The sequence below is a fragment of the Ptychodera flava genome, chromosome 4 (genome assembly GCF_041260155.1).
Source record: "Ptychodera flava strain L36383 chromosome 4, AS_Pfla_20210202, whole genome shotgun sequence".
Lineage (NCBI taxonomy): Eukaryota > Metazoa > Hemichordata > Enteropneusta > Ptychoderidae > Ptychodera > Ptychodera flava.
Window position 1 is genome coordinate 2,393,534 of NC_091931.1, and position 57,240 is coordinate 2,450,773.

The window sequence follows — 57,240 nt, forward strand, 5'->3', positions numbered from 1 at the left end:
TTTCTGAAATGTAATATTTCGCTTGAAAGAAGAGTATATGTAGAAAAAAAACAACTATTTTATTTGGCATTATTTATCCTCATTCTAAAATGGCAAGGGTTCAAACACTGTCACTCAGAAAATTGATTAAAATCATGATAAGCAAAATTAAAATGCCTCTTATTCGAAATGTAATAACTTTATTGCAAAACAAAATAGTCGTTTTGTTATATAGCATTTAAAGAACATAATGTGAAAATTTCAGAAATTGGACCCAGCCAGAGCGGAGTTAAATTCTATTGAAATTTTGAAATTTGGAGGAAAAAGAAGTCAGAAAATCGGGTGATTTGTATACATTTGCATAAATTAACACTTCTTTATCACGTAACTTTAGTATGCTTGACAAGGTACAAGGTGAACCCAACCAATATTTTAATCTTGGGTTAACAAATTAATTTAAATTAAATAAATAAAAAATTGATTTTTGAGCAAAATATGCTGTGTTGGGTGCAGCGCTCCCTTAGCCTTCTAGATCACAAAAATTGTAGTTATGCAGAACAAAGTTTGTATTCAGTGCTATATTTCATTGATTGACGTCCAGATTGTACGATGGGCAGTAGCATGATTTATGTCAACGTTTACTTTGTCCTCTGTGTACCAAACTGATTTCATAAAAACATATATATATATATATATATATATATATATATATATATATATATATATATATATATATATATATATATATATATATATATATATATATACAGCTAACTGTTGAACTCTGACCATGCAGTTGAACAAGCTCTATAGCAATCTGAGAAATACAACGGACAGACTTATTCGTTACAAATCGCATTCAACTTATTTGCAACAATGCCGCTCGGAAGAGAAAGTACCATCAGGTCTCGTTATATTCAAAAAGCCGCCTCTGCAGAATTCGAATTTGAACTATAAATGGCATTGCACTTTACGTGAAACATCGACAAAGTTACAAGATATGCTTATTTCATTCTACAAACACGAACTAGAACCAAAACTTCAAACAAGAACACAAAACTTACGAAAGAAACTCAAAGAGAATACAGGTAACCGCACTTATCGTCGCTTGAATAAACAGCTACAGAATCAAGTGAGAAACACTGAGATAAAACTTAACAGAATACACAAAAACAAGTTTGCGTCTCTGGCATCTGTTGTGTCCCACAAGAAGACTACGCCAAGAACGGCTCAACAACTACCCGATCAGAAATCCATACAGAGAAGTAATACATCTGCCAAGAAGAAAAATCGTAGATATGACAAGAACGAAAACAGAAGAAACGAGCAAGAAAAAATATGGTCAAGAAGGCAATAATAGCAACAAATGAAAACTCGATCGTCAACATCAGCGGTAAGGAACTTTCTACAGCAACTAGATCACTATTAAGTAATGGGTTGGGATTCATACCAGTGCCCAAAACATGGGATAAATGGAAGTTCATAAACGACACACAGCTATATCATCGTCGCTTACGACTTAGAGAATTCTTCTTTGATCGTGAAAATAACTCTGACACTGCCTCACGAGAGCTACCAAAAGAACTGAGAATTGAAAGTAAATGGACACCACCTACGGGCAGAGATCCCATGCTGGACAAATACTGTGAAATTCAATTGGATGAGATTTTACAGTATGATCCCACAGGTAAAAGTAAATATTCTAAACGCAATGACAATATCACAACTGAACAAAGAAAAGAAATCAATAAGCTTAGAAATGACCAGTCCATATATATCAGTAAGATAGATAAGGGTGGTTCAGTTATTGTATGGAATAGACAGAATTACATTGAAGTCATGAAGGAACACCTATCAGATACAAAATTTTACAAAAAGATGAGTACAGATTTTACACCCACAGTTCATGCGAAAATTGTTCAACAAGCAGATAAAATGCATCACAATTCTACAATTTCAGATACAGAGAAGTTAGCTATTTGCCACAATGATAACATTAAAACTCCTTATATTCATGGGCTTGCTAAATGGCATAAATTGAAAAATCCAGACATCACGGTTGACGTTAAACCACCCATACGAGCAATAATCTCACAGATCAATAGTCCCACTCGTAGAGCCTCGCTCTGGCTTCACTATCAACTCATGAATATCGTGCCAATATACTGTGTAGAGTTGGTCAAAGATTCCACCGATTTTCTGATCATTTGCACCATTATAATGCATCACAGCTGTCAAACTTGCCAGACAATACCATTCTTTTTAGTCTTGACGTGGTGAGCCTCTATCCTAATATTCCCCGTAAAGAAGGATTAGAAGCATTAAAACATGCTTTCAAAACCTGCTCTAATTTAAATGACAAAAACATCAATGATATCATTGATCTAGCAGATATCATCCTTCAAAATAACTACTTTGAATTCTGTGAAGAGTACTACCTTCAAACACATGGTACAGCCATGGGTACTCCCTTTGCACCCATGTATGCTAACATATTTATGAGCTGGTTTTGGAGAAAAACAAGTGTTTATAAAGATCAAGCAGACTTTCTTAAACGTTTCATTGATGATTTGTACGGTATTTGGACACTTGGTGAAAATAGACTCCAAACTTATCACACTTTCCTCAATAGCATTCACCCGTCAATCAAATTTACTTTAGAATACGGAACAAAAATGCAACATTTTCTGGATATGTCCACCAGCCTAATTAATTCAAGAGTAGAGACAGATCTATATATTAAACCAACCGATAGCGGTAGATATCTGCCTCCATCCTCTTTTCACCCCAAGCATATATTCAACAGCATTATCTACAGTGGTACCATAAGACTGAGACGCATTTGTTCCCTAGACAAATGGTTTGATCAGCGAATAGAAGAGTTTCAAGATAAATTGGTTAAATCAGGATATAATAAAAATAAGATAATTGAAATCATAGAGAAGGTTCGTAATAAACCTAGGACACATTTTCTTCAATATAACAAACCTAAGACAACAAAGAGAGTAGCATGGGTCAGTGACTTTCATCCTCTGCGCCCAAATATAAAAGAAATGGCCAAAAAACACCAAGATATATTAAAAATTTCCAAAAGAATGCGTGAAGTCGTGCCCCACCCACCTCTTATTTCACAAAGAGTGTGCGCAAACCTTGGTCAACTCATTGTTAGACATAAATTAACATTGAAACGTAGTGACAATATAAATTATGGTTCAGGACCATGTGGAGATAGTAAATGTAAAATAATGTGTTCACATATGGTAAAACGGACAAAATGACTAATATCCATAATGGAAAATATTTCAAATAAAAGGGAATTATAATTGTAACACTGAGAATGTTATATACTGTATCTACTGTGATAAATGCATGTGTCAATATGTTGGACAAACCAAGAATAAAATCAGATATAGAATGGCTGGACACAGGAGTATGATTAAATCTAATAAGTCTGACCCTAATAATCCTGCAATGTTCGTGAGCCAACATTTTAATTCATCTAACCACTCCGTCAAAAATATGAAAGTTGTAATTCTTGAAAAGGTACACAAAGATGACAAATTCTCCAGAGATTTCACAGAGTCCAAGTGGATATTTCAACTCAACACAATGTATCCTCAGGGTTTGAACAGAGAGACACCACAAAAATTCTAGATGTGTAAGCAGATTTTAGAGCTCTTTCTTCATTTCATTTTGACGATTTTTAGTAGGCATCACTCTTTCAGCAGTATTCTTTTTTAGTTTTCTTTGTAACTGTTCTAGTTTGATGTATTGTAGAATTTCAGTTGTTACATAAGTGTCCTTGGATGTACGCTATTGTCCACGGTTCATAATTTCACCTGTTTGAGCTGTATTTTTAGAGTCGGATATTTTTAGTACGTCATTTCTGTGTGGTTTGCACTGCCACCTTTCCTACACTTAATATGCAAATGTCTTTCAAGTATAAATAAGCCTTGACGTTGTTTTGAAACAATACCCACACTTTGACCATTCCGACTCCTGGGTTTGAAGGAAAGCGGAGCAGTTTTCTGCTCGGCTTTTTTGTAAGTTGGCGCCAATTTTTATTTTTAACTTTTACACGTTTTCCAGTCTCTGTATGATTCAATCTTTTTTAGCATGTGTATTTTACTTTAAGTTTGTCGTTGTTATTTTATTTCAGATTGTTTTAACCTTGATAAAGTGGGATTACTCCCACGAAACGTCGGTGTAATAAATTTTATAAATGAAGAGCTTGGTGTCCTGAGTTGGTGCGTCTTGACCTGCTTTGTTCTATATATATATATATATATATATATATATATATATATATATATATATATATATATATATATATATATATATATATATATATACACACATGTATGTATGTATCACTGGATTTGTTCTCAAAATATGTGTTGATGATTGTTTGTGAAGTCGTCATAGCCATATCTGTATACGGCAGTTCTTTCCTTTCATTTTGCGAAAAATTTTGAGTTGACGAATCGATAGCGCAAGGCAGCACCGAGGCATCTACCGAATCGGTGTCTAAGTTTATACTTGTCGTAGTTTGTGAAGTGATGATTTCATTGTCTTGCGATTCCTTTCTCACAGCGTTTGAAAAATTGTCTTTTTTCCCTAACATGTCAATATGCGTTATATTAATGAAAGTTAATTTTTTGAGGTCGGTTGCATAAAACACACCCTTTTTTATTCGATCTTATGAGTTCAATCAATCAACAAGGTTTGGCAACAAAATCCAAAACAGAAGGTTTTCTCAGTGACGCTTAATGACCGAAGCAACTCAGTATGCTCGTTTCAAACAGATAAGTTTTGTGAAATAATCCGTTATTGAAATAAGATCTCTTCGCAGGATCATAATTACCATGAAGTGACAGTCTAAATAATACAATACAGCATCTTTGAACTTGCTTCTGGACCAATACAATGTTTCTATGCTTGATACTCTAAATCGTCATGCACCAGAGAAGATAAAAGAGGTAACAATCAGACCAAATACTCGATGGTACACAGATGAAATCACTTTGATGAAACAACTTACTAGAAAGGCTGAAAGGCGATGGCGAAGATCTCAACTTTGTGTTTACAGAAACATCTATAAAGACCATTGTAAAAAGCTCCGTCAGCTGATAGCGGACGCAAAAACCAATTATTTTCGTGATCTTATTAATGAGAAGATGTACGACCAGAAAGCTCTCTTCAACATCTTTAACACATTAATGCACAGAAATGCAGAATTATCGCTTCCAAGACATGAATCTACACAAGATCTCGCCGAACGATTTTCACGGTATTTCAGTGACAAAATAAAGAAGATCCGTTCAGATCTCGGACACCATGACGGTTCATCTATAGATCATTCAGCAGATATTAATAAGTTATCGATCTTTTATCCGGCAACAGCTGATGAAGTCTATGAGGTTATTATCAAGTCTCCAAATAAATCTTGCACCCATGATCCTCTACCTACAATATTGTTAAAGAAATGCCTTGCCACTGTACTGCCTGCTATTACTGATATTGTGAACCTGTCACTTCCTAGGGGCACTTTCCCTGACAAATTTAAAACAGCCATCGTCACACCTCTTCTGAAGAAATCTAATTTAGACCAGGATGTTCTCAAGAACTATCGTCCAGTTTCAAATCTACAGTTTTTATCTAAAATTATTGAGAAAGTTGTGGCAAGAAGACTCATCAATCACATGTCTGTTAATAATCTTCATGAACCAATGCAATCTGCATGTAAAAAGCATCACAGTACTGAGACGGCACTGTTGCGAGTACAGAACGACATCTTGCTTGCACTTGATCAGCAGAAAGTAGTAATGCTTGTACTCTTAGACCTTTCGGCAGCATTCGATACAATAGACCATGATATTCTCCTATCTCGATTATCAAATTCCATTGGTATTGATGGCACTGCATTATCCTGGTTTCGATCGTACCTGTCTGACCGAAAACAAATAGTCCAGATAAACCAATCTTTCTCTACAGCACAGTCATTGCATTACAGTATGGTGTTCCCCAAGGCTCTGTTCTCGGACCTCTCTTGTTTACAGTCTACACTTCTCCTCTTGGCGATCTCATCAGGCGACGCCATGTACACTTTCATCTGTACGCCGATGACACACAACTCTATTTATGTTTCAAAATAACCAGCATCAATTCGAGCATCAACATAATGGAAAATGCCATAGAAGATATTCGTCACTGGATGACCACAAATTTATTGACACTGAACTCCGATAAGACGGAAATACTGCTCTTCGGTTCTCGTCAGAATCTCTCAAAACTGGACCATGAATCAAAGTCATTAGAAATAGACAACTGTACCATCATACCAACTGCTTCTGCAAGAAATCTAGGGGCTAAATTTGATAACTCAATGAGTATGGATGGCCATGTCAATGCTGTGTGCAGTGTTCGAAATGACACCTGTCCGGCAGTCCGAGACTGGTTGTTTTTCTGCCGGACTGGTAAAATAAAAAAGTTACCAGTCCGGCGGACAGGTTCACTGTAGCGTGGGGAGTCTTCTTTAAAACTATGTCTGCTATTTTTTCTCCGGGCTCCCATTCAAATTTTATGGCAAGACAGTTTTCTTTCCCGTAAATTCATCCTACTCAACAGCGCATGACAAAAATACTTAGGCACATAAAAGTAATCGCAGTATCAGGACTGGTAAGTTTTTGGCAGGACAGGCAACGTTTTGAAGTTACCAGTCCTGGTGACTGGTTGATATTTTCCACGGATTTCGAACACTGCTGTGTGCAAATCTGCATTTTTTCATATCAGGAACATCAGTTACATTCGCAAGTATCTGACAACGGACATAACTAAACAAAGATCATTGTAATAGTCTCCTCTTTGGAATCTCTCAAAACAGTATGAGTAAGCTACAACTTGTTCAGAATACCGCTGCCCGTCTCATCACCAAAACCAGGAAGTTCAATCATATACACCTGTCCTTCGCGAGCTCCATTGGTTGCCGGTCAACAAGCGCATTGAATTCAATATTTTGTTGCATACATTTCGCATAATTCACAATAGTGCACCACCTTACATGTGTGAGCTAAATTGCAGTCAAATCCATTTGGACACAGTTAAGGCCAGACTATGACTTCATTTATAAATTACAAAGACAACCGTTCAGTGAAAGTTTACAACAAAGTTTCAATATCTCAACTGATGGACTTTGATGACAGGCATGGGAAATGATGGCCAATGAAAACCCATTTTCATTGCATTTTGATCATAATGTATCAATGACAGACAATATGCCATCCCTACAGAAAGCCCATGGTCTGCTACAGTATGTCTTGTCGTACTGAGAAGGTCGTGGTCGTTGTCATGAAGACTGTCAATATTTGCGTACAATTCCGAGTGAAACGAGTTGTCAATAGGTCATCAAAACTTTTGAGTATGCTGTTGTCCATTATTAGGCCAAAATAAGATATCGTTTCTGGTCAGCGCGTATGTCATTTTAGAACCTGCGCGTCATGGCTTTTTTGGGTTAGGCCTACATACTCATCAGTACAGCTATCATTGATATCCCTGTTTGCATGTTCAAAAGTGCTAAAAAGAAAACGGAAGTATTATGCAGCCAGTGATAAAAGACAATAACTGTTGCATCAATAGTGCCAAACCAGCATAGTTAAGAATTAAAAAAAAAAGAAAAAGAAAGAAAACCGCGTCGCTGCATCACTTTTGCTGAATTTCAAGGACCAGAAATATAGGGGGGGGGGGGCTTTATACCTGTTTCCTTTGGGTATTAGGTGTGCAAGTATTCACATCAAATGACTAGAAAATTCACTTCATGGGCAGAATCTTGAAAAATTGCTTTTCCTTGTCTGGGTAATGAAAAACAATAACCCTAAACTAAAATATGCGTAGGCTACCAGCCATTGTCACTGGGCTACCAACTTCAGAAAATGGTAGCCCAAGTGTACTACCAAGGAAAAAAGTTAATTTCGAGCCCTGCAATATCTTACACTAGTGTCAATCTGGTCTCGACGATTATAGTCTCAATCTGCAGTAGGCCTATTTGTGCACTCTTCTTAAAGCATGGCTGTAGCCTGTTTGCAATCTTTATGTTCAAAGTTTTAATACAAATTACAGTCCTATGATGTGGAATTTTTATCATTCCAGATAGACCTTTACTTTCCTACTGAAAAACCTGTTTCTGTGAAGTGCGAAGATTTTTCCTTTCCAGCCTTTCCCCTCAATCTGTACATTGCACGGTTACTCAACGTGGTCATTGCTATTAGCTTCAAAAGCTATTGCCAATTTTTCAAAGCTTTTAATAATGAACTGTCTGTTCTGTAAAGCAGATCACTGTACAAACATAGGCAGCAGAGGAGGAAGACCTGCCCACTGTCTATCTGTCTATGTATACAATAGACAATCTCCCTGGAAGACCATTCTCTCCCTGCCGCTGTGTGAGGAGCGATCTTGGTCACGTGATGCGGTCTACAGCATGTCACCTGATTAGAGCAGACCATCGGCAGTTGCTGCAAGATGGCTGATGAGGACGTGAACTACTTCGACTCGCTGAGGAAAACGGACTTCTCCGACACAAATGGTTTAAAGACATGCTTTGATCACTTCGATAAGGACAGGTAAGTATTTGATACATAAAAGAATATATGTATATATATTGTTTTCACCATCCAGGATCCACTGACACGGTCAAGCATCGCGAATAAAGGTGTTCTGTGGTTGACAACAAGACTGGCAGTGCAAAAAGCCTGTTGATCGCTTCGCAAAGGTGGTATTTACCTGCTACGAAGTCTCGGTGTGTTGCTCCTTTAATTTCAAAGACTGATTGTAGTTTAATAAGCGTCAGTGCAACCGTGTTACTTGGTTCAAGGTTGAGTTGCACATAGTATTGAAATTGCAGGGTTGTCTGCAATTCCGGGGTCTGCAATCCACTGCACTGCCAATGTTGATCTATCGACAGTTACGTAATTACATAGTTTGTAAATTACCACTCACGTCAACTCCTCTCTACCTGGTAGCTAGAGTAAACAACGATCCCATGCACTCATTTTGCATTATGATGTGGAGGTTTAGCCCCAACATCTATTAACATCTTGTATTCGTTACAAGCTTGATTCAGTCACATCACCTCTTCAGATTATAAGTGGCAGCATTGTTTGCGATCAATCGGATTGTATCCCATGGAGGTACCAAAAGATTCACAGCCCGTCCGCGTCCCGTCGAAAGTTGGTGAAAATGCACTAGAAATGTGGTACCCAGAAATATGCAGCGGCTCTGAAGGTTATATCTGATAGGCAGATTGTAATTATACTGAAACTATGCTTATTCTTTACGTGATTGGCTGTTTGGAAATAATTCAATAGGAACAATTAGTGTGGTCCAACCAATGGACTACAAGTTTCCAAGAAGCTGCACATTAGCACGTTTGGAATTTTTGAAGCCAATGGGCTACATGTAAAGGCATCTCTCTATGGTTCCCGTTTTACGAAACAAATATGTAGCTCATCTATGATACTTTGCACATTATAGACGATCAGATGTGCACGTGTCATGTTAGATTGGCACTTTTCACATTTTAGTGTCTTACATTGGTAGGAGACCTAAAATTAGCTGCAAATTTGGCATTTTAGAAATGTTTGTCCCAGTTCATTGTAGGCAGCATATTACATTTTAGCTCCCATGATTAACATTATAGAGTCTAACTTTGATGTGGCAAAGTTGCAGAGCTCATTTCAGTTGCCTTTTCAAAGTTTCTAAAATGCCAGACTCCAGACCTAAGTTGTAATTTGCTATATAATAATTGGGTTTAAAATGTCAAACGTGCAGCATTTTGGGAAGTCAATCAAAGCCTGAAGCTGAAATGTGGGAATGTCACTGTGTGAGTACATTTTGATTCAAAACAGACTGTCCAGTAAGTTTTGATGCTGTAGATCTGTGTGAAGTTTGTAGGTCCACATGCTGACACTATAAATGATCACTTTCATATGAGAACTGTAAATGTGTGTACACTGATAATGGACATGGAATGATATGAATAACATTTGATAGAATTTTTGAGGTTTCTCTTCTGTATTAAATAATGTGATATTGTCAAAAGTTTATGAGATAAATTATGAATAGGAAAGGTTTGTGAAAATAAAATTCACTTCACAAAGCACACAGAAAATTGCTGATTTTGTTGTGTTTATAAAGTGGCATTTTAAAATTGGCTTATCTTGAAGGGCAAGAGCTTTGTTAAAATTTATATATCATCCAATTACTCAGAATTAACTTTTTTCTTAAACTTATAAGAGCTGCATGATAACAAGTTTACATTTATCAAGATGCTAAAAAAAGCTGTGCCCTATCATTGTACCATTTGTAAGTGAGATCATGACCTGGTATTGGTGTGAGATCATGACCTGGTATTGGTGTGCATGCTTTGAGTTTTACAGGGTCAACAAAAGAGTTTTCTAAGTCTTCAATTAGTATTATTTACGCATCGAGTGATTTATGTGCCCAGGGATCCATTTGTATTGAATATTGATAATCCGTTTGGATCAGTAGAAATGCATTAATCAAGCATTGCTTACGGATGACCGTGGGAAGCACTGAAAAATAATGAAAAATAGTGCAATGAAGAGGACAAACCCATTAGTTCTATACTTGTTCTTCTGTGAAAGGATTTTCAGCAGCTGAGAATTGTAGTGATCTTTCATGGTTGAGTTAATAAATAGCAAACTCTTTTATTTCTTTGGAAGCACCAAACGTTTGAATGATAGTTGGGAAGGATTAGCCTCAATTTATTTGATCTAGGTTACTAGAGATGTTTTTCCATGAGAGCAATACTGACATCAATATGTACAGGAATTTAGGAATTTACAGAGACTTGTACTTTGATGGCATTTGAAAATTGTACAATGCATGTGGAATGTACATGCAATTATGATGTACTGTATGCAGAATGCCAGATCAGTAATGTTTGTGACAAAATTGCTGTACATTTTACAACCATGACATTTTCATTTCTGTCCAATATTATCAGTGTAACCTATCATTGAACTAGGAAAATATATGTATTTCTGGAAACCCAGCCTACCATTGTTCAAACTCTCTGGCCCAACATATGTTTTTCTACACTTGAAGGTAAATCCTGTGAGATTTGATAAAAAAGATTGAATCAAGTATGATTTTAATCATGTCACACAATCAAATATGGTTACTATCACATTGCTGCACAGATTCAATTCTTTACTTTTTGGTGTTATGTCAGTTATACGTGCAGTGTCTGTCAAACAGCATGTGAGATTTATGTGCAGTCTTGTTTACAAATGCCGTGGACTATTCTGTAAAAACATCTACATATTCTTCCTTATTTTTTGGGTTATTTTTACTGTTAATCATGATCCTCGAGCACATTTTATCACAAACTGCTGAAATTTGGTCATTTGTAACAGTATGTCCTAATATAACATATGTAATCTTTGCCCTATATGTTAAGTTTGACCACAGTCCTGTGGTTTTACAAATACAATGATTTTTTCAGTCTCAATCATAGCCCACACATATTGTACAAAATATTTGTAAAACCGTTTCATAATCTAATACATTTGTCTATGTCTTCATTTTCTCAGAGATGGTCTCTTAGATGCCAATGAGTTCAGTGCATTGTGCAAGCAGTTATTTGTTCATAACCATAGTGATGGTTACCATTTAACAGAGCAACAAGAGGAAGCTTTGGTAGAACTACTGGATTCTGATAAGGTTAGATCGGATTTCTGAGTTGTTACTTGGAGTGTTTATTCCTAGTTTCAGATCCCCGTCTCCTTAAATGTTGAAGATATATCTGCAAGTGTGAATGAACTGCTCCAATGTTTAAGCTTTTCTGGTGTCACAATTCTCAATGTGGACAAATCTTTCATTGTAATTTGATAAAATTGGCACACATTAATATTGTTACATATTCATATTGGTATGGTTATGCTGGACACTGCATTTATCATGTCCAAGATGAATTGAGATGTTGGAAACAGTCAGATGGACAGTTACTTCAAAACTGATGCGGGAAAGATTTGGTATACAGTGTGGTTGACAAAATTATTAATAATTGTTGAACACTATCCTGTCTAAAATATGTTTCTTTGATCAATTTTTCACACTACAGTCCCTCTATAATTACCCATATATTCTGAATCATGTGACTTGTATGATGTTGATGTAGTACTTTACTCTAAAACTTGTTTGGATGTTTTGAAAAATCTACATATAGATGTGTTGGAAAATAACGGTTCTCTGATAAAGTCTTGATTTTACAGGACAAAGTCCACGCTGTCCATGGTATTATCTATATGTATGTGAACAAGAAAATTTTCAAGTTTTGTAGTACAGTTTTCAGGGATGCCATTTTGTTAGTTCATCAAAAGATTCATAGCTGTACAATGTTAGACATTTGGGATGATGTCATCAATGATAGACTTTCAAAATTAGAAGATTCCAGTGATACTTTCATCATATTTGGTAAATTTTGTGTGTGAAAGATAATGTTTATACAGTTCTTATCAACTGTTTGCATACATTTATTTTGCAAGTGTTAACATGTCGTGTGACATTTCCAGAGTTGGTAACCATGTCATGTCATACAAATGTCAATATGGAACTGCAAAAATCATTGACAGGATCCAACTCCCATCAACCATTGCTTCAATGTATGTACAATGTATGTCATTCCAACATTTTATTTTTAAACTAAGAATACATCTACTGGACAGATATTGCAATTGTTATCTGTGTAAATTTTCCAGTGCATACATTTCTCTGAAACACACATTTACAAGTAAAAGAATGTCATATCTTCAAGCTATTGTACCTATTTTTAATTGCCATTTAAATCATGCCATATTCAAATACTGAATATCAACCACTGTGCAGTGGTCCAGTCTCCATATCTAAATACTGAATGTCAACCACTGTGCAGTGGTCCAGTCTCCATATCTAAATACTGAATGTCAACCACTGTGCAATGGTCAAGACTCCATATCTGAATACTGAATATCAACCACTGTACAGTGGTCCAGTCTCCATATCTGAATACTGAATATCAACCACTGTACAGTGGTCCAGTCTCCATATCTGAATACTGAATGTCAACCACTGTGCAATGGTCCAGTCTCCATATCTGAATACTGAATATCAACCACTGTACAGTGGTCCAGTCTCCATATCTAAATACTGAATATCAACCATTGTACAGTGGTCCAGTCTCCATATCTGAATACTGAATATCAACCACTGTACAGTGGTCCAGTCTCCATATCTAAATACTGAATTTCAACCACTGTGCAGTGGTCCAGTCTCCATATCTGAATACTGAACATCAACCACTGTGCAGTGGTCCAGTCTCCATATCTAAATACTGAATTTCAACCACTGTGCAGTGGTCCAGTCTCCATATCTAAATACTGAATTTCAACCACTGTGCAGTGGTCCAGTCTCCATATCTGAATACTGAACATCAACCACTGTGCAGTGGTCCAGTCTCCATATCTAAATACTGAATTTCAACCACTGTGCAGTGGTCCAGTCTCCATATCTAAATACTGAATGTCAACCACTGTGCAATGTTCCAGTCTCCATATCTGAATACTGAATATCAACCACTGTACAGTGGTCTAGACTCCATATCTAAATACTGAATATCAACCACTGTGCAGTGGTCCAGTCTCCATATCTGAATACTGAATGTCAACCACTGTGCAATGGTCCAGTCTCCATATCTGAATACTGAATATCAACCACTGTACAGTGGTCTAGACTCCATATCTAAATACTGAATATCAACCACTGTGCAGTGGTCCAGTCTCCATATCTGAATACTGAATGTCAACCACTGTGCAATGGTCCAGTCTCCATATCTGAATACTGAATATCAACCACTGTACAGTGGTCTAGACTCCATATCTAAATACTGAATATCAACCACTGTACAGTGGTCCAGTCTCCATATCTAAATACTGAATGTCAACCACTGTGCAATGGTCCAGTCTCCATATCTGAATACTGAATATCAACCACTGTACAGTGGTCTAGACTCCATATCTAAATACTGAATATCAACCACTGTACAGTGGTCCAGTCTCCATATCTAAATACTGAACATCAACCACTGTACAGTGGTCCAGTCTCCATATCTAAATACTGAATGTCAACCACTGTGCAATGGTCCAGTCTCCATATCTAAATACTGAATATCAACCACTGTGCAATGGTCCAGTCTCCATATCTAAATACGAATATAAACTACTGTACAGTGGTCTAGTCTCCATATCTGAATACTGAATATCAACCACTGTACAGTGGTCCAGTCTCCATATCTGAATACTGAATATCAACCACTCTGCAGTAGTCCGGTCTCCATATCTGAATACTGAACATCAACCACTGTGCAGTGGTCCAGTCTCCATATCTAAATACTGAATATCAACCACTGTGCAGTGGTCCAGTCTCCATATCTGAATACTGAATATCAACCACTGTACAGTGGTCCAGTCTCCATATCTGAATACTGAATATCAACCACTGTACAGTGGTCCAGTCTCCATATCTGAATACTGAATATCAACCACTGTACAGTGGTCCAGTCTCCATATCTAAATACTGAATATCAACCACTGTGCAGTGGTCCAGTCTGCATATCTAAACTACTGAATATCAACCACTGTACAGTGGTCTAGTCTCAATATCTGAATACTCAATATTAACCACTGTACAGTGGTCTGGTCTCCATATCTGAATACTGAACATCAACCACTGTGCAGTGGTCCAGTCTCCATATCTGAATACTGAATATCAACAACTGTGCTTGGTCTAGTCTCCATATCTGAATACTGAATATCAACCACTGTACAGTGGTCTAGACTCCATATCTAAATACTGAATGTCAACCACTGTGCAATGTTCCAGTCTCCATATCTAAACTACTGAATATCAACCACTGTACAGTGGTCCAGTCTCCATATCTGAATACTGAATATCAACCACTGTGCTTGGTCTAGTCTCCATATCTGAATACTGAACATCAACCACTGTACATTGGTCCAGTCTCCATATCTGAATACTGAATGTCAACCACTGTACAGTGGTCCAGTCTCCATATCTGAACACTGAATATCAACCACTGTGCAGTGGTCTAGTCTTCATATCTGAATACTGAATATCAACCACTGTACAGTGGTCCAGGCTCCATATCTGAATACTGAATATCAACCACTGTACAGTGATCTAGTCTCCATATCTGAATACTGAATTATCAACCATTGTACAGTGGTCTAGTCTCCATATCTGAATACTGAATATCAACCACTGGGCAGTGATCCAGTCTCAATATCTGAATACTGAATATCAACCGCTGAATAAACAAACTGATGCATATCATCACAGATAATTGTTAAATTGTATCCATAAGTGATCATTGACAAGCTTTTAACAATATTTCTAGGTACTGATGCTGCACATGTAATTGATTCAATTTTCATAGCATTACTTTTCGCTCACATTGTTTTCGAGTTCATGGTGTAAAAATGACATACATGTATTGTACAATATAATGGTTTGTGATCAGTAATCGCAAAATTAACCATGCTACAGCAATTCTGCTAGAGAGTTGCTATACAGCACATACAGTAGATATCTACTGAACACATTGATTTTGAACTATTTTAGTGAAATAAATTTTATCTATATTTTCATGCCTGTAGGATGGTAAAATAAACATGGAAGAATTTGAGATATGTTGGAAGTATTGGTTCAGACAGGTGAGATGATATTTAATCTATTTGTACAAGAGACAAACATAAGATATGTACCGTATGTTCGCAAGTAGTTCATCATTCTAATGATATCAATAACATTTTATGTTGAAATATTAATCATATTTTATGTCATCTTTGTAACCCAATTTGATTGTTTATCTCCTCCAAGATAGTATGCTGATAAGAATTTCTACCATTGTTAGAATGTGTGAATAGAGACACGGTTCAACACTGTTGTGACCCTGAATTCACAGACCTCACATTCTGCTGTTTCATTGGTACCTGCATTAGTCCAACAATTCCAATAGACATGGTAAAATGCCAACATTGTTCACTGAATTATCTGTAGGTTTTATGTTGTTAGACTTATTTTCAGCGAAAATATACAGTTTCCTCATTGCAAATGTTGTTGAAGTTTAAAATAATGTTACCATAAAAAAATGATGAGTATGAGAGGTCATGTAGGATTATGAAAATGGTCAATTGTTTGTTGTTAAACACAGACAAAATGTCCTTGAAGTCGTCTTCTCACTCTGATTGCAACTTATTTTTCAGGTTAAAAGTTTATATGCAAATCAGGCTGGCCTAAAGGTTTCACTTCTGGTTCAACAAGCTGGTATAAACATATTTTTAGGATAGAGGTCTTGTAGTTCATGTCATTGCAAAATTTGGTGGTTTTGAGGTATTCTGACTCAAAATAATGTGGATCTGTTAGCTATATGTACAACAAAAATGTATTTTTAATGTAATTGACCAATGTTGATAAAAGTTAGGAATGGAATCACGACCAAATTGAAACAAAATGTCTAAAGAGATGTATACAGTTGAGGTCAATACAGATTGAAAAAATATCCTAACTCATTAGAATACCATGTGTACCATTTGTTGGTACAATTTACATATTTAACCACACTTCCTGTTTTTGCCTGTCATTGTCCTTTTGCGTTGATTTATATGAAATGTGTTTTTGTGTGAGATTCCAATTTGTGTGGTACGGTACAGGAAATTTGTCCCAGGGCCATTGAATTGCACAAAATAGATGGATTTTGTTACCATTTTCGTGCTCCCTTGTAATTTATTTGGTCATTCTATAGATCTTTAAAATTTTATAGAGATAAATGGTTTCAGAACCAGACGTTTTCAAATTGGTGAATTTTATCATATTTGAGTTTTTGTAGACCTTGCTGAGAGGTAAGAGTGAGAGAATAGCTCCCTCAGAGTTCAAGTTGCTGACTGAGAGAATAGCTCCCTCAGAGTTCAAGTTGCTGACTCAGAGAATAGCTCCCTCAGAGTTCAAGTTGCTCACTCAGACACAGCTTGATTTGATTTTGTCACACATACAGTAAATATTGGATAGATAATATTTATAATAATGGAGTTATAAATAATTTGAATCTGATTTATAACATGGCATGTATCAATTTGACTGTTTAATTCTCTTTAGTATATTAAATTTAGTATGTAGTTCACTCCTCTTCTCAGAAACCACTGCCCAGAAACTTTCTGATTTTATGCAACAACTCACTCAGGATTACCAAACTTTTGCAGGGGCCAATTTTCGGTCAAACGTTTTGTCAGATATCGCTAGTCTGATGGCTTTCAAATTTGATACAGCTTCCTTGGATTCCCTTATTGAGTATTATGATAATTAGTGTAAAATTTGTATGTTTACAGGTTTGAGAATTTCTTCACAACCTTTTATTCTCTAAAAGTTCCAGTCCTACCGGAGTCAAATTTGCTTTGTAAGATCCCAGGGATGACCTTATTCAGTTCTGTTCAAATGCAAATTTTTGAGACTCATTTCTCATTTTGGTTAAAATATTACAAAATATATCACCACCAGTCTTACAGCTTTGAAATTCAATATATAGCTTCTTAGGGATGCTCCTCCAAAGGCATGATAAAATGAACATGACATTTACATATTCTATAGCTGTTTGTACACTTCCAATCAATTTTGGTGTGTATAAAGTTCCCAGTTTTCTCCATTTCGGTCAAAACGTTTCTCGTAAAACTACTTGTTCTAAAGGTTTGAAAGTCATCATTATCTTCCTAAGGACCCCCTCATTATTAATGTTATTGTCTTAATCGCTACCTATTTGTTGCCATAGAAATTACAAATTTATGCATTTTTTTCAGTGCAAAGGTCATTAACCTGTACTTGAATACAATCATCAGTAGTCTGCTATCATGGTGCATAATGAAATGCATTAACTGCAGTTAGCTCAGTCTCTCTAGCCATGTCAATTTTCTCTAACTTTCATTTTGGAGTTCTATCCAGTAGTTCTATTAGTGTTGTTTTTCAGCAGGAGCTGACAACAGAGACCACTTTTTTTTCTGTTTTACATTCAATTAAAACTACTTCTTCTATCAGGATTTATGACACTTTATGATTGATCGTGGATAGCCTAGAAAGCTCACATATTTTAAAACTATACTGTAAAGTGCCTTGTTTTCTGTACAGTGTCAAAGTTGTGTACTGCTCCCTATATTATTTACTTATGCATCGATATCAGAACTGTTGATGAATATTCTTATCATCAGTCTAATGACTATAAACTGTTATTGTATGGTTTCAGAGAGAGAGAGAGAGAGAGAGAGAGAGAGAGAGAGAGAGAGAGGGGGGGTGAGAGAAAGAAATTAACAATCAATTATTCATCATTATTCATCATCATTTTTGTGGATTGTATTCATTGCACAAACTTTAGTGATTACATTTTATGCTGTTGATTTTAATGTAACATGCTTGTTGATGACAATTTTTACAAGTGAAGTAAATTATAAGAAGGAGATACATGTTTGATAAATAACTCAGAGGCAAATGTTTAATGAACAATTTGTCAGATTAAGATGCAACATTATGATTTTTGTACTAAGCACATTGTGTTTTCTTATCTTAGGTCTTATCACCTGTCTCAGCACTTGTGATTGTTGATGTACAGAATGATTTCATTGACGGCTCATTAGCATTAAGAAACTCTCCAGCATGCCAAGAAGGAAGTGAAGTCTTACCAGTCATTAATAAATTACTGGAAGAAGAACTGTTTGATGTTGTAGTTTATACCAAAGACTGGCATCCAGCTGATCATATATCATTCTTTGAGAATGTGAAAGAGAGAAACATACATCCATCTTCTCCAGTAAGTTGTGAAAACATTGCATTTCTTAAGGTCAAAGTAGAGTTATTCATGTTGGCGGAATGATTGACAAAGTTCAGACATGTACGTAGTAGACAATCAAGATAAATACTAAAGCATGATGCTGTGGCAACATCAAAATTCATGAATTTTTGATAATCTCAATGTCCGAGATTGCGATAAGGAGTTCCTTTGAATTTATATGAAAACAAGTTGATTTTACCTGGTACTATAGCTTTGGTAATTGTAGATGGGAAACATGCTTTACTGATTTCACTGTTAGTAGGTATGTTGGAGGTTGAAATCTAGATGTATTTTGTTAACAAACCAATACAATCATAAAGTGACTTACAACCAAGTTACTATCACATTGCTGTTACAGCTTTGGCTGTACTGTCATTATTGCGACATAGTTGTCAATATAAATGATCCCGAAGGTACTTGGTGTACCTAAAATTCAATTGATCAAACATGTTCATCCATTCTAAAGGTAGTATTGCACCACAAAAATTGAAAGACTTTCCGTAAATTTTTGCTCAAATTACATCAAGGAAACTTTAGCCAGTGCTTTGAAAATCAAGATAAGAAATCAGGGGTACATGTAACTGTACTCACTTAGGTACCAGAAAAAACGAGTTACCCAATATTAACCCATGCTTCAAAATCAAAATTGCCTCTGTTGTCGTGTTTTAATAACTCAAGAAAAAATTAAATTTTCAATTTTTCCAAAGAATTAGAAAGGAAAACTTCATTTACTTGCACAGATTCTGAGTGAGCCCACACAATTGGTTTGCCAAAAAAATATTATAAAACTGTGAGAGTGATGACCTTATTATGGAAATTGTCATCACTTTGCTGATACTGTGGAGTGACCGTGTATAAAGTAAGTTACCTACTGCTACATCGGGGCCACAGGACATCCATGTCTGGGATGTAGAAAATTTTGGTTACAGGTGGCAAAATAAAAATACATGCAGCTACAAGTAGTGTATGTGCACACTAAGTTTGTTCAAAATGTCCTGATTTTTTACTAAATCTAAATTTTCACAGCCGGCAAATTTTAGCTGACAGCCCGTTGTTTTTTACGGCTGCCAGCTATTTTTTATATCCCTGCATGTACATGTATAGTGACCTGAAAAATAGCCTGGGGTCCCTTGTGCCATCCTGCCAACCCACAGGCACAAGTGTCTGTACTATTGTCATAGCAGCAAAATCATCAGAATTATGAAAACATCTGAGAAGAACAATATTCTTTGAATTGTTGATCAGCAACAGAAGACTGAGAGCACACCATTTCAAGATTATTTTGTCATGCAGCTGTTGATTTGATCCATTCTAGAGCCATGTCTTTGTCAAAATTAGGATGATAGGATGCTTTGACCTTGACATTGAAGGGTGGACAATTACACCAAGGCCACTCATGACGTGGCTAGAATGCAAAATGCTACCCAAAATGTTGTTTCTCTGTTCAATGTTTGTCTGGGATTGAGTTAGTTTTTGACTCAGAGCACCAACATTGTACAAATGCTCACGTGTTTCATTATATATTGCAGTTATGTGTAAATTTGAACCTTTGTCACATGTTTGCAAATTCATTGAAAGTATTATGATCAACATAACGAACAACATTCACCACAGATTAATTCTAAAAGGCCATGAAGTATACAAATATATAATTATTTAAAAACATTTAAAAGCGCTATGACTAAAAATTAAAGATCAGTAAGCCGTTTGAAACAAAAAAGGTTGTTGAAACAAAGGTACAATGGAATGAAACGGACCTGGGTGCGGCGAGTAGAACTGTACCAGCTGAAGTGGAGGGTCAGAATGAGCAAGTTCATGGCGGAGGGACTCCTTAGATAGAAAAATATAGTCTAAACTAAGGGGTCCCCTGGGTGGTTGGAAAAAAGGGAAGAGTTGAAAATGCGGGAAAGTAGCTTTACCCTTCTCTTCGGTCAATGCCCTTGGGTGTGAGTGTGTCAATTTCTATAATGTATTTTTGTTCACATAGTCTTCTTTTACGGGTATTCATAGTGTGTACTTTATATAAACCAGTAGCTTGGAAGTGAGATGGATTGTGGTTGAGTTGATTGAAATGTCCTGAGACTGGGGTGGGTTTACGACTGCGGATTGTGTATATATGTTCGTAAATTCGTCTTTTGAGTTCCCTTTTCGTCTGCCCAATGTATTGTTTTGAACATTTTTGGCAGGTGATAATGTAAATGAGGTTACGGGTGTTGCATGAGATTTTACCGATGATGTTGTTGGTTTTACCTGTTGTGGAGCTGGTGATTGTGTTGGTTTCTGTAATGAATTGGCATTGATTGCAGTTACCGCAGCGTTTAGTTTCACCTGTTGTGGGTTGATGTACGTGGTAGGTTTTTGAGGTCTGCTCTTTAATACGAGAATTTTTCTTAGATTTGGAGGTTGTCTGAATGCTGTGATCGGTATTTCTGGAATGGCTTTGTTTATTTCTCTGTCCTGGGAAATGATACCCCAGTGTCTGCAGATAATGTTGGAAATCTTAGGAAGAGTGGGGTTGAAGGTGGTGACAATTAAAGGGGATTCTCTTGTGTTGGGGCTTATCAGTGGGTTTGGTGGCAAGTAAGTCGTTTCTTTCTATGTTTCTGGCATTTTCAATGCAAGTTTTGACTGTTTGGGATTTGTATCCTCGTTTTGAAAAATGATGTGTTATTTCTTTGGTTTCTTTGTCATAAGTTGAAGTGTCTGAACAGATACGTCGATAATGGAGAGTTTGGCTCCAAATTTGAATTGAAAGTGTGTTTAGGATGGCAGGATATAGGCCAGAGATAGGGATGTTCATCTATGGGTTTACTGTAGATCGAAGTTTGAATAGAGTTGTTTTGTATTGACATATCAGTATCTAAGAAAGCAATGTGTTTTGAGCTATATTGTTCCATATTGAATTTGATGGTTGAGTGTACTTCATTGTAGTGCTGGTGGACATTTCAAGAGAGCAGAGAGGCCATGGATCCAGGTAAAGTGGACGTCGTCAATAAATCTACATCATTGTGTGGGCTGGAGGGGTGTGTTATTACAGCGGAGGCGACTGGAAATGGGACACCCAATTTGCAAATTACCCAGCTGTATTGCTGACCATATAGCGAATTCACTTGGTACTTAGTGAGGGACTTTGTTACAGTGATTTTACGACTTATCCGGACACCAAACTTGCTAATTACCCAGCAACTTCGCTGATGATATTGAGACTTTGATCAGTAATTACCAAAGCACTTCGGTAATTCACCTCAAACTTGATACTTGATCTGCCTGCAGTAACTCCATGGGTGGCAAAGTGTAAACACAGACGCCGACATCTCAGTGCAATACAGTGATAGCATAAACCAATTTGAGACATGAGTTTGCACTCAAACTTTTCAACAGTGTACCCATACAAAACATTGCTGAACAAAGAGATGAAAATGGCACAGGACAAATACAAATTGCATTGCAGTTAACCTGCCCACTGCACCAAAAAGATTTCTGTAACTTCAATGGACATCATGCCGTGACATCATGTCTGATTGAACAGTCCTACTTATATACTTTTCGTGTTTTCAATTCGTGCTGATTTAGGCACAATTATTGAACACCACTCAAACTTTCAATCTCTTTCCTAAATCGACTTACACCTGAAGAAATTGAAAAGGAACCTAGAATACAGAAAAGATTTTCAATCTCTCTATCTTCATGAACGGGCATTCCTCGATCACATTTATGCTGATAGACAACCATTGCCAAAAGGCAGCAAACTCAGCAACGATTCCGAGCTAAACTGACACAGTATTTCATATCCCTGCATCAAATGAAATTGAAAACACAATCCCATCAGTGACATTTGGTAAAATTTCTATATGAATCATATCTTGACATAAAAAAAGTGAAACAAAGACGTCTTGTACTTTGCCGATCAACAGCACAGTCTGAACTGTGAAGTGGCATCTGCATTGCCTGCACGTAAAAGCAACTCAGTGTACTCAGTATCAAATGGTCTGCATCTTATGAAAACAACAACTGGCAGTGAAAATTGTAATAGTCACCAGTAAAAACTCTTTACAGATGAAAGGATAATTGCTTCAAATGAATGAAACTGCAGGTTTTAGAGGAGGAAAACCAATGGCGGATGCGTGGAGTGGGACTATTCTATTTATGTGACGGAGACGGAGGGTCATAGGATTAAATAAACTGGATAATGTAGGATTTTCCTCACAATGCTGTAACAGGAATTCCAATGTCAGCTTGTTTTAACGTTAGTAATAGTTTTTCTGCACTGAGAAAACTCAAACGACCCATTATACTCTCCTTACCTCTCCGTAGTTGAGTTTTACATGTAACACGAATGAACAGCACACATGTACATATGTTGGTTTTACTGAGGAATGCTGTTCAGTGGAATGCCAACCCCTGGTCACAAATTAGTTTATGGCACTAGTATGATACTTATCAGTGACTTTGTATACACATTGTGTACCCCATGGAGCACTCATGCAGCCAGATCAAGTATCAAGTTTGAGGTGAATTACCAAAGTGTTTTGGTAATTACCGATCAAAGTCTCAATATCATCAGCGAAGTTGCCGGGTAATTAGCAAGTTTGGTGTCCGGATAAGTCGTAAAACCACAGTAACTTGCCAGCGATATCGTTTTTCATTTCAGTCAGGTGCAGACACTTTGTGCAAGCAGGGCGTAGTTGCCACAAAGTTTATCTGGGTTTGTATAATTCAGTATAGGGGTGGCTGCTTGTTGCTTCATGGGATTCATAATGAATAAAGATAATTATGATATTTGTGTTGATATAATGGGGATATAATATACTACACTACTGAAATAAAGATAATTTTTCAATCTACACTTGTGGTCTCATTTACTGCTCTCTGAATTTCAATAAAATTATTTTGTTTGTGTCGATTTCAGGTGTTGTAAATGAGTGGTTTCGTCCAAATGGTGCAGCTGGTTCCCTTCTGAGTGGGGTGTAGTCATGTGGAGACTCTTTGTCTGGCCTCATTTGTGGTTTCAGTTTACACCCAAACAACCCAAACGAGTTTAAAGTGAGGTTCAGGAGAAGTTATCATTTCGGCTAATACATGTAACTTTGAACTATAGAGACACTGCAACTTTGGAGGCCACTTTACTGTTGATTAAGCCAACTTGATGCAGTCAGAAATTCTGTTTGTACAAATGAAAAACCAGCTCTTCCAAGGGTTATATATGAGAGTTGATGATTGGCACTCTGTGGTGAAGATTGAGATAACATTACCACGCACTGGTCCAGCCACTAGTCTTATTCAGACAATTTGTTTGTCCTACCTATACCATGATCAAAGGAAAAAAATGGTGTCACTGTAATTTATCCTCTGCAGACCAAACATAATTTCTTGTACATATTTTGACCTTATCACAGTGTCTTGTTAGTTATATGAAGATCAGTGCAGCTGTTTTTAATTTCCCCAGACAGACTGTCTGCAGTGCAGTTGTTTTCAATTTCCCCAGACACACTGCACTGTCTGCCGGGACACATTGTTTTGACTGATCATATCGGCCTCTGAAGTTTTGCCGCCAAAAAGTCATATCCAATCATTGGCTGTTCTATTTGGAAGAAACCACTCATTCATAACACAACACTTACAATTCATGAACATGATGGAGATTTTGTTGAAATTCAGAGAGCAGTGAATGAGACCAAATGTAGCTTGATGAAATATCTTTATTGAGTGGTTTACTTTGGCTCCACTGTATGATATTATTCCAGATATTATTATTATCTTTATTCATTTTGAATCCCATGAGGCAACAAGCAGCCACCCCTACACTGAATTATACAAACCCAGATAAGCCTTATGGCAACATACCTCCTGCTTGCACAAAGTGTCTGCACCTGACTGAAATGAAAAACGATATCGCTGACAAGTTACCAAAGTCGCTTGCTAATTACCAAGTGAATTCACTATATGGCCAGCAATACAGCTGGGTAATTTGCAAATTGGGTGTCCAGTTTCCAGTCGCCTCCGCTGTAATACTGGATAGTATTTCAATTTTGCCCGTTGCGAGGTTAGGGCTACTTTAGAACCCATAGCCGTCCCATGTTTTTGAAGGTAGAAAACTACCCTGGAAAGTGAAGAAGTTGTGTTCACGGATGAATTGGAGCATTTCAATTAGTAGATCTGTGTTATCGACGTGCATTGTAAGAAATTCTCTAACAGAGTTGATACCAAAGTCATGCAGAATGTTAGTATAGAGGGATTGAACATCAAGGGTGACCAGGAACAATGGGTTGAAGGTAATAGTCAACGTACATAGAAAGACGGGTGGTGAGGGATTGGCATTGGTTAGTTAGGTTTTATTTGCATTCCAAGGCCACCGGCCCATATACAAAGGGATAAATTAAGTATTAAAATACAAATAAATGTAAGAACTATTGGTCGGAGAGGGTTGTCCTTTTTATGTATTTTAGCAAAGCTGTAAAAATGGCCGGGTTTGGATTCTTGGGGTAGTAATTTCCGAGCAGTTACATTCGAGATCCAATTTTTCCTCCTCCAGCGGGTAACTTTCTTTTGTAATTTAAGAGTGTATTCTTGATCTAGTCAATTCAGATAAATATCCCTAATTAAGAAAGTTCATTAAATATGCAAATAAGGAATTGGCTGAAGTAAAAATGCTTAATGATTTTCAATAATGTTGCATCATAGAATCTTCAATATAGATACCAATATATGTGACAAGTTTCATCAACTATGGTCCTGTCAATGCAAAGATATATATCTCTAATTAGGAAAGTTCATTAAATATGCAAATCAGGGATTTGCTGAAGTAAAAATGCTAAATGACTTTCAATAATGTTGTATCATAGTATCCTTGATATACATGTAGGAAGGGTAAATATGCAAGACAAGTTTCATCAACTTTGGTCAAGTGAACTTGTAATTATCACTAATTAGCAAAGTTCATTAAATATGCAAATTAGGAATTGGCTGAAGAGAAAATGGTTGATGACTTCAATAATATAATAGTGTTATCAATGTCCATACCACATTTCATCAATTTTGATTGAGTCATATATATCCCTAATTAATCCCTAATTAATATCCCTAACTAGGAAAATTCATTTAATATGCAAAAAAGGAATTGGCTGACGTAAAAATGTCTTTTGACTTTCAATAATGTTATATCACAGTATCTTTGATGTACATAGCAAGTTTCAACAACTGCAATCAAGTTAATTCAGATATATATCCCTAATTAGGAAGTTCATTAAATATGCAAATTAGGAATTGGCTGAAGTCAAAATGCTTAAAGCCGCAATTTTCAATCCCAGCTTTTCGCATTAGTGGAGTTCTCCTCCCAGTCAAACACCTGGCCAGTACGATGTTTGATTTCTATAAACTGATCTCAACCTTTTGTCACCTTTCGCTAATCCTGCAAACAGAGTTTGTACAAGAGTTTGATTGACAGTCCGTTCATATCGCCAATGGTCATTGATTCCCCACCACCAACGCTCAAATTTTCTAAAAAATTGTCTTCCAGTCGCGTTAGAATTCGAATATAGCCACAGAGTTCGATTAGCAGCAGCTTTGCGCTGATCTCTTTGCAGTCTGTCTGCGTTTTTGCAGCCGGAAAGAACTAAAAGTGGCATTTTCTGGAGCATGTGTCCGTTTACATACTGAACGCTGCCATAGCTTCGCGCCCTTTTAAAGGGAGGCTCCGCCTTTAATGACTTTCAAGAATGTTGTATCATAGTAGCTTCAATATATGTATCAAGTTTCATCAACTTTGGTCTAGTCAATTCAGATATATATCCCTGATTAGCAAAGTTCATTAAATATGCAAATTAGGAATTGGCTAAAGTTAAAATGCTTAACGACTTTCAATAATGTTAAATCATAGTATCTTCAACATACATACCAAGTTTGGTCAATTTGATTGAGTCAAATCAGATATATATCCCTAATCAGGAAAGTTCATTAAATATGCAAATTAACAACTATCTTTCATGTCACCCCTTAATGGTTCCCACTGCTGATATATCTTGGTAAGATCAACATTTATACCAAATCTCATCAAATTGTGTGCAGTCGTTCTCGATATATAGCCGTTTTTTTTCTAAAATAATTAATTATGCAAATGAGCAAAAAGTAAGCAAGCCACACCCACCAAAAACTAATCAGTTCTTGCCATTTGCAAACTGAATCTATGTACCAGATTTGATTCTGATCTTATTAGCCGTTTTTGAGATATCAAGCGCACAGACAGACGGACAGACAGACAGACACACACACACACACACACAGACACATTAGCGACATTAGCCCACGTTTGTGAACACGTGAGTTAAAAATGGTAAATTGTAAGACAAAACTTCTTACTGCTGCTGAGAGGTTCAAAAGTCCCCCTCTGATATTTATCAAACTGTCTGACGTACCCCAGGTATGCCCTATTGCAATCACTTTGCAATACATAGAGTGGTGTATTAGGTGTTCAAAGGACTTTGTCGTTTGTCCACTGTGCATGAAGGCCAATAGTCTGTAGTACTGAATAAAATATCACTTCACTTCGTTTATAATGGATTGTATTATTTTAGGTAGTTCCAAGCTAAAAATACAAATTTTATTGACTCGCTTGTGAATATACATTAGATTTTTCAGTGGAATTTTTTCAGGCGGAGAAATGTGCATGACAGACAAGAAAAATGGGGGGCAATGGCATGGGGGTGTATGGGAAGGTGTTGTAATCCTTATGACAATTGAAGAAAACAACAGATTTTAATTCCCTTAGGTACACTTTTAGAAAGACAACATTGCTGAAAATACCACCTATTTCAAAAGACAAAGTCATAAAAGAGAGTGCTTACTGGGAATAGTGCTAGATGGACTATCTGTCCTCTTGTATGGCAATTAAGAAAAAATCAAAAAAATTAATAGGTAGGTGCAATCTGAGAGAGATAAGTGCTTGAATATTCTGTTTTCAGTTACAAATATAAGTACTTTCTTAGGGAGATTACAAGAGGGTATCGCTCCTTCTTGTAAGGCAAGTTTATATAATTTTAATAAATTGTGATGCTCTAAGGTGACATCTGAGAATTTGGACAATTGCTTTAATACCTGTGTTCTCTTTTCAGAAACAAAAACAGCACCACTTTCTAGGGAGAGTACCAAAGGGATATTCCCCTCTTGTACACCAGTTTTTAAAACTGAAACAATTTTTTTATGCACTTTTGAGCAGTCTGAGAGAGACAACTTGATGGTATGTTTTTTAAATGCAAAACAAAAGTACTTACACTGATATTTTCAAACAAACTGCAGTTTTTGGTGAATGAATTATGATTACTAACAGAAAAAATAACAGTGGAGAGTATTGATATTAAAATTACTGTTCTTCTAAAGTGTAATACAAGAAAATTCAGTACTGACAGGTTTTCTATTTGGCCAACCACTGTTTCCCGCTGCATATATTATCATACACTGGCCCCACACATTGGTTCAATATTTTACATGATGTAGTTATTCAAACTGAAAAAAAATTATCCTAAACTCATTCTCAAAATCGAGCAGAATACAAAAAAAAATGACATTTACTGACATAGGACAACTGTACTTGGTGCATCCTAAAATTTAAAGTGATCACTGACCACTAGCTGTCTTTTAAGTCTTAATCTATTGTGCACATCAAATACATGTCACATCAGAGAAAATAAACCAACAGATATCATTGAGTGCGTTCTACGTGGAATGATGCTGTTGACAATTGTGTAAACATTACTGATTTTTTTCATCTCAAATATCAGCTGTTGCATTAACTATCTGACATCATGTGATAATTTGCCTAGTTAATTATCAATTTCCTGGCTTTCTCCTAAATCCCAGGTGGCAAAAATTGGGTTATGGCTGTCAGATTTGGCTGCTTTTAATGGAAACGGTGATACATAATCTTCAATTTCATAATAGTTTTGCACTAGATATTTTCACCTAAGATTTCACACGTCTTTGTTGGCAGATACAGGGAGAAGATGCCAAGATGTTTGATACAGTGAAATTTGCCGGACCTAATGATTTAGTATGTGAACAAACATTGTGGCCAACACACTGTGTGCAAGGTACATGGGGAGCTGAGCTACATCAAAACCTAAAGGTACAGCAAGTATTACATTATTTGTTCTCTTTGTGCAGTATAATAGTAAAATATTGTGTGATACTTCAGAAATATACTGACATGATAAACCAAACTACCAAGTATCATGCTGTTTTTGAGGATAATCTTGTGGTTGTGACTGTCAGTTTTAGCAAACGGAAACATATTAAAGTGACAGGAAAATTTCATACTATTATTGTGTGTAACTCAATCATCATAAAAGGTGTAGAAATTTGAAGGCGTCATTGTGAAAAAGCAAACATTAAAATCCAAGACCTATTTCTTCTCCAGTGTAATAATGTCATTTAATATATGTAATTTTAATGGTAGGGAATCTTTGAAATACAAGCTGTATTAGTGTAAGCTAGATCATCGTGTAGAATTGGACAATACGGCTAGTTTTCAATTGGGTTCGAACCCACAACATACGGCATCAGTCGCCAAGTGGAGAGGCCACAGAGAGAACTGCTCGGCTAAATCTGCACTCCCAAAAAAGAGTGGTTCAATAGCCGGCTAAGTTGTTACATTTTTCTGACTGAGACCGCTCCACACGCTGTAGAGTTCGTGAAGCACTCACTCACGCATGCTCACTATCACACATCGCACATTCAAACTTATCGAGGCGAAGAAACGAATTTCATCACTTTAACTGGGTGAACGATAAGTTAGTGTATTAAGCTAGATTGTCGTCTAGAATTGGACAAGTTAGTGTAAGCTAGATCATCGTATAGAATTGGACATGTTAGTGTGTTAAGCTAGATCATCGTGTAGAATTGGACACGTTCCTGACTGAGAAGTGATAAACAAACAGTGAGTTGTCTTGACAACATTGATCAACATCATTAGTAGAGTGGAGGTTTTGATGCTTGCTGTACATTACCAAGGTTTCCTTTGAATTATATCTCATCCATCTCAATATGATGTTCATCACTTAAAATAAATGAATCAGGCTCACCATAGAAATCACAAATACATCTACAGCACTATGATAATAAAGCAGTAAAGCACACCCAGCGATTGCATACCATTAGATTTTGACCAGTTCAGGACATGTGTGCATGTTGAGTGCATGTACGGTATAACAGGTGAAGTGCTCAAATTCTACTTCACCCTCAAAATCAAGTTGTATAGCCATTGTTGGGGTGGTTTATTGGTATTATATCATTATAATAAATTGAAATTCTGGCTTTATATGTCAAAAGGGAACTTTTCTCTAGCTGAGAGCTTGTGCCTGTTCCAACCGAGCTATATTGCGAATATAGCAGCGCTATTTTCATATCTCGACCAATAGGATTGCAGTATTTGCACCATCAATATACTGGTATATAATCCAGAATGTTTAACTGTATTGAAATGTGTCAGTTACTGCTGAATATTTAATCGGTGTAATCAAACTGATGGAAAATTTATGAGTACCAGACTTCTAGGAAATACATGTAGTACTACATGTATGTCATGATTTAAGTCAAGAGAATTCCAACTATGTTGATTTTATCAAAATCCAAGTGTGATATTAGAGACCTTTACAGATGTAGCAACCTACAACTGGAAAAAATACAAAATTCAGCTATCTTTTTGATCATTTATACTTATTTCCAATATTTAAAAGAAACATATTTTCTATTAACAGTCTCCTCTCCCTTTACTTATATAGCATATTTTACTCCAAACCTTTGCTTACTTGACCACTTACTTCAATTTGTCTCTGAACACTGCCTAATGAGCTGCTGTGTTGACCTTATAACCAGTCAGTCAATTCATGATATAACTTAATGACAAGTGAAAGAAAAAAAGGGTCGCATCATTCAAAACACGTCTAGAAATTAAATTATATACCGACAGGATACAATTCAATCTCCGGACAGAGATTGTAGCGGCGTGGAAAATTATAAGCTAGCTAGGGAGTCTCAGCTGTAGCCACACTAATCTCTGCCACAGGCGACGGTTTTCACCAACTTTTTGGGTATTGCGCGTTTTCCATGATATACATTTTCTGTCTTTTTTATATATAATACTTTGAACCAAAAAAAATTAGATAAATGAATAGTACACTAGTTTCAATATCGATCCTCGATTCCGTGAACACTTGCAAAACATAGACCTTGCTCTAGGTTACAGGGATGTAAATTGATGATTCAAAATGTATTCCCCAACGGCTTTCAGCTTTGCAGACGCGATTGCCAAAGTTTTAGCAGATTATTTATTATTTTTATTAGTGTATAATTTATTATTTTTGCCAGTGTGCGGAAAATGCGATCTCTAGCTGGATTGCTCCTATCCGTTTAATATTTCCGCCACGTTTATTTAGCCAGTTGGGCGCACGCAGGACTTAAAGAAGTCCGAGTTTGGAATATTTAAATTCGCCTGCAGCAGAGATTGGCAAGGGCGCGCGGTCAACGACTCGGAGACCCTCTAGCTTGGTTCAAATTATCCACGCCGCACTGCTGCCCCACTGCGCTTCAATCTCTGTGTGGAGATTGGATACAATTATGAATGGTTACTGTATCACCAATAGCAGCTTGTAATATGGCTTGAGAAAGGTTGCATGATGAACCATAGGTTTTCCAGTGATCATTTTATGCAAAAACACTGCTCCAGCCTTCATAAAGTGAGGTCATTGGTAAAGGCAGAAGTCTGAAGTAGAAACCTTTCACCCAAAATTTGTTTCCTGCTGATCAATTATAAACATTTTTCCCACTGTTCTTTGGTCAAGGTTATCAATCATTTTGTGAATGATAGATTCACCCTTCTTATAAATCAGCACAACTAGGTCCAATGCTGTAATTGTTTGAAACAATTATAGGAAGCAATCTAAGCCACTGTTTAAGATACAGAGCCATTGCTTCACACTGACCTCCAATTTTGCCTTGTCACTGTTAGCAAAAAGTAGGAACATAAAACTAGTGAAGAGTAATTGTCAAAAAAACCTACTGAAGGTGTGACTAAGCAGAAAATATCAAGACATGGTCATAGCAACAGTTCTGTATCTGTGAGGGTCCAAGTAAAGTGTGTTGAGTCAACATAATACAATGTAGGCAGGCATTATTACCTCAGGAAATAAATTATTTCCAAATTTGGACGTTTCCTGATAACAAGAAATTTAACATAGTGGGTCATTTATGCTATTTGGATGTGTATCAATACTATGTGAGTCGTGCGTATCAATCAATGACATCCCATCAGACTCCCTAGCGTATGGTATCAAAGCTAGATTGATCTCATCAAGAAGTCATGTATAGGTGATCCTAATCTCCAATATGTATCCGATATGTATCAACGATTTTAGGACGACAGAATGAGCTACAGTAGTAGTTAGCCTAGCTATACAGGGTTTGTGTTTGGTCCAACATGCAGAGGTGATGAAATACCTATCTCTCCACCAACAACTGTGGTATTATCTTGATTTGTAAAACTAGGTCTCAGAAATGTGTTTTCTTTCTGACTTGTAGAATCAGTCAATCTGTCAATCAATCAATCTGTCAATCTCTACATGGAAAACAAAAATGAAATACTTAATGTAATAATAACGTGAGTTGTAAAAGCGAAGAGATTAAGAATCTTAGCCGGACTCACCTAATGTAACAATGCTGTATATTACAGCTCTGATTGTTCAGGGCTTGAAATAAAAAATGTAAGAATGTTGTAGAGTATAACTTGACAAAGATATATGGGAAGAGCAAATAATCAAAATTGCAATCAATCAATCAATGACATCCCAATCAATAAATTAATATAAAAATGCATGTCTCCAGTTGCAGAGTTTAAAAATGTTGGTTGCGTCATTCACTGTAAAAGGAAGGAAATGTATAATATTAAGGCAATTTAAGACTTTACGTATCATACCGTATTTTGGGGAGAAATGGGTCATTGGAATAGAATATTTCACAAACTCCATATTGCCAGATTACAGCACTTTAGCATATAGTCAATCATCAATCAAAATTTTGAAAAAGATTTCCTCTTTGTAAATTGGAAAATTGTTTTTGTGCTCTTGTCATAAGACACCAGCATCATCTAGCATCTTGTAAATTTTGAAAAAACTGTCTCACTATCATCATCTACAAATACAAATGAAGTGGTGATAAATGGCTACAAATGGTTGACCAACACTTTCTGCCAATCAAATAACTTTAAAAAAACTGGAGAACAGACAATGAGTGTGGTGCATGAATCACACAGAGTCATACAAAACAGAAGTTTAAAAGTATTTGTAACATGAAAAAACCTTCAACTTTGTCATTTCTGCACTTTGAATCAAATGGGTATCCAAAACTTTTTTCATTAGTGTTCATAATTGCTTTATTTATTTATTCCTTCTTTCATGAATATGTCATGCTGGTCTTTGATTGGTCGTTTTTTCGTTCATAGATTGTGGATGATGCTGTAGTAATCAATAAAGGGACCAATCCTGATATTGACAGCTATTCAGCATTTTGGGACAACATGAAGCAGTCACAAACCTCCCTGGTGGAGGAACTTAAAGCAAGAAGAGTTACAGACATATATGTGTGTGGGTTAGCAGTGGATATCTGTGTGGCTTTCACATCCCTGGACGGAGTGGAGCATGGATACCGCACTGTTGTCATAGAAGATGCTGTGCGTGGAATTGATTGTGATGGAATCAAAACACGGAAAAAGAAGATGAAAGATGCTGGCTGTGTATTCGTCAAATCTGCTGATGTGAGTACATATCTATGTCAAAGCATTCAATAAACTTTGCACAAGGATAAACAATAATCAGATTTAACCATCTCAGCATTATAATTATTTGAAACAACACTCAATAACAGTTTAATGACAACTTAATTCACATATTGAGATCCTGTTGAATTATAGAACTTTTTAAAGAACTTTTCTCATTTAGCATTTTGAGTCTCTTTGTATCAGTTAGAGTGTGTAACCAATATGAATTAAGTCTGTTTGTGTAGTGTCTGTGAACCATATGTATCTACAGTGTTTTCCATCGCCTGGCAAAACAGAGGGTGGCTAATTTACATAACAATCCATAATTTGCATATCCTTTTGTTTTAAATGTATTCTCTTTAACTATTATAGACTATAGTCTATAGAACTATTCGGATGGGTATCTGTCGGGCATCATGCGTCAGTCTGTATGTATGTATGTATGTATGTATGTATGTATGTATATATGTATGTCCGTTTGTGAGGCGTCTGTCCACTCAAATATCTTGAGAACCGCAGTACTTACTTATTTGATATTTGTTGTGTAGATGAAAAATATGATTTTGAGAAACTAGTTTTTTAGCTACTATAGACTATAGTCTATAGAAGCTATTGGGATGGGTATCCGTCCGGCGTCCGTCGTCAGTCTGTATGTATGTATGTATGTATGTCCGTTTGTGAGGCGTCCGTCCACTCAAATATCTTGAGAACCGCAGTACTTACTGATTTGATATTTGTTGTGTAGATGAAAAATATGATTTTAAAAAATGTTTTTTTTAATTTTTTGATATTGTTGAAAATAGGCAAATTAATGCCAAAAAAGGCGTTTTTGGTAAAAAATCTTCTTCTTCATAACCGCTGGTCAGACAGCTTTGTTATTTGGTATACAGGTCCCTAGGGACAACCCAACTTAGATTTGTTCAAATCGTGATGAAATATGCAAATCTGTATTTTTAAGGAATTTTTTTTGTCATTTTTGATCAAAATTTGACTTACATTGTATGTAATTCTTGTACAGTATAAACCCTATCAATTCACCCAGAAAGAAATAATTAATATGATTTTAAATGATTGAATGAATTAGAAAATCATCAAAGCTAAAATAATTTTAGTGTAGAATTATCAGAAAGTGCAACTTTTTTTTGACAATTCATAGTGAAATGCTTACCATCTTGGAGGATTAAAACATGTAAAGGCAACTTTCCTGAATCCCAACTTTGACATATTCTGAACCGTCATTTATTGTGCCCTGTATGTTATCTAAAAGAAATTGTTCAAAATAGTTTGTCAATATAGGGTGGTCAAATAAATAGAGATAGAGAAAGCTCTAATTTCCATTTATGGTTGACTTGGTAAGGATAAAATAAAATTACTTTTTGAGGAAAAAAAATAGAGTGGTCAATTAAACGAGTGGTCAAAGTGATAGGGTTTTTATGGTAAATCTGGGCTGTAAGATTCCTCATATGCTATTTATAGCAATTATGCAATCTGTGTAAACAGTGCAATGAAAGTGTTACATGATGCTTTTGATGACCTTGAACTTCTTAAGTTTCAAACATATGTCTCTTCAGTGTGCTTTCTCTGAGTACGTACAGTCTCAACTTATTCAACAGAACTTACTTACAATGTTAATTTGAAAGTTAAAATGTGCTTGGATGAAAATACTGATAAAAAGATAACCAGCTTAAGATTCTCTATAACCTGACAGATATGCTGTTTTTTTTATGACGAAAATCTTGATTTAAGCAAGTCTTGTTTACTTTAATTAGAATGTAATTAACTCTTGTTTATTAGCTACTATAGACTAATATAGTCTATAGAAGCTATTGGGATGGGTATCTGTCGGCGTGCACTGTCAGTATGTATGTATGTATGTATGTATGTATGTATGTCCATTTGTGAGGTGTCCGTCCACTCAAATATCTTGAGAACTGCAGTACTTACTTATTTGATATTGGTTTTGTGGATAAAATATATGATTTTGAGAAACTCTTTTTATTAATTTTTGATATTGTTGAAAATATGCAAATTAGCACCAAAAAAGGCGTTTTTGGTAAAAAATCTTCTTCATAACCACTGGTCAGACAGCTTTGTTAGTCCCCGCGGATGAAGTCCGGCGGGGACTTATAGATTGGGTCCCGTCTGTGCGTCCGTCCGTCCGTCCGGCCGTCCGTCATCAACAGTTTCTCAGACACTGCTGAACCAATTTCGTTCAAACTCGGCACAAAGGCATAGCACTATCACCTACAGATGCACGTCGATTTATTTTGTGATACGATCCAATATGGCCGCGAGGCGGCCATTTTGTTGCGATTTTTCATGTCTTTGGACCATAACTCAAACATCCTTGAACAGATTCTGTTCAAACTTGGCACAAAGGCATAACACTATGGCTTTTATATCCATGTTAAATTATATCACGATACGATCCAATATGGGCGCGAGGCGGCCATTTTGTTGCGATTTTTTATGTCTTTGGACCATAACTCAGACATCCTTGAACATATTCTGTTCAACCTTGGCACAAAGGCATAACACTATGGCCTACATATGCATGTCAAATTATTTTGCGATACGATCCAACATGGCCGCGAGGCGGCCATTTTGTTTGCGATTTTTTCATGTCTTTGAACCATAACTCAAATATCCTTGAACCGATTCTGTTCAAACTTTGCACAAAGGCATAACACTATGGCCTACATATGCTTGTCAAATTATATTGCGATACGATCCAATATGGGCGTGAGGCGGCCATTTTGTTGGGATCTTTCATGTTTTTAGTCCCCACGGACACCGTCCGGGGGGACTTATAGGTTTGGTCATGTCCGTCCGTGTGTGCGTGCGTGCGTGCGTGCGTCCGTCCGTCCGTCCGTTCACGCAGATATCTCAGAGATGCCTGAAGCGATTTCATTCAAACTTGGTACAAGGATTACTTCATATGTCATACAGATGCACGTCGATTTGTTTTGTGATACGATCCAATATGGCTGCCAGGCGGCCATTTTATTACGATTTTTTCATGTACAGAGCCATAATTCAGGCATGTTTCAACTGATTTTATTCAAAGTTAGTACAAGGACATTGACCAGTGTCATAGATATGCATGTCGATTCTTTTTGTGATACGATCCAATATGGCCGCCGTGCGGCCATTTTATTACGATTTTTTCATGTACAGAGCCATAACTCAGGCATATCTCAACCAATTTCATTCAAAATTGGTACAAGGACATTGACCTATGTCATACATATGCACATTGATTTGTTTTGTGATACGATCCAATATGGCTGCCAGGCGGCCATTTAATTACGATTTTTTCATGTACAGAGCCATAACTCAGGCATGTTTCTACAGATTTTATTCAAAGTTGGTACAAGGATATTGACCAATGTCATAGCTATGCACATCAATTTGTTTTGTGATACGATCCAATATGGCCGCCAGGCGGCCATTTTGTTACGATTTTTTCATGTACAGAGCCATAACTCAGGCATGTTTCTACAGATTTTATTCAAAGTTGGTACAAGGACATTGACCAATGTCATAGCTATGCACATCAATTTGTTTTATGATACGATCCAATATGGCCGCCAGGCGGCCATTTTGTTATGATTGTTTCATGTACAGAGCCATAACTCAGGCATATCTCAACCAATTTCATTCAAAATTGGTACAAGGACATTGACCTATGTCATACATATGCACATTGATTTGTTTTGTGATACGATCCAATATGGCCGCCAGCAGGCGGCCATTTTATTACGATTTTTTCATGTACAGAGTCATAACTCAGGCATGTTTCTACAGATTTTATTCAAAGTTGGTACAAGGACATTGACCAATGTTATAGCTATACACATCAATCTGTTTTGTGAAATACGATGGTATCAACGGGACTCGAACCCACAACCCACGGCACCCAATCACCTAGCGCAGAGGACAACAGACAAACCGCTCGACTAAATCCCCAATCCTAAAAAGATTGGTTCAATAACCGAGCTATTAGGATGTTACAATTTTTGACTGCGCCCTCTCCACTCGCCGTAGAGTTCGTGAAGCACTCACGCTAGCACACACGCTATCATACATCTCACACAAACTATATCGAAGCGAAGCAATGAATACAACGCTTTACACGTGATACGATCCAATATGGCCGCCATGCGGCCATTTTGTTACGATTTTTTCATGTACAGAGCCATAACTCGAGGCATATCTCAACCAATTTTATTCAAACTTGGTACAAGGACATTGACCTATGTCATACATATGCACATTGATTTGTTTTGTGATTCGATCCAATATGGCCACCATGTGGCCATTTTATTACGATTTTTTCATCTCCTGAACTACAACTCAGACATGTATCAAGCGAATTTATTCAAAAGTATTTTTATCACAGACCTAATGAAGAGGACTCTATCCTCTCTGAGGACCTGTAATCAAAGCACCCATTAACAAGTGGGGACTGTGTCATCAACGATGACTTGTTGGCTCATAACTCAGACATCCTTGAACAGATTCTGTTAAAACTTGGCACAAAGGCATAACACTATTGCCTTCATGTGCATGTAAAATTATTTTGCGATACGATCCAATATGGGCGTGAGGCAGCCATTTTGTTGCGATTTTTCACGTCTTTGGACCATAACTCAGACATCCTTGAACCGATTCTGTTCAAATTTGGCACAAAAGCAAAACATTATGCCCTTCATATGAACGCCACTTTATTTCATGATATGATCCAATATGGCCGACGGCGTCCATTTTTCTGCGATTTTCTCATGTCTCTGAACCATAACTCAAACATCCTTGAACTGATTTTGTTCAAACTAAGGCACAAAGGCAAAGCACTGGCATACATATGCATGTATCAATTAACCTTGCGATAGGATCCAATATGGCTGCAGAACTGCCATTTTGTTGGAATTTTGCATGTCTTTGAAGCATAATTCAAAGGTCATTAAACCCATTTTGTCCAAACTTGGCACAAAGATCAAGCACTATGGCACACATACATGTATACATGTCAATTTACTTCGTGACATGTTCCAATATGGCTGCCAGATTGTCATTTTTGGATTTTTTCATGTCTTTGAGGCTTAATCATATGCAAATATTCCTTATCCAATGTTGTTGACACTTGGTACAAAGATAAAGTACTATGGCATACTTATGCATGTCTACTAATTTTGTGCTACGATCCATATGGTCAATAGACAGCCATTTGATTTCAATTTTATAAACATAGGTCACTGTCCTTCAATGGACTGATTTTGTTTAAACGTGATATGGCTGCATTCTTGTGCACATTAATTTGTTTCATTATATGATCCAAAATGGCTGATTACAACAACATACCCGATCCCATACCATTTCGAAAATTCCACCAAACCATGTGTATAGTATGTGCTGTCATGACACTAGAGGCAGTGAGGGCATCGTTATGTGTGATGTAATCAAAAGTTCCTTTAGTGGTCAACACCGGCAGAGATGAGTCTTTTATTGAACGTTCCTCAGATTACTTTATTATGCAAGTCACAGGCCTGATGCACCCGTTGGATCAATGACATTCCACAGCTACCTAGACACCAAAGATTATAACAAAATGGACAAGCGGGGACTGTGTCATCAACGATGACTTGTTATTTGTTATACAGGTCCCTAGGGATAACCCAACTTAGATTTGTTAAAATTGTGATGAAATATGCAAATCTGTATTTTTACGGAATTTTTTTTTCCATTTTTGGTCAGGCCATCCTGAAATGAGCTATCAAAGATATCCACCTTCTTCATCAATACATGTGTCACAAAAGGTTGTTCTCTACATAACACAGCAGAGCTCTGTCAACTGTTGAGTCGCTTGTTTTTTCAAAACCGCTGGTCAGACAGTTTTAATATTTCATACAGTCAGGAAATACTTAATTTTGTATCCATATCTATAGTAGCTTCAGGGACTTTGGCCCTATGTTTAAGTTTTTGATATTGTTGAAAATATGCAAATTAGTGCAAAAAAGGCGTTTTTGGTAAAAAGTCTTCTTCTTCATTACCTCTGGTCAGACAGCTTTGTTATTTGTTATACAGGTCCCTAGGGATAACCCAACAATGTATGTATGTATCGTATGTATATGTATGTATGTCCGTTTGTGAGGATGTCCGTCTACTCAAATATCTTGAGAACCATAGTACTTACAGATTTGATAGATGTTGTGTGGATGCAAAATATGATTATAAGAGGCTGACTTTTTTTATTTTTTGATATTTTTGAAAATATGCAAATTAGCACAAAAAAGGGCGTTTTTGGTAAAATATCTTCTCCTTCATAATTGCTGGTCAGAAAGCTTTGATATTTGGTATGCAGGTCCCTAGGGATAACCCAACGTAGATTTCTTCAAATTGTGATCAAATATGCAAATCAGTATTTTTAGTAAAAAAATTTATTTCATTAAAACCGCTTGCCTGATAGCTTTGATATTTAGTACACAGGTTCATAGGAATGATCAAAATATGATATATTCAAAGTATGATGAAATCTACAATTTTGTATTTTTGGGGCAATTTTTGTCATTCATAGTCAAAAAAATTATTTCTCAAAAAGTACTCATCTGATGGCTTTCACATTTGGTATACAGGTTCCTACAGATAAACTGAATATGATATATTGAAATTTGATGAAATCTTCAATTTTTGTATTTCTTGATCAATTTTTGCCATTTTTGGTCAAAATCTTTGTTTCTCAAAAACATCTTGTCTGATAGCTTTGATATTCGGTATACAGCTTCCTAGGGTTTGTCTTAATGTAATATATTGAAATTGTGATGAAATCTTCAATTTTGTATTGTGCAGCCAATTTTGCTAATTTTAGTCAGGCCATCCAGAAATGAGCTATCAAAGATATACACCTTTATCATCAACACATGTGTCACAAAACGTTATTCTCTATATAACACAACAGAGCTCTGTCAACTGTTAGGTCACTTGTTTTTCCAAACCGCTGGTCAGACAGCTTTAATATTTGGTATACAGGTCCCTAGGATGACTCTAGTGAGATAATTCCATACAGTCAGGAAATACTTAATTTGGTATCCATGTCTATAGTAGCTTCAGAGACATTGGTCCTATGTTTATAGTTTTAATGTATGAATAGACTGCGCCAAAAACAGATGGTGGGTCAATCTTTAGTTGGAGAATGACAATGCATTATGTTGATGGTTGCTCCAGGCAACAGGAGACAAATTAGGAATGCCAACTTTTGTTTTACCTCTTGTAAGAGGTATGTAAGGGTGCCGGAAATCGACAAGTGCGGGGCCAAAGTGAGGGCCAGCACAATCAAAGTGCGAGCGAATGTGAGGGCTTGAAGTGAGGGCTCTCATAATCGAAGTGTGAGCAAATGTGAGGGCTTGAAGTGGGGGCTCTCACAATCGAAGTGAGAGCGTACATGTATTTGAGGGTTGAGACTTTCAAAAATCAGTACTAAATTCACCTTGATCGAATGAAGACGTGATCAAAGTCACTTCTAAAAGCGCGATACGATCGCAGCCCTGTGTATGAGCAATGCCATGCATGGAGCTACAGCATCGATCAAAGCTTCACGATATGAGCGAACGGCTATTAAAGTACATGACGTCCCTGACGGAAAAAAATTGTCAAACAGCGTAAAACTATGAATGAGGCATTTTTTAATCTTTACATCGCTGAGTTTCTTTAAGAATATAATGTCTGGCTGATTTTAAAAATCGGCGACTGACTGATCGAGCAGGGATCGCACATTCAAAGTGCTTGTCAAAGTGAAATCAAACGCTATATGTGCGACAGGCAGAAATATTAAAACATCAGTCATCGCCATGATTAGGTTATACACTGTCAGGACTGAAAAACACTTTCTTGTAAAGCTTTTAAACTTGAGACAAGCCCGTCTGATCACGTCGTTCAAATTTCAAGTGTCTCTCGACTCACATGAAGGCGCGACTTTGCACAATTTTTAAATAACGGATATTTACAATCTAGTATCGAAGTTTGACATATCGACGATTTCGGGACTATAGAATCGATACTAGACCACAGTCTCTTGGTGGGCTATTCAGCTCTGGGACTATTCGCCCCATAGACGAGTGTACAGAAGCGATAAACACCTCTCGCTTCTGTACATTCACTAGTCTATGGGGCGAATAGTCCCAGAGCTGAATAGCCCACCAAGCGACTGTGACTAGACGATACTAGAATGAACTGCGGTTGTCCCATGGGAAGCCGCGTCTGTGGAACCACCAATATTCATGGCGTTTTTGGGGACTGTAATATATACTACACGATACCAGAATAAATTGCTTGGTGCCATGGCACACCTGGTCTGTTAAATCGACGATATTTACCCGATATTTATCGGTGATTTGGGGATTCTAATATCGATATTAGACGATACTTGAATGACTTGCCCTGTGCCTCGGCACGCCGGATCTGTGAAATCTCCGATATTTACCCTATATTTTTCGGCGATTTGGGGACTCTAATATTGTCGGGAATGGAAATCCGACAGAAATAATGCAAAACAGATAGTATATTTTCTGTTTATTATCCAGGCTTCTGTACACATACTAATGACGATTTCTCAGCGTCAGTTTATCTATTAGTTTATTTGTTAGTTAAATGAAGCCATAACATGCAATCTGACCTTCCTGTTGTTTTTTATTTTATGTCGACTTTGACATTTAACTTTGGTCATAGACCCTCGAGAATAACTGTGATCTTCATCGTTACCAGAACATTCACCATGACTGGTATCAAAAAAACCTTAAAATTCTCTGTGTCATTACTCGGAACATGCCATGCAAGAGCAAAGTGTAAATGTTCAGAACGTGAATTTGATCGTGAATGAGATTCAGTGTTAAGTACGAAGTATTGTTGTCGGGGACCGCTTGGCAAATAAACTTAATATATTCCAAGATAGATCGCACAAAAAAAACCCAACAGCAGTTGCCTGTCCCGTTATTCTCGAGGGTCTATGCTTTGGTGTATATATAGAAGTAGAACCACAGAATAAAATGTGTGTGTTGTAGCAGAATAACAGAACACATCGTGTCTGCTTGTCTGTCCATCAGTCACACCAAGACGAATTTCCCTTCGCCACAAATATCGATACTAAACGATACTAGAATGACTTGCCCTGTGCCTTACAGTTCTGGCCAAACCCGACATCCAAGGACTGACTCTAGCTTCGATACTAGACGATACTGGATTCTGTCAAATCGCAAGTAAATATCCGAATGTATCAGAGATTTCACCACCTCACACTTCTTGCCAAACCCGACTCCAAGGACTGACTCTAGCTTCGATACTAGAGGATACTAGATTTTGTCAAATCGCAGGTAAATATCCGATATATATCGGAGATTTCACCACCTCACACTTCTGGCCAAACCCGACTTCCAAGGACCGACTCTAGCTTCGATACTGGACGATAATAGATTCTAGCTGTCAAATCGCAGGTAAATATCCGATGTATGTAGGAGATTTCACCACCTCACACTTCTGGCCAAACAGGTTTTGCGTCAGGGTAGGGGTAACGTCAGGGTTCAGGTGTCTGAATTTAAAGTGTTCATGTTGATGTCATATTCAAGCCAAATACCATGATGTAATATTTTTAGACTCATACTCTCGCCATTACTGCATTGGTATTAAGGTTGAAATAATACGTGGAGTGTTTGAGGTCGGCAGTATTGCTCTGTCTTATTTATTGTTGACAGTACAACCGGCTTAATTTTTGAAAGTCAGAAAAATTTCAACGGTGAGTTTTAGTTACACGTTCAGTATTTTACGCGTGCGCCAATTCAAAAGCAAAACCTTCCGACTTTTATACAAGCTGGTAACTTGCTCCAGACCATGACATGTGTCTAGTTACGATGTTTGGCCAATTTCAAGATTAAACTGCAATGATCATTTCCATCTAACACAACACACCCAATATTGACACATGAGAGAGAGAGAGAGAGAGAGAGAGAGAGAGAGAGAGAGTTTGTGAAAGTTACGTATTTTACTGGGAAAAAGCAGCCACTAAGTTCAGTTGAAATATGTTTCAACACCACCTTTCTTACGATCGACTTAGTCTAGGTTGTTGTAAACGTAAATGCACAAAATGTCTTTGGCATCCTACATGCCTGTGACATGTCACAGAGTCAATGTTTATTTCAAGGTTGATACACAATGCATGCATACACTGTCCCTCTACCCATGGGAGGGACGGTGTATGCATATTCGTTTTACAGCGAGTGATTCGGTCGCGATGTGTTGCTCGCCGATAGATTGCTTGTTCTAATCATCCATTCGTTGGCTTAAAAGTTTCAGAGCCAGAGACGGCACAATCATTTCCGCTACAGACAAACAACGTATGAATGTGATGCAAGGTCGCAGAGTTTAGTATGAAACAAAGGAGACAGTCAAATTTCTATCTAATGACTGGTCAATCGCTGACTACGCAGAGATTATAGCTATGATTTCTGTGACAATATAATTGACCATGAGATTGATTCAGTGAACAATATTCAAGGGCTCGTTGACCAAAATGGCATACTTTATTGAGGTAGAATATACATCATTGTTAACTAAATATATATATAGATATTCTGACGCAATTGATCTTTTGAAATGATTATCAAACTTTGAGTACAGAGAAAATAAAAAGTATACTGTAAGTACAAACGTAAAAAAGAACTTGTCATTTGCTGTTGTCTGATTTCTCAGTTTTAGTTGAGCTATTGAATCTTTTTTTATCCTCAAAAAATCAATCATAGAGAACCAGACAAGTCTCCAAAAATGCATTTTCCCATGATCTTACTTTATCTGGTGAACAAGCCACTCTAAAATTTCGTCAAAAAAGTTTCCTCTTTCTTCGAAAATTCTCCGGCAAAAACTCTGCTTACGACGCAATGTCGGATAAACAGTATCAGAGTTCATGTGCCCAGGTCGTGAACTGGTTTTACTGAAGTCACATTTATCAGTCGCGCTATAGTTGTACAATGGTACCAGAAGAAGTATCGCTCACTTGAGTTGCATGTATTAATAATAAAAAGGATATCTGTGATATTCAATGCAATGACTAAAAAACACGAAAAGGTTACTGAAAAAGACGGAAGTGATGTAATGGGTCGTGATCTGTAACTTACGCAGGTCATTGTGCATGTACTCGTTCCGCGCTCAGCCGTTCAACTGTTCACAGAGCTATGCCGCGCCGCTTCTGTGTTCTGGAGATAGTAAGTTTTCATTCAACGTTGAAAACGACTTTGACTCTCATTTTTCGTATGCCTGAGCCCGAATTTGATCGGTTCAAGGCGCCCCTCACTTCAAGCCCTCACATTCGCTTGCACTTTGATTGTGCTAGCCCTCACTTTGGCCCCGCACTTGTCGATTTCCGGCACCCTTACATACCTGCTTGTAAAGAAGGTGTGAGGTGGGGCTACGAATAATTTACATCACATAATAAATAACTACCAGTATCATGATCTGTAATAATATATTCTCATATCTGTGTAAGCATTCATTTATTCTCTCAGATTTAACATGACTGAAGAATCAAAATGTTTGAATTAATCCCTCTACAGTATTCAATTTAGTAAAGACAACCATTGACACTTAATTTGGTGTAGTGAAACCCTTTCTTTCAAGTTGAAACAACTTGAAAGAAAAGGTTTCACTACACCAAATTAACTGCTCATCAAACAGCATTGATCATGATTCAACTCCTGTTTTTATTATTACAATGTCTAGCCTCAACTAGCTATTTTAAAATATAGTGGTTTTATCCAACACACAGGAGTACACATATGACAAATGGGCTGTGGATAAAAATAATCATGTCAAATGATTGTGATCATTACCTGTTACTCCCTAATTTTTTCTTCATCCATCCAAGGGAACTAAAGTGACATGTTTCACCATAAGTCAAAGATGACAAATTACCGGGTATATTGTCGTTATATCAGTAGTATTTTTCCAAGCTGAACAAAGAAAAATATTTGGAAATAATATATTTACCAGTTAATTATCACTAACAAAAGCACAAGTTTGTTATTTTCCATAATAAGAAGATTGGATGATGATTGCACATGACATACATGTATCATAGCAGAGCTGTGTATCAGTCACAAGGTAGCTAGTTTTGCAGTTATCATAATCTGAATCCAAATGACATTCAGAACAAATAAGTGCAGCTCATAAAAATTGTGATCAAGTTTTCAGATGTGGTATAAGTCTGAAAATAAACTATAGAACCTGTGAAATATCTGACACAATAATTTTAAATGAGAGTCCATTTGGTCATACAGGTATTACATATAGTAATTTAGTATTTATTACATACGGTATAGTTAACTTCTAAAATGTTCCAAAAAGATATAAAATGAATATTTTCATATTTTTCAGGTTCCTGACATGTTGAATTGCAAAGACAGGCATCCAGAATTAGGATATCAGGCAGCTGTCAATGTTGCCATGGCAATGAAAATACATGAGGCTAGGCTACTTGGTTCACCATAACACAAGCAAGTCAGGCATGAAATTGTTCCCTTGTAATGTTATACTGACATAAAGTAACAATTTCTGCATTTTAATGTGGACTAATGTCATCTTTGAACTATGAAGTTGTAAGCAAAATTTGAATAAGGTTTCCAGCTGATTGTGATATTTTGAAATTTTTTTGAGCAAAATGTCGGTATTTTTCTATAAATGTACTTAAGATATCATTATTTGACTCATGTGTGCCAAAGCCACACAAGGGGGGCCAATTGTGTAATCCTGTTTGTCTGTGTGTCTGTTTTTCTGTCCATCTATCCTTCTGTTACTTGATTACCAAATATGAGGACCGCATAACTCAACAACTTCAATACAAAATGTGACCAGTTTATAGTATACTGTAGAATGATGTGTGACAGAATGAAGTTCTGTAGGTGTTTATGTGACAATTAAGAAAAATTTTGTACTTTTTCAATTTTAGTGACTGTCTAAAATTTCGCAGCCAGGTCAACTTCCCGGGGCTGACTTTTTCTTTTCTACGTTAATAGACATGTAGAAAACAGAGGGGATGGCAAGGGTAAATAGCAGATAAACCACAGTCTTGCCACAACTGTAGATTTAATAATAAAATTGATAAGTGACTGCACGGTGGAGTAGAGTAACCATGGTTGTGACCAGTGTCACTGTTGGATGATATGCCATGGGTCACGGCCGGTCACATATCTCAGAAGCCTTTTTACGAACGGGGTTGTGACCTTGGAATCACTAAGCATTGACAAGCAATCATCAGAATCATTTGTTTCCAAACCAATCAATTCTGAGTTGCTAAATTCAGGTTCAAAACAGCAAGGTTGAAGGCCGAGAACGTGGATATCCTTTCCTGCTTTATTATTAGGGCCTGTGCCATAGCATGTTTCATGGGAAGAAAGACTTCCTAGCAAGACCCCCTAACTTAGTGATACAATAACAAACTTTCTATGTCATCAAATTATAGCATGTACAATGGAGGGCCGCTATATGGTGCTCTAATACGGTAAAAATGGTGAAACACATCAAGTTAGGAAAATGAGTGTTTCCAAAGCAATGACTCATATATTTTGTATGTTTTTGCCTGAAATTTGTTGCATGGAAATTCTTCAAAAGATAGAAACAGCAAGCATGTTTTCGTACACTTTTCCTTTAATTATTTTACCTGATCCTTTGTACATTATTTTTTCCTCACTCTCCCACCTTTTCTTTTTGTCATGCCTTCTCTGGCTGATTTGTATGATTGACATTTGCTAATGTATGTAGGATCTGCTTGTCCCATCGCTATAGATGTTGATATGCATGTTTCTGAAGTTGACCTCCAGTACCTATGTTGCAGACCTTATTTGCTTTTGTCATTCTTGTTTTTCTGGTTTTACTGTGTAGAAATCATTGTCATAACATCAACATAGAATTTTACTCCACTGAACAGATAGAAACAACATTCATTGTTAATCTTTGGTACCCATACTAGTATGTAACGATTCCGATCAAATGTGAGCGACACCATATCATTGGCGGTGTTTTGTAATATGGGTGACAGGCAAGATTGGCTTTACATTTCCACCACCATGGTATGGACCAATTCCTGTAATGGCCTTCTACCAATCTTTTAGCAGTTATTCAGTTTATTCCTGTCTTATCTTCAACTACTACTTTCAACCTTTATTTCATTCAGATTTCCTTAGCTTAGTGTATAATTTTGTTGTCTTAATTACTGTCAACTTAGATTTGCTACCGTTATTCTAACCTCATTATTCTTACACTACTGTTATACCTTATAACCACAAAATTTCAAGAGATGCATACATGATTGTCACTCAACAAACCATTCAAAAATACATCTTTTGCTTTTTTGTCCATATACATATACATGTCTCTTTTCTCATAAAAATGGGCTCAAAAACACAATGTGAAAAATAGTCTTTCAGCTATATGTTGCATGTTGACTCCATGGTCTGTCTACTTCACAGTGAGTGGGGTTGTAGATAAATGCTGATAATACTAGGTGTCATTTCCCAAGTGCTGTTGGCACTATTTTTTGCATTTTTGGTCAAAAAATAATTTTTTCCGGATATTCTATTCTGATTGCTTTGAAACTTAGTATGCATGTATCTAGAGGCAATCTTAGTTGAGTGTCTTCAAATTGTGGTGAAATTGTCATATTTGTATTTTTGGGGCACTTTTTCCCAGTTCTGTTCAAAAATCATTTTCAGTTGCTTTGAAACTTGGCATGTTCCCCGGGGGTAAACTTATAAGTATACTCTACTCTGGCCTGCCACATCAAACCAAATGTGAGCCAAGTATCATTGACGCTATACTGTCATATTGTTACCAGATCATTTTCTCTGATATTGTCTATCTGATACCTTTGGTTCGTAGGTTCTCAGAGATAATGTCAATGAGATATGTTGAGATTATGCTGTACTTAAATTTTTAGTTTAGTCAAACCATCTTCTTTTCTGAAAGTGCTTGCCGTATAACTTCCATATTTGGTCTGTAGATTCTAAGCAATGTCTTCATTGAGATTTTTCTGTCGTCTGCTGTCACGTTGACCCATGTTTGTATATTTTTTGGAACTACTTTTTCCCAAAATCAATTACAACAACTATTGCAGTAGTTTTTGTTTTGCTCTAGTTTTGTAGGTATTGAAGTACAGCTAATTTTTGTTATTGTGTTCATTGAAAAATTGTTTTGATTAATTTTACATTTCATCACACAAGGGCCAGTTCTGATACAGTTTTAACATTTGATATTTAGAACACATGTAAATGTGATGAAATCCTTCCATTCTAGTTTGAAATTCTACATTACTTGTTGCAAGTGAATACATGTATAGAGGCATTAGTTTGGCTATTTGGAGAAACACAACCATAAATGCTCATGACCCAATGTCAATGGTCCAATGTTTTTAATCGGATGAATGAATGTTAAATCATACTTTATTTTGTATTGCTGGGCATTAGCAATCACAGATTGATAATATTTCCATTGTGTTTGTATCAAAACTTTGTGATAATAAGTAAGAAGAAAGGAAATATTATTTTTATTATTGATTTTAGTGTGCTTTGTAAGAGTTATTGAATCAGAATAAGCCTACAATCTGATTAAAATCAGATGTAGAGTACGGCGACGGCGACGTCTTTACTTACGCAGTAGTAGTGAGAGGCGACAGCAAAAGAATACCACCTAAGTAAAGATGTTGCTGTACTATACATCTGATTTTAATCAGATTGAATAAGCGTAGTAAAACTCTGTATAAATTTTGTTACATAATGCAGCTGTAAAATAAACTCATTATGAAGTAATCAAGAAAACAACAGGTGAAGTTAAAAATCAAAAGACAACAATACTTGAATTTATTCTTCATTTACACTGATATTTTTTGTTCTTGGGTTAAAAATTAGTAAATTTATTGATTTTTAGAAAACTCATCTCTTTTGCTTTTAAATTTGGCAGTAAATTTCAGATTGGCTACATTTCTGTATCAAGGGTGAATGTAATGTGAGAATTAGCTGTGTAATCCACAAATTATTTTTCTCTAACAGTAAATCTGTTGCATAATGCAATTATAAACATTATAATTCTTTTTGTTTTGATTGTTATGTATATTTCAGAAAATTGACTAGATGGAAGGTATTTAGGTGAAATATTATTTTAGTTTTGTTTTTGGATGAATTATTCTTTTTTCATAATCCCTCAATTTTGGATTATTGGTGTTCTTCTTTCAGAAAATGGTGCTGTGAATTTATTTACCGAATTGTATTTTTAAAGTGTACATGCTTTGCCTGCTGTATTATCCCAAATTTTAAAAAAACTTGACTTAGAGTATTCTTATTATTGCTTATTTCTTCAATGCATCTACATCACGCAGACAATATGTCTTTGAGCATATTGTTGATGAACAATCATTTTTGAGTTGATGGCAACATGAGCTCATATCATTTGATACTTCCTGTTTCATCACGTAGAGGAGGGAATGTGATGGGTTTGTTTTGTTCAATCAGACATCACAATTTTTGTGGATTTTAAATGCTCGGGAAAACCATAGACCCTCGAGAAAAACGAGATTTTTCGAGAGTCTGTGGGAAAACAGGGAAGTGTCAACAGTTATTGATATTTCACTGCATGAAAAGTTGATAATAAATTTATAAGTAGTGGCTGTTGTGTTGATCTGTGATACTTAACTCCCATTTTCTATACACTGGTACGTATCTATAGGAGCAGTATATATATTTGGTAAGATGTAAACATGATATACATATATGTATGCATGCATGTACCATTATATTTGTCTCCTGCTAAAACTGACAAACCAAAACATGTATCACCTATTAATCTAGAGTGAAGGTGCATCATCCAAGATAGGACTTTGTACAAATGGACATGCTAGCAGCAAAATATAATTCATATAAACTCAGAAAATATGAAAGTGATAAATAATATCTGGCACTAGAGGTCAGGTGAGTCTCTCAAGTGAACTATATGAAGATTATAAAGTAAAGTTGTTGTTATTTTCCTAGGTTTTAATAAAACATCTTGAAAATGGCTGTGTTTCTTTCAAACATAGGTCTCTCGTATATGTCCATACCAGGGGTCCCTTGTACATGTACGTCCATAGTACAGGTCACTTGTACATGTATGTCCATAGTACAGGTCCCTTGTACATGTATGTCCATAGTACAGGTCCCTTGTACATGTACGTCCATAGTACAGGTCCCTTGTACATGTACGTCCATAGTACAGGTCCCTTGTACATGTACGTCCATAGTACAGGTCCCTTGTACATGTACGTCCATAGTACAGGTCCCTTGTACATGTACGTCCATAGTACAGGTCCCTTGTACATGCATGTCCATAGTACAGGTCCCTTGTACATGTATGTCCGTAGTACAGGTCCCTTGTACATGTATGTCCGTAGTACAGGTCCCTTGTACATGTATGTCCGTAGTACAGGTCCCTTGTACATGTATGTCCGTAGTACAGGTCCCTTGTACATGTATGTCCGTAGTACAGGTCCCTTGTACATGTATGTCCGTAGTACAGGTCCCTTGTACATGTATGTCCGTAGTACAGGTCCCTTGTACATGTATGTCCGTAGTACAGGTCCCTTGTACATGTATGTCCATAGTACAGGTCCCTTGTACAGACTATCTGGAAAAGCTGAATTGAGATTTCTAGATATTTTAGAGAGTAAAAGGAAGAGAAACTGTAGCGGGAGCACAACAAATAAACAACTCTTCTAAATTGTTCAAATTGAAAAGCTGGGTTTGTGTATAACAACAGAAAAAGTACATTGATCGTAACAGGGCATTAGATCTGGTGAAAGAATGCAACGAAATTAGATGTTAGTGAAAATGTTCCAAAATTGAAAAGTACTAAATGAAAATAACTGTCGGTACATGATTTGTTTTACTTAACATCTACTTGTAAACTTTTTCATTTTTCCTGCCATATTTAAATGGAGTTTTTAAAATGCAACCTCTTGGAGTTTTCCCAAAAAATATTTTAGAACCCACCCACCCCCACCCCCAGGAAATAAAATGGTCCACCCCTTATTGCGTAAAATCGGAAGCATGAGAATACATTTATCCCAAAAGTCTGCAAATAGATGTTGTCTTTAAACTGATGATGCTTAATGAAATCGACCATTTCCTAGATGTATTTATACTTTGCTATGTAATGTACATGCTCTCCTAGAAATTATTTGTCCCGTAGAGAGAGTCACCTCAAGACATCTCCTAGTTTACTAAGTCACTTGATAAACGTTTGCCGAAATTTTGCTGAAGATTCATTTCACAGACTACGGAGTGTTTTACAGACATGTCCACATCAAGGGGGATGGCAATGAGGCGATTTTAAATAAATGTTTCTGTTAGTCTGTATAAATTTCCAGAGATATATTTATGATTTTTTGCGGTAATCGGGTTCACAAACGCAAATATCGAAAGTGATTATCCGTGGTTAAAGGTCGCACATTTGTGTGTTTTCTATTAGAGTACTTGCTCCAAGAGCCGAATCAATATCCCTCATTTTGATGTTTCAATCTTCAAAAGGAGTCACTTTGATCTTCGACCGACGGCTTCGACCCCCCGTGAACTTGACCTCTCAATCATACAGTAATACCACCGTATTTGAAACATTCGTGTATATTTATTGCGATTATAACGTTTACAGCATATATACATAATACATAGAAAATATATTAACGTATTAAAGCATACTTTATGATCATAGCAATGGGAACTAAACAGACCGGCAAGTGCTGTCTCATGTTTGCTTTCAGCATTCTGATGAAAAAGTTTCAGTTTCCAAAACTCTGGTTATTTGTGAAATGAAACAACAACATAGTTTTGTTTCGTCTATATTTTCATTATACTGGCATGTAATTGCTTTCTTTGCTGAAAGTCGTTTATGTGACTTAGAAGCTCGTGTGGAATAATTTCTCGTGACTTGTAAGATATAGACAAAGGACTAAAGAGCTCACATTTATCTTGGAAAACAAAAATGTGTAAACGTAATAAAAAATTTTGCGCTTTCTCCGAGAAATAGCTTTTTGGAAATTATTTCATACACAACACAACTGGAAAACGAGGAGCAGAAATGCAACTTTATCAAAATGCGCACAGGGCGATAAATGATGCGACTTTCTGTTGTGTTGCTGCACAATTATTCTGACTTTTAAAACGAACGTGAGATGTTCTCAGAAGATATTTACAGCTATGATTACACCAATCTTGATAATTGTTGACAAAACTATAAATCGACACATAAACCGAATGTCTGAATAAAACACCATATAAAAACTTATGCGGTGAACGACGGATACATAGTCCATGATTTGTGAATGGCTGTAAACTCTAGTCTTTGTCACAGGAAATGCTACCCACCCTTCTTATTAAGCGAAGGTAGAGGAGAACAGGCAAGAGAATAATTGCAAACATGAATTCTTGTGTTACTCACAAGGGAAATATACGATATATTTCGCAATCAACACAAATGGATATTTAATATCAAAGATGATCATCTTGTGTTATTGATTCCGCTATAGGAAGTCTGTCATCAACGAACGAAAAACTTTTATTTGCCAGACTCGTGGGCTCAACGAGTGTTTTATACCCAAACATCGTAAAAGCTTGTTTGCCACACAGACTTTCTATCCCTCTGACTGTGTTAGGAGTAAGATAGTGGCGCCATGCTTGTGATGTAGCTCTTGAGTTTCTTTTTGTTTGAAAGAGGTATTTGCTTTGGTCTTTCATGGCCGGATCTGCTCTGGTGTTATGATCGAGCCACTCCGATATCTTAAGGTGTCCCCGAACGCCAAGAAAATCATATATCTCTTTTGCCATTTTATATGGATTTGTAGCAACATCTTCATAGCGAACCAACTTGTATTTTTGGCGCAACCACGGTGGTCCTTTGGCCGCTTCTTCAGCATTTCTCACCATCCATTGGCAGACATCTTTTGTAATGTGTACGAGCTGAGAGTCCATTATACGACGACTGACGCCATATACTCGCTTTGCGTTGACATATTTAAGTTTAATGCGGGAGTGAACCATACCACGTGGATCTCTCACAAGCTGTATAATCTTTACGTTTTCAGATTTGTTTTTCAAGTACGGCCATAGATCGCGAATGTTTTCGATTCGGATTGTTTTCAGTGCAAAATGTGGTCTCTCCTTGCATTGCTTTGTGAATTGTGTTCTGTTAAAATTTTCTGGAAGGGATTTGGATTGATGCACTCCCATCCACTTTTCATTTTTTAAATATTGTACGAAGGACTCTGAAGTGTCACAATGTAAAAGTTTTCCCAACAGTTTTATGGTCTCTGATGTAAAATGTTGTTTTGGTAGAACACTGTTTTGTACCATACGATTAAGCACCAAGAATGGTTCAAATAGATAAAAGAAATCAGGATGTTGATTGAATAGTTGACCCAGAAATGATGACCCTGTTCGCATTCTAGCTAATATGATAACTTTCACTGTCGTGTTTCCATCACTTTCGTGGAAATCTGTCCAATTTACGGTTTGAATGTCATCGCTTACGTCGCCCCAGCCTCTATCATCCTCCCGGAACATTCCAGCCGGCAACATTTGCATTTTTGGACCGAAACCGTGGCGGTATCGAAGCAGAGTCTGAGCTGGATAATTATTAAAACGATGGAGGTAAACATTGTGTGAATCTATCCATCGAAACGGATATAGCATAGGAGAAGCGGCAGATTTTAATGTTGGGGTTATGATGACAATGATCACCGCTACAGTCAGTGAAAGCAGGCAAAAAATTAGAGGAATCGGTCGCATGCGGCACAGCATACTGAAATGTCTTATCGATCGTAATAACTATCAACTGACAGTAGAAGGAAATGTCATCACTGTGAGGCAGTGTCAGGCTGTCTTCTCTCCGGCTATTATAAGTGTTGTAGTCTGAAATAAAAAACTACGTGTAACTATTCAAAATTGAACGCAGAAATGTATGCAACGCAATTTACATTCCTGATAGATAAACACCACCTACAAAAGTCTCTATCGTTAGCGATCGTAGGCTTGCCGTTGCGCTTGCCTGACAAACGGGTTCAGGTACAATCAGCCGTGCTTCAGTTCTTCATTTATTACGGGATGCCTGATATTCCAAAATCAGACGCAGTCCTTTCCAGGTTTGAATAAAAACAATGCCACAACAAACATGACAAGGTGCATACTTGTCGAGCTGTAGGACAACATTGACACATAAACCATAATACAGCTCTTGACTTTATATCATCAGGTGTAAGAGACCATACCTTGACGAAAAAATTACTAAATTTCTTTGGTTTCGATGTCATCGGTCTTCTTCACTCCCACTTACACTTAGGCATACGCCCAAGGTTAGCAGCATGCGTAGTATTATGGCTTCTCCGAAAAGGGATTCGGTGAACCTTCGTTCAGCTGCAGTGAGTACAGTATTCCGATTTGTTCATACCCGGACAAATTCTCGCTTATAATAGTCAACCGGTATCACACAATGCGGAGACCAACATGACTCAGTGACCTTTACGAAGCTTAATGCCCAGGCTTTGCAGCTGTTATGTCGTCGCTTAACACAATCTGCGCACACATACATCACTTAACGATGAGACGGTTGTGAGTTGAAGGTTTCTCTTCTCCTCGGTGGCTGGCATCGTCAACAGAATCGTTTGTAGCTGTTACCAATTACTGTAGATCATCAGCAAACTACAAGATTCAATAATTAGTATAGAAATATGGCAATTATGCGGACGCGTGAGTGGTTGCGGACAAGTGAATGTGGGAATCATTATTGGAGAGTCACGCGGTTTGAAAATATCTTTGACCTCGATGTATGAATATGAAATGAATCACTTTTACATAAACAGGCCAAGCTTACGATATTTCGTTGAGGATAGTACGATTGCGTTGCGTTAGGTCAAAATCTTTCTCTGCAGCATATTGCTTTTTGTATTTTATTTTCACATTTATTATAAATCAACAGCAAGATATTATATATAACAGTAAGTAACGGTGCATATTTGATTAATTGATATAATAATAAATTATAATAATGATTCTGATAAATTATTCATTGTAAACGCCTGTCAGCTTCTAAGGCTCAACGGTTTCAATACAAATGAAAATCAATCATGATGTCCGATTATTAAATTTGAAAATGCAGTCTCGAGATCTCAAGAATATATATATAGCCAAAGACAAAGTATTATTGTTTGCGGCCTAAGATCCTTACTTGCAAGCATTTGTACAAATAATGCATCTCATCTCTAGTGTATGTTTAGGGCTCAGCGCAGTAGACTGGTTTAGGCATAGCCAGCCATAAAGCAGTTACAAGTACTTATGCTATATCATAAGGTGGCAGAAAATGACTTCATTTATTTCTTTGTGCATCATTCTCTCCCATGTAGATGAGCAACATTTAGGCCCCTTGCCCGGGGCCCCTTTGGGTTCTATGTAGGTTGATTTGGTAAGTATCAACACTGGTACACCTGTATTCGATGGAGCTCGTCACCAGTGACAAATGTTCTTCTATTACAATGATGTAGGCTCATCTGTGCAGACATACTATACTCTTGTAGCTAATTGTACTGCACGGGATAGTTCTTTCTCCATCCAGAGCTTTTGACAACTATCCAGCCGTCTCCAATGGTGTTGATTAGCACCACTGCGCATGCGTGATCTTGAAATAAAAATATTATCCCAGATTCGAGGAAGTTGATACCGTCCGCCATCCCGATTAAGCGTTGGTTTATGTGTTGTATTCTTTTGTATTGTATGGTTCAGTCTTTTACCAAAACGAAAATATAAGTGGAAATGTCACTCTGTAAAGTTTGCTCTTTAACCACCATGGTTTAGCCTGAATCCATTGTTATCATGGGTGATTGCTTTGGTATGATGACCACCCACTTTGGTGTATCAGACAATGTGGCATATCAATCCCCCTGATTCATGTGATTTAAATCATCTGTATCAGACAATGTGGCATATCAATCCCCGATTCATGTGATTTAAATCATCTGTATCAGACAATGTGGCATATCAATCCCCCTGATTCATGTGATTTAAATCATCTGTATCGGACAATGTGGCATATCAATCCCCCTGATTCATGTGATTTAAATCATCTGTATCAGACAATGTGGCATATCAATCCCCGATTCATGTGATTTAAATCATCTGTATCAGACAATGTGGCATATCAATCCCCCTGATTCATGTGATTTAAATCATCTGTATCGGACAATGTGGCATATCAATCCCCCTGATTCATGTGATTTAAACCTCAACTTTCCAGCGTGTTTGTATTTGTAAATAGGTTTGATAAAAGCTTATTTACATTGATAAAATATAGAGTACACCATGTAAGTGTGCTAAGTAACTGCTATGGGTGTACAAGCAATACATAGTACAGCCAGTCAAGTATCATGCAACACTTCACATACATGTCTACTTCAACATTCATTATGTATTACAAAATT

General features: G+C 36.7%; 2 protein-coding genes across 2 annotated transcripts; one reads left to right on the plus strand and one right to left on the minus strand.

Annotated features, from left to right (window-relative positions):
• The first annotated feature begins 8,448 nt into the window (after nt 1-8,448).
• On the plus strand, nt 8,449-50,410 carry LOC139130682 (uncharacterized). The gene is made up of 7 exons (XM_070696434.1): nt 8,449-8,594; nt 11,589-11,718; nt 15,708-15,764; nt 18,662-18,901; nt 28,905-29,039; nt 33,408-33,719; nt 46,134-50,410. The coding sequence occupies exons 1-7, from the start codon at nt 8,494-8,496 to the stop codon at nt 46,245-46,247; spliced, it is 1,089 nt and encodes a 362-aa protein (XP_070552535.1). The 5' UTR covers nt 8,449-8,493; the 3' UTR covers nt 46,248-50,410.
• A 1,973-nt stretch (nt 50,411-52,383) lies between these two features.
• LOC139130681 (carbohydrate sulfotransferase 1-like) lies at nt 52,384-55,178 on the minus strand. Its single transcript, XM_070696433.1, has 2 exons — nt 55,039-55,178; nt 52,384-54,682 (listed from the first exon to the last, which is right to left on the minus strand). Exon 2 carries the CDS (start codon nt 54,569-54,571, stop codon nt 53,264-53,266), a length of 1,308 nt encoding a protein of 435 aa, XP_070552534.1. The 5' UTR covers nt 54,572-54,682; nt 55,039-55,178; the 3' UTR covers nt 52,384-53,263.
• Between the last annotated feature and the right edge of the window lie 2,062 nt (nt 55,179-57,240).

Excerpts from the sequence above, each read along its gene's own strand:
- LOC139130681 (XM_070696433.1), bottom strand. The coding sequence starts at position 54,571 with ATGCTGTGCCGCATGCGACCGATTCCTCTAATTTTTTGCCTGCTTTCA.
- LOC139130682 (XM_070696434.1), top strand. The coding sequence starts at position 8,494 with ATGGCTGATGAGGACGTGAACTACTTCGACTCGCTGAGGAAAACGGAC. Across the intron at positions 29,040-33,407 it reads AGCTACATCAAAACCTAAAG|ATTGTGGATGATGCTGTAGT; the intron begins GTACAGCAAGTA and ends TTTCGTTCATAG. Across the intron at positions 33,720-46,133 it reads TATTCGTCAAATCTGCTGAT|GTTCCTGACATGTTGAATTG; the intron begins GTGAGTACATAT and ends CATATTTTTCAG.